The following is a 72,089-nucleotide window of genomic DNA, read 5'->3' on the forward strand; positions in this document are numbered from 1 at the left end:
GTACTACTTCCTAAAAGACTTCGTGTGATATTTGATAGCCTAAAAAACAATGTGCCGATACAGAGTTTCGATTTATTTACGAAAATAATCTGACCAGTTGATGCATTCTTTGACACCAATTTTCAAGAAAATAAAACTTCTGTATTTCAATTAATTTGAGAGACACGCAGCTGAATATTAACATACGTTCATTATTTAATTACTCGCAATAACGTGTAAGTAAATTCATAGGCAGTAAAACTATTCATACTCCCATATAAATTATAAATATGTAAATGTTAATAAAAGCGGACTTTAAACCGAAGCATCGGATATTTTCGCGAGAGACTAACTTCAAATTTTCGACTGCTGCAGAGTTCCATACGGAGAGTGGGGATTTTAAACACACAAAATGTATTATACAATTTAAAAGGATATACATAGGTATCGTAGACAAATTATGACACGAGTTTAAGGAAATTTTAATAATGAAGCTAATGGTTGTGAACTCAATTTATTTCTATAGTTATAAGAATGAATGTAAGGTAAAACTTTCATAAAAAACTGTTCAATCTTGAAAGAACGTAAAATAATGCAAGACTAAACGTAAGATTGAAAATCTTTGTAAATTGTAAGAATACTGGATACTGTATATTATAAAAAAGTGATAGAAATTCGACATATATTGGACTACTTTAATAAATTCATGCCCTTCCTTTATATCCTACGATTAAAATAAAGATATCCAAAACTCAAGACTTTATTTCCTTCCCCTCCTTAGATGTTAACATCAAAATATTGACATTGAATTTCAAGGAATATTAACATTAAATAGAACTTATAAGATTTCAACAAGCTGACAAACTGGATGGAATTTGAAAATTTTTCCGAGTTATATATTTTATTTCAGCAGCTTATTGACATATTACAAGTGAAGTCAGATCAGTGGTACATACGGGAGGTAAAAAAAGGCAAAAGAAAACATTCTCATCTCCATCCACAAAGACCACTAGCTGAAACACTAAGGTCCTTCCAAGGATCGGGTTTAAACAACTTAGAAATCACTGAAAATTTATTGACATCAACACAGAACCTTTCTTGAGAAAGGTTATATACGCGATTAGGTGCCGTTTACATAATACAAAGAATATCCACGGAATTTCCTTATTAAGATTTATTTCTAAGAGAAATACGTCGTTGCGATAATATATATTATATATATATTCAGAAGCCAAAAAATAGTCCCCAAAAAACACGAAAGTCTGATCGATTCCATTCGTGTCTCCGATTCTAACGTCGCCAATTAATAGAATGGCAGAGAGCGCCCACTGAACAGAGCCGATCGTTGTCTCGAATATAGTTTTTTTTATTATACATACATTAATGAAAATATATACATGGTAGACTGCAGCTTTTCGAAGCAGCGAAAATGTCAAATGTGTAATCAGCTACGATATTCGTACACGACCAATGTGTGCGATATATAATAACAATCTTTTTGTTTTTGTTGTTTCATCACGCGGCGATGATCTCTCGCGAGTATCGCGAGGGATCGTCGTGTTAATACAGGAGGCACGTGTAGGCCGACACGTGTAGACCATTGCAGTGTGTTGCACACTTTTATGTAATATCCCAGAGTGGTTCTGATTCTGGATCAGACGGATATCCGAATCCTGTGGGAATCGTCGAATTCAATTTTGCACCCTCTATTTCATCTGTTTTCCAGAAACGAAAAAAAAAAGGATGATGAATCCAGATATGTTTTTGAAACGAGAACAAAGATGTGTATGTGTCGCGATTAGTGAATCTACGCAGCGAAACCCATATGACTGGATATAAATCATATATATATATGATTTATGTGTGTGTGTATGTGTGTGTATACTTGTGTATCTATGTACTTTCGCTGACTTCGATAAACATCTGAATCTTCTGTCTCTCTTTCTGTCATTCTCTCGCACTCTCAATCTCACGTTCTCTCTACCGTTCTTTTTCTCTCTCTCTCTCTCTCTCTCTCTCTCTCTCTCTCTCGTTCCTATTCTACTGCACAGCCAAACACTTGCTCGATCACTCGGCTTCAAAGCATCGTTTTTATCCCCCTTCGATCACGTCTCGTTTCCCCCTTTTTGTTTTCGTTTGCCTGTGACACTATTGCGATTCTTAACCACTGACATGCCACGCTACGACATGATCTTACATGCTTTATGACACAAACGGACAGCAATGCCTCCAAAATCGCTTGTTTTTGGGCTTCGATCACATATCTTTCGAAGTATATACCTCTTTCCTTTCGCTGATAAGAGAGACTCGTCGAATAAATACACTTCGAAGGGATCCTTAACGGTTCGATCGGAAGACGCTCGTCAGTGATCCTCGAATGTACGAACGATTTCTGAGGCTTCACCGTCGTCCTCTGTTCACCACACACACGTTCCATCGTTATTGTTTGATACATCGATCACGATTTCTCTACCAAGCCCGATCAACGGGACACCCGACAGGCTCTCGCGTCTTATAGATTTTCGACGTAACGGGACCGAACGGCATTTTTTGTCACACTCTAGTAACGATTACGCCGATTCACTGACCTTGTTGATCGTTGATAATCGTTCATCAAACACTCGACGACAAGGGAATCTTTGATAATCAATTATTGGTGGATCGATTGAATTGAGTTAGATGGTGCATACGAAACGTTGCTCTATTTTCATGTCAATACGTTGTTTAATAGACACATAGATAAAAAAGGAAACGAAGCGCCGTATGCATTAGTCTAATCATATTCTCACGTTTACAAACAAAAATCGAACAGATTTTAGCCAGAGCGAATACATTGGTAATCGTATCATAGCGATGGTCTTTCTTCGAATTATCGAACGAAAGCCAAGGAAATCTTAAAACTTTGGTGCTAGTAAACGAATAATCTAAAAATTTTTATGTTACCGATGTCTTAAGACATTTTCTGCGTGCGCTGTCTTTTTTTTAAATCTTCGTAAAGTCCAATCGAAACTTCGTTCAAGGAACGCGATACGCACAAATAAAATCGAATATCGTAAATTCTCTTAGACAGCAGAATCGTCTTGGAAGCCAGAAACGGCAACAAATCTAAAACTCACGCGCAAAGCACAGTCGATGTTAATCGCTGTGACATCGAACAACGACCATCGCTAAACGATTACCAAATCACAAATATAGACGCACGGCGATCCGTTGGTTCTACAGGGCTGGCTGTTAATTCGGACGAAGACACTCGAGATATCCCTAAATTGGCTGGCGTATTGAGAGTCCGTGGTCTCTCTGTAACTTGTACATTTTTCTGCTTTGTAGAATTTTTCGACTACGTAGTAATATATATACAACATTTTGTTTTTTTTTTTACGGTGATATTAGGCACAACGATTGACTTCATATGTCCAGGCCAGGCCCCGTACGAACACGATACACACGACAGCCATATGTCAACGCTCTCCCCCGTGTCATATCGAATCCACGAGATTTTCCAAAAAGGAAACAGGGTTCCGGCGAAACTATAGAAAAAAAGAAACTGTTCTCTCTTTCTTTTGAGTGAAAGAAAGAGAAAAAGAGAGAAAGATGTCAAAAAAATCGCGAGCAACAGGACTGGGCGTGTTCGCCTAGCATGTATATTCGATCACGCGTCCGGAATTGCCCCTTTTCTCAACCCTCTTGATCACATCTCGCGTCGTCGATATAATTATTTTACAATCGTGCATTGCAAACGAGCATCGCTTAATCGCTAGAACAAAACTCGACTTCGAACGGTTACGTTCTCACAATGATCACGTTATTCCTCTAGGGATGACATGCAGCGTATAAAACATATTTATTCGGTATTCTGTTTACACGCTATATGTATTAAATATACGCGGTGTACGTTCTTACACGCTAGCAAGGATTAACAATCGATACTTATGTTTTTTCTTGTGGTTTTTTTCCCTCAATTCAACGGGACGACACGTCGTTGTCGTCGTCGTCGTGCCCATGGCTGGCTCTCGAATCGTCGAAACAACGGGGAAAGATTGAAACGGAGTGCATTTTTACGGGCGACGATAGTGTCCCGCGTGTTATTGCACATTTTGGGGAGGTGGGTGGAGGGGGATGGACCGTTTTAAAAAACTGTTCGAGTCTGGTCTCCATCAGCCGTTCGTCGCTCGGAAATTTCGACCTTTTCCCCTGCACGTATAGAAGGGCCCCTTTCATCGTCGAGTATCCCGGGGCTACGACAAGAAATATATATGTATATATAACCGACATGATTCGCATTAGCGAAAATAAATCACGCATCGATCAAGAATCCGACCGAACACGGTTCCCTAACGAGAATCTTCTCTCACAATTAAAGATTCTTCTACCTGTTGAACGCCGCGAACACGACTAAAATGGTGTCACGTGTCTCACTGCGTTTACACACACGTTTGTCATGATGAACGCCGCGACATTCGAACGTACTGCATCGAAATTCGATATTTATTATGTACCCCGTGCGCGGTTCACCGATCTGTAATTCGAAGTGATACGTGTTCGCCGTTCAAGGTTGCGTTCTTCGGTTAAATCGCTCGAATCTTCGTCTGAAAGGGGTTCTTCGCATTCCTAAGTATTGTACAGTAATTCATCGATGAGTGTTCGAACCACTAGGGAGTCCCCCGTAGAACCAATCAATCGTCCAATGATGAGAATGACGTCTGAACACTTAGTGCCGAGGAGCCTTCGAACACTCATTGATGATTTACCGTAAACACCAAAATCCACGAGGATCGATTGAGCACGCAACGCTGATGATGAAACATCGGGACAAAATGGTCAACCGTGAGATCTACAAATGGAGAAAGCAACCATGAACGGTCAACACTGCTCCACTTCTATGTCTAGTCTCGTTTCAAGTCAAGTTTCACCCTTTACGTCTTTCCGGACAAACTTCGGGTCCAGATTATCGCGACTGTCCCCCAGGGTAACGGACGCCACGTGTACGAACCGTCGTTTTTTTTTTCTCGATACATTTGTGCATCGCGTGCATCCAACACGAAGGGGGCCGTTGAACGAACGAGTCAGCTCTCGTCCTTCCTTCTCGTCGCCACCTAATCGCGAAGTTACCGAACACTCGATGCTCGTGGAACAGACCCTGCACGAGAAATGAATCAAAGTCAACGATACTGACAATTATTTTCGTGATCTTGTTGTTATCATTTCTCTTAAGATCGAGTTCCATCACCACCGTTCGACAATACTGATATACACCAATCCATCGTTATAACACGATCCGTATTTACAGTAGACTGACGTTAAGGTGGTATTATTACGCACTTCACTATCTCCTTCTGTAGCCAATAATTGATCCATCGATCGAGGAATGTACTATTTCCTAGAGAAAGCCGTCTGCAGGGCCCCAAAAGCAGTACTTTAACATGAGTTTACTGTAATGACCATTGGCCAGTATCGTTAGATCGTGCACGGTCCGTCTCAACGAGCAATCCGAAGATCACCGATGCGATCAGCGTTTTCCGGACGCGTTCCAACGGCTCTCGTACCGCCACCAATTCGTAACCTAGGCTTAAAAAGTAAAAGAGAGGCCAGCGAGTCGGTCACTGGGCCGAAGTGAATCGGTTCAACGTATTTAAACGCTTTGATTCATTTTGTCAGTCTGTGCTCTCCTAGTCCATGACAAGTTACAAAAGGAAAAAAACAGAATCGAAGAGGAAACGGAAAAAAAGAACAGAACGGGAAGGGTAAAGAAGGCAGGTGGAAAGTATACGGGCCGAGTCGAGAAGAAATACCGTTTCGGGTCTCGATAAGAGCGATTCACGGGTATAACTGGGTCGGTCGTTTGTCCGCGAATCGCCGTGAAAATGCATCATCTTGTTTGAACGTGCCGCCTCCGCAATTGTCTAACAACTAGGCGGCAATTAAACGCGAATCACGAAGATGACTCTGACTCTGTCTCCCTCGAGAAGTCAACAACCCCGCTGAATTGATCAGCCTCCGTCCGCTTTTAAGTATGTCGGTAACGGGGTAACGTGTGCCTCGCGAGAAGGAAAGAAATTCCGAGGGTTTATCGTTGGCGTCGGCCGCGGCGGTGCAATCGTGCGTCCCGTTTCTGTACGGATGTGTAAAAAGGAAACACGTCTTGGCGCTCTGTCCTCGTTCACCGAAGACGCACACACACACACACACACGCACACACGCACGCACGCACACACAGCAGACACACACGGTGTACAAATGGTACTCTAGCGAACGAGACAGTATCTACGGTATCACGACGAGATTCAAAAAAACCTACGACACTCGTGTTCTTCGTTATTTCTTTTTTTTTTTGTCATCGGCATTTTCCGTTTATTTTTATCGATAACGTTATTTAATAGGCAGTGTTCGTTGAGAAACTGCTGTACACAGGAACACACATACACGCGCAGGCGCGAACGCGAGAGCGGATATTCGATAGAGATCGAGTTTTCTACGATTTAATCGAGGTGCGTTCGAACGCGATCTATCATCCCTCGGGGATGGCTGAAATCATCATTGTGGACGCGTCCGTCGGAAGGGTTACGTACGCGCGGTTCCTCTTCGATAGTTTATAGCGTCTATAGCACAAGAGAGATTAAGAGAGAGAGAGTGGATGCGTCGTACTAAAAAAAAATATATATATATATATGTATATATATGTACATACATACGCTTATATCGTTTTGTTTCCTTGGTTTCGTCGCGTGGAACATCGAAGAGCGAGAAGTTCTGAAGAAACAACGAGAGGTGCCTGCACACCGAACACGCGCGGTGCAGAACCGTTTTGACAATTAACGCGAGATCGACACGGAGTGATTTTCGAGAGAAAGTAAGCGGAACGCGGGCAACAAGAACAACCTGTGGAATTTCTTTCCTTTGGATTTTCGATTCACCGCGTATGATGAGGAACGCGGTTGCTGATAGTGGCGTTACTATCGGTGGGGGGGGGGGCGGAACGAAAAAAAAAAGAAACAAAAACAACAACGGGAAGTCTCCGAGTAGAAACCGATAAACGGACCCCTGCGCAAATTAGTTATCGAACAGCGGCGAGTATAGTAGTGGATAGTAGCGTTGATAACGGTAAGTTAATTGCAGCAACGGCCTGGTGGTTGTGTCCCCGGTGTGTAATCCGTGGTTGGTGTTCTGTAGGTGACGGTGACGATTACTGTAACTCGTTGCGTATGTAGCGGGCTCGAACGATGGATTTCGAAGGATTCGCGATTCTCACGATGAGGCTCCCGTTTCTCATCACTCTGTCGACGTGGCAAACGGCCAGCCAGAGCGCCGTGCCGTCTGGCCGACCGGCCGGCCGTAGTGAAGAGGGTTCCCACGATCGCCGCAACCAACGATCACCGAAACAATTTGTCCACCGGTAGTGTGGCACGTCGGACGATTTACATCAGAATCACTTGGATGCGGAATCACAGAATGACGCAGCACCGGCAGTATCGTTGCCGGGACGCGCCCGCGCTCGGCGGTGGTGTAACCGGCGCGAAATACGCATGGACTTTGATATTGGGTAAATGCGCCTGGAACAAACGGACGGAAAATTTAATCGTTATCGAAACAGATTTGACGCGAAACGTGTCGTAGAGGATGTACACCTGGAGGTAACGATATTATGATACAGTAAATCCTCGATAGGTATTCGAATGTTTGAACATTAAATAATTCATAAACTAATAGCCATATGCGATTGAAACAAATATCATTGGCTTCAAAATTCCACACTCTATCTCTGTGCTAAACCTCATTAAAAAGTCAGCGTTACATCCAGGGACCTCTCTTTGTCAGTGCTGTGGAGAGTCTTCGAACATCGATCGAGAATTTATTGTAGTTAGGTAGCTGATAATTTGGTCTGTATTGAATTTCTGGAAATGAAGATGACCTGGTTGGTACTCTCTAGCTTCTATTGCCCCACTGGGTTGGGAATTATACCCGTTACCTCCAATTGGATTGTTTTAATTTTTTGCCAAAGTGCACGTCAAGAGACGTGGAGATCGGCGAAATTAAAAGACGTACTCTGAGTCTACGTATGCCAGCTCTGGTGATCAGTTGACAGTCGTAAAGCTCGATGCGCTCGAGATTGTGGCAGGCCTGTAGAAGATGATCGAGGCTGGCGTCTGTGATCAGGGGGCAGTTGTCCAGTTCCAGCACCGCCAGATGTTCCGCCGCACACGGCGAGAGAGCCAACTGCCGGATGCCTTCGTCGGTGATTAGCTCACAGTGCGATAGACTCTGTTTTCGTAAACCGTTCGACGGAAACAACGTTAATTGTAATCGGTATCGAATAAACGCTATAGAAGACAATTTGCCTCTTACAAACACGACGGAGAAGCAAGGATTCTAAGAAACATGTTTTTCTATAAAATCGTGGTCTCGAAACATCTGACTCGTAGATTCGACAATAGGATATCGCTTTGATTAGTTACGATAGTAACTTTGATTAGTTTACGGTAGCAATCGTCGAAATATCAGCTCACCAGCTTTTCCAATCTGGGACAGCCCATGGCCAGGTGAATGAGGGTGGCGTCTGTAATTAAAAGGCACTCTTCCAGGTCCATCTTCTCGAGTAGTCGGCAATTCTGAAATGAGAAACCAAAGCCGATGTACGATAATCAGGCCGCGAGCGAACACGCACGACGTCTGTGTGCGGTTTTAGATCGTGTATCGATCCCCGTCGGTGATCTCCACCACTCACTTACTTTTGCAAGAGCTTGAAAGCCCGCGTCTGTGAAATGGGTACAGGCGACGCACTCGAGGACGCTGAGGAGTGGACAATTTTGCGCCAACGTGACCAGGGACGCATCGGTCAGATTCGGGCAATTCGACAGGCAAACGTAATGCAATCGTGGACACCGTTCGCTCAGCTCTTTTACCGCGTCGTCCGTGACATTCTGAAACAGAGCTGGTATTCACGAGGCTGCGACAGATTCAGCGCCTAGTGTATAGTATTACAATCAGCGAGCAACACACAATTTGTATCGTCGTGTCTCATTGGTAACCGTAAATGCGAGTAATCGGATTCATCGAACATAGACCAGGCGATACCGAGTAGATCAAGAGCTTTAGGAATCACGTTGATATTAACCGGAACACCGTCGACTACGATGTCGAAAGGCAAACATCGTATGTAGCCACAAGTACACGATGCAGAAAGCAAATATCATACACCGGTGTTCATCACGGCGCTGAACCTGTTAACTCTTTGCACTCGCGTGTTTGCTCTCAGTCACCAAGACGTCTATACATATATCGTCCGTACTAAATGCGTATTGTACCAATTTACGTTCACGGCTCGGAGCGAGGATTTGAAAGCGCAAACGGCCCACCAATATGAGTCCCGTGGTGACGGAGCATGTTAAAAGTAGCAGACAATATACATTTTCGTTGAGTGAATTTCTTCCTATGGAAGTTTAATGTCATTAAACGGCTCATCGTCGATACGCGTTTATCAATAGAATCAACTGGACAGAATAACGAAAGCATATTTTACGACCTATTGCACGAGACGTTCCAACGACACGTTCGTGGAACGTATCCACGCATTCTTAGCAATGAACCCGTAAATTTTCTATAAAGTATGATGCACAGTTTAAATTCAGACGTATCTCCCTGAATTCTCCCGTTTTCCAATCGCTCGCGCCGATACCCCCGATAAATTAACGTGCAAAACGATAGCAGAACTGCGTGAACTACGTTCCCGAGAATGGCTTGTACCAGATAACGGTTTCTTAATGTTGCATCGATAAGTACCCGGCATTCGTGTAGACTTATCGCCTCCAAATTATGGCAATAAGACGACAGAAACTTGACGGCCTTGTCGGTCAGCTGACGGCAGCCTCTGCAAAGAAAGCTCCGGAGCTCCTGGCAACCCTTCGCCAGCGCCTCGACACCCTTGTCGGTAAGTAAGTTGCACCAGGACAGATTGATGTGCGTGAGAAACCGACATCCGTTCGAGAGATCCTTCAGGGCTTTGTCTGTAATCTCAGGGCACGAGTCCAGGTTCAGTCGTTGCAGTTTCGGGCAGTATTTGCTGAGGGCCTCGCAGGTGACGTCCGAGATCTTCTTGCACTGGCTCAGATTCAGCTCCTCGATGTTCGGGCACAATTGGGCGAGGGTGCGCATCGAAATGTCCCCTATGCTCTGGCAGCCCCTGAGGGACAGCTGTCTCAAGAAGCCACCGCATCGCCTCGATATATTCTCTATGACCCGTGCCTGCGTTTGGGCGGCTCGGTTAAACACTGCGTTTTTGGGACGAGAATTGTCCCATCGTCGGCTGACGCGTCGCTTACCACGCGGTTCTTGGGGACTCGGAGCGAAACTTTTAGGTACGAATATACAGTAAATGTTCGATGACTGTTCGAAGGTTACTCGGCATTGAAGGAGGGAGATCTCCTGGTGTCACGTTGACCTTTTTAATGAGGTTTAGCAAAGTGATAGTGCTTGGAATTTTGAAGCTAGTGATAGTTATTTCAGTCGCATATGGACGTCAGTTTATGAAATATTTAATATTCAGTGGTGAGAATCCTTTGAATACTCATCGAGAATTTACTGTATAGGAGTGGCAAGAAATGAAGAAAATGGTTTACAAGTCGAGAATGGGAATAATGTATAGCGTGGTCGTAAAAATATTTCAATTAACACCTCGAGACGTTCGAGTTTCCTTCAATAGCTCGTTGAAATTTGACTCGAAACGTGTGAAAATATTACACCGAAGTGATATTTCGATGGTTCGTATGATCCCGAAGGAGAATAGCTCAGGGAACCTTGATTTGTCCTAAAAAGTCCAGGTAGTACTTTTAGCTCACGTTCGATTTCACGACGACGTTATACAGCGTGGTAAGCGACGCGTTAATCGTTCGATTTACCTCCACGTCCCGTTGGAAATCGAAGAGATCGATTCTCTGCCAATTGGACCCGTCGAGCGCCAACACGTTCCATGCTTTGCTCACTTGTGCGCACCGGCACAGCGACACCACGTCCAGATACGAGAAAATTCTATCAATCGTACGGCAATCGTGTTACTCGAGAGGGGATCCAGTCTTAATTTAACAATCTATTCCCGTTAGATAAGACCGTATATAAAAAAAAAAAATTAAAAAAAAAAAAAGTGTGTGTATGTATGCAAGAAAGAGAAAAAGGGAAGATGGTGTGCTGCGCGCGAAAGGCAGTCGAGTGCAAACGGAATTTAAAAAGAGATTGTGTACGTTTACGGTACCTAAGCAGCAATTCTTTTGGCAGTTTCTTATTAATCTGCGCCTCGTCGTCATGAAACACCCATGTTAGCTGCAACCAAAAAGAGAAACAGTCTACGGTGAATGTCGCGTCGATCCAGGACACGGTCGGTAATCGGATACGTTCGATATACGGTTTTTGTTTTCGTCGCCGAAAATGTGTCTGGACTGGCACACGAGAATGGGTAAAAAACGACAAAGCGTAGCGAGGAGAGCAGCGGGACAGGGGGCATGAGCGACGGTACACATGTTGGACCAACCTGCATGTAAGACTGCTTCATGGTAGTGACAGGATTGTTGTGATTGTGCGATTGCGACGTGTAATAACCGGCCTGATGATGGTAATGGTGATGGTGTTGGTGATGGTGATGGTGATGATGATACGATGGATTCTGTTGCCTCCACCATTGTCCGCTCGCGGCACCGGACTCCTCGACAGGTTGCACCCCTTGACCGAGCTGGCCCCCTCCTCCCACGCCCACGCGACTTACTTTTTTCTAAAACAACGTATCATCGTCCATCACCGGGGATCGATTCCGTTTGCTAGTGGATCAGTGGTTCTCCCAGGAGAACCATGACTTTACGAAAAAAATAATCGTACTACTGGGGATGAAACGTGACGTCACGAACAGTCGGCTGATTTTATTAATCGAGAGAATTCGTAAACAGGAGAATTACACTTTGTAACTTAACATGTATGTAATGATTCGTCTTGTTCGTAATGGCATTAGCATACTCGAGACGTTCCAGAAGATTCTTGGGCAAGCGTTAGCGTACTCGGTTAGTGTCACGGTTAGTGGTCACTTGTACAGAATGTTTCCGAAATGGTGGTACAACATCGACAGGATATGATTCTATCATGGAAAATTAAGTCGAAAATGTAGAGTAGCATTTTTATCGTACGATGCTTCGTTTCCGAGATAAGCAATTTTCAAGGTTCACCTAACGCGTATGTAGGTATTCATAGTGGCGATAAGTAGAAACAGAGTGCAATGAACAGACGCGTTAGCCAAGGCTTATTCAATTGCACGCGTATCCAGCGGATTCGCGAATTCGATTTTCTCGAAAACGAAGCATCGTACGAGGAAATGTTATTCTATATTCTCGACTTACTTCTTCATGTAGAATCACATCCTCTCCGAGTTGTACCACCATTTCGGAAACACTCTGCGTATGAAATTTGATGATTTCGAACGAGTACAAATAACGCGTTAAGCTGTACCATCTAGCGTGCAATACTTTACAGGCTTGAATCGGTGTAGACACCTCGGATAAAAGGATCGACGAAGCGTTCTGAATTTTTTTAACAGCGAACCAGGGTTTTAGATTAGCGGGGAGATGTGGGGGAAGGATTCTACGTCGAAGACGAGCTTTTTGCGGCGTTGTATCGCGGTTTTTGTTCGGGGAAAAATTGTAAACGTTTTCGATGGGAAAAACACGCGATGCTCGAGTCGAGTTAACAGCCGCATGGCAACAAGCGGCGAGAGGAGCGTAAAGCCGTAGAAAGTGTTTCAGGTGACGCACTCGAATCATTTTTGCAGCCGTGCGAAGAGTTTTCAGGACGAATTTTCCAACGCGTGGGAACGATCGTCGATGGAGACAACGTAGGAGATCGTCGTTGCATGGTAACGGTGTCCAGCCGTCGAAGCTCCGACGAAACAACGATCGCATGTTTAATTAAACGGTAATTGCTGTTGCGAAACGAGGTTCGGAATAATATGTTTCTATATCGCAGCGTCCGAAATCATACGTAGAACGAAAAAGAGAGAGAAAAAAAATTGGAACGGCCGACGCGCGGTCGGAGCATTTAAAAAGTAATCGTAACACACGAAGTTCTCGTATCGATCTGCTCTATAAATACCCTTTTCGCAGCTTCAGGATTGATGCAACTTCGCAATTGGTCGCGTTGACTTTTCGACAAGGGCAGGCAACGAAGAAGGGTTCTACAGACGGTCCAACGGTTCTCGTTAACGAGTTCGATCTAAATATAGGGCCTGCGACGCCCGTAGAGGTGGATTTCGCGCGTAATTCCGCGTCGTCGTGATTATGGTGAATGTAAACCACCGTTTTCTGCATCTTGTAAGCTCAAACACGACTTCGAATCTCGATGATCGAGTCGAGAAAGTTCGAAGGTTTAATAAGTTAGGAAGGTTAGTGCGTAAACGGCCTCCGCCGTGGGAGACCTAAGGAAGATCGAGGCATCAACGAACATGCAAAGTGTTTGCGCATCGTACAGGGTTTGATATCCGAACAACATGACTGGAGTTGTTATTCATCGAAAAAATTTATTTTCAGAATCATTTAATTACCCCGCTTGAACGATCCTCGTATCAGAGATCCATTCATCTCGTTGCAAGATTTCTTCGACGAGAAATGTTCAAGATCGAATCTGTATAATTTTCATCATAATCGGAGGCTTCGATTATTTCCATAGTTTTTGACCATGCGATCTACGATTTTTCGCGACGTCGAATGCGTGGCGGGAAATAAAACGGAACTCGGCGAAAGTCTTTTCTTTTATGCGTAGAATCGCGAACGGTGATGCGTTAATTAACTGAATGCGAAACTGTTCGGTCTTCGTCACCTTTTTTTTTTCTTGAACCGTGACGAAGGTAGGCCCGTACTCGAGATCGCAAGGACATTTTGCGTAAACGAGGGAGCAAAACGTTGTCGCGAAATCGGATTACCGTCGCGGTGAGGAATCGACGCAATATCGGACGTCGTTTGCGTTTCGTTTCGAGTTAAACCCGAGATACGGCTATGCGCGCGCGATGTCGCGTGCGAGAACGCGGGAATGCGGCTACCATTCGCGCTCCGGGAAATGATCCGGGTCGAAAATAGAATTCCGAAATATTTTTCGCGTCGCTTTTTCTTCTTCCCGTTCCTTACGTAACCCCTTTCGTCGAGCGCTCGAGAATTTTCGGATTTACTCGATACTCATTATCTCTGTCTGATATTCTATACTCGAATCATTGTTTTTTACTGATTCGTTCTACACACACGATGGTCGAAAATTCAGTATATCAATCCACGAAATTTTAAGCTTGCATAAATGTACACGACAGTCTACTAATTGATTACCTTCTACTGCTACCGACAAGCGATCCTGAACGGAAAACAATACTGGATTGGAAAGGTGTAGTCAACGACGCGGAGAGGTGAGTTTAACGCGTATACACAGCCGTGAATTTGCTAATTGATCCATCGTACAGTTCCTCGATCATCCGAGCGTGTACAAGGAAATTCACAGAGGCTACAGTAAGGTGTTACGGGATGATCTGATTGGTCCTTACGGAATCATCGAATTTGTAGGATACTGTAGACAGAGATAGGCAAATTCATGATCTAGATTATGTGTCTCGAATTTACGAGTAACGATAAAAAAAAGTATTTCGTCATTTTTAATTGATCAAATGGGGAAATTACAATTTTTTTTATCTCATTGACAGTTTAGGGAGCAGAATAATAGATGGTCATCGATGCTACTGATATTCAGTATGTATTATTCTGATAAAATTGTGCCTAACACTGGCAAGGACCACGCAGTTTCACATTCTTTCAAACTTAGTTCCGAAGATCAATATTTACCAACAAAGAGATTATTTTTACCTAACTCCCTGGGACGATTTGTACCCCGAAGTGTGTAATGTAAACGGTGGATCTTCGTATTCGATGATCCAGTGATACGGGAGGAAACGGCGTGGATCCACGACAGTATAAGTAAACGTGCAACCACTCGATTCGGTGTCAAGGTGTTAACAGAAGGGTTTCCACACTTTAGGAGTGTTCTGAGCGATGGTCCCGCGTTCTCAGCGTGTTCAAACATTTACGAAGGAGTGTTGGCCTGCCTCGTCGAGCGACAGGAGCGGTTTGGACGAGAGGAAACGCGGGTTGGTGGTTCATAATGCACGCGGCGCGCGCCGTTTCTGTTTACATGGTCCCGCGACGCCAGCCCAGGCTCATCCGTTTTCCCTCCAAATCGGTGCCTGGCGTTTCGTATTCGTATCTGCGACAGAATGTCCCGGGACAAAGGAACCGATTCGCATTCCAGGGCCATCTAACCGTCCCGTGGAACCACTCAGGACGACTTCACAGAAATGAGCCGCGTGGCCGCGATCGCATCCAGCCTGAACGGTTCGACAGGGTGGGAAGACGAAGAAGAAATGATTTCGATGAAGGAAGGAGTCGATTTCCCGAGTGACGTTCGAATGTCACAACCGGCGAGAAGGACAACGCTCATTGACATTCTAATAGCGCGTAACGATCGGCGAAGGAGGAACGGAGACAGGCAGGCAGAGAAACAAAGGATAGAGCGAACGAGAACGCGAGAGACAGAGATAGGTATGGACAGATAAATCAAGACGGACGGAGAAAGTGTAAGAGAGAGTCAGATAGAGAGGGAAGTAGATAGGTAGATAGATAGATAGATAAAGAGAGATAGGGAGAGAGAGAGAGACATGGACCCATCAAAGACGGTAATTACGATCAGTTTGTATATGACATCTCTTGTTAAAGACAGATCGAAGTGGATTGGTTTGACGATTCAAGTCGATACGTAAACGCGGGCTAATCAGCCAGGTGGAATTGGACAAAGAAAAGGACATCGCACGGCAACGGGATGCGAGGACGATGATCGTCGACAATGTGCGTACCGTCGCGACGACACAACGTGACGTCGTCCGTTGTCCGTCGTCGACGGGGGACAGACGATACAACACGGTCGGAGGACAGAGAGACAACGATATCGACATAACGCCGTAGAGACGAGAGAACGAAGAACGATGGAAGACGGAAAGAAAGAACGTGAAGAACAAAGGATGGAGTAGTCGGTTGGTCGATCAGAGAAACAGAGAACAAAGTACGTAGAACGAGCGTGGGAGCGAGCGAGACAGGTGGAGCAGCACCGATAGAGCGACAGAGGGGAGAGAGATATATGTGCGGAATGGTAACGATGAAAATGTTAAAGAAGGCCTTTAGGAACGTTTGTCCATCGGAGTATGTGTATGTGTAGAAAAACACCGTCGTCTCGGACCGATTGTTTATCGATGCCCACGGATGGTTCGTCGTCGCGACGTGAGAGCGAGATACGAGCGAGAAATCGTTGCCAGGCACCACGGAGGCCAGGGGAGCGGATCAGCTGTTCGCCTCGGCAATGACAACATTGGATACACGCACGACCCCCCCGTGTGGTGACTTTGACGCGCGTTTCCACAAGAGCCAGAGAGCGAGGCCCTGTCGTCCCACTGTCAAGACAGAGGTTTTCGTTGACTTACCTCGAGCCTGGTCCGCCCGGAGTGTATCATCCTTTTGCGTCGCGTTATTTTGCAAACCTTCCGGGAATACCCGCACTGTCGTCAGGGGGGAAAAAAATAAGGTGTCGCGGCCGCGAACGAGTTGCTACGCTTCGCAAGAGAAATGGCCGAGTCTACTGAACATGAGCCGTGCCGCCGTCACCGTTGTGTTGGTTGCTGGTGGGGCGGGGGTAAGGACGACCGATGCACATTCCCCTGTACCCGAAATCCCCGGTCGACGATTCGTCGTACTCGGCCGACTTGGCGACAGCGCCGCCAATCGTTTCCCTTCCAGCTATTGTTTACACGTTTCCCATTGGATCGTTATTTTTGAGGGAGCGCGGCGACATCGACACCGTAGACCACCGCCGTGCACCGTCGGTGCATGCGACATCAGAGGCACCGGTGGTGCATACGGGAGACAACACGATGCAACTGCACGTTCGACGGTCGTTCACTGTCATGTGTGTCTCGTAGGTCGCGTTCTTATCGACTAATGATAACAGGTAACTCGATTGTCACACGTTACCCGGTCGGTTGTTAATGATCCTGTTGACGGTTTCTTGTCACAGGGGATTTGACCAGCCGCGGTCAGACCCGGCTTTTTGACGGACTCTCTTATCGCAAGATCAGATAGCGTGTATGCATCGAGAATTGCCTTGGCGATAGTACGTGGAAGGGCAACAGAATTTAATCTGAGGTCACGAAGCGTTCTTTATGGTATAATCTTAAATGAAGTACATTTTATTACGGTACACGTTACGTGTTTTGAGTACACCCCAAGGCGGATGGCCTGGCGCTTATTAATTCTTTGAGAATATATGATAGGGTTCTTGGAGGGCGTAGTTCTTAATAAAAATCAAAGGCTTTGGACTACTGTCTTAAACATAATGAGGCTTACAAAAGTTCGGAAAATCAGGGCTGACAAAATGAAAAAAAAGAAAAAATGAAATCAAAATTTCTTGATTCGTACACGGTTCTGGTTCTATTAAGAAAGGGATTCTACTCGGAGAATCGACGGCGGTATGACTGAATAAAAATTCGGATTAGGATTAATCCTTTCGCCCTCGACTGCGTGTATACAGAATGAAGGTAGATACGTAACTCGAGTGTCAAAGAATATAATTCTCTCAAGACTCAAAAAAATTTTTTAATTTACTGGGCCATACACCAACTGCCGAATAGGAGCCTCTTGACGTGTCTGCTTATTACATACTGTTTCTACTTTGCCAGCACGACTGCACAGGCCTGGTCGATTATTTTCCAAACGCGGTTTTGTTGCCCCGATACTGTAGAACAATGCAATATCGAAACACAAAAAATCTCTGTACATGTTACTGGTAAGTATTCGATGCAAGACGTTCGTGTAATTTATTTCGAAAGGGTTAATAACAATGATTTTTATTGTTTTTATTTCATTGTCGATAAGCGAACAATGTAGCGCAACATATTATTACTTGTTCTTTACTATTGTAACCGTAAAGGCCGAAAATTATCTTGATTAGTGAAAAGTATTACTCGGCCCAATCGCATCACGTTTTAATTCTAGTATCTATCGATCAGGCGGACCACCAACTCCATTATCAAAAGTCACAGTTTAATACAGGAAACAATTAATCATGAACATGTCAGGCTTTCTGTAAGTATGTATTTTATCTGAAACGTTGAATGTAGTCTAGTTATTAGAATATCATAAAAGTACTCTACAAACGGAGCGCAGATATTGTTGTTGATCGGTATCCTGCATGAAAACCGTACGAATCGCAATAATTTCTCAAAAACATTTAGTCAGGTAAGAAGATACCAGAAGAAATACTGAACTGTACGGAGGTATTTTGTATCGCGATTGTGTACCAACAGTACAACAAATGCAAGAGGTGTAAGAGGGCGTGGTGTCAAAGTACAAAAAACAAAAAAAAACGAATGGGGGTAACATGAAAGTGACCGTCATGTGAAGAGAATGTCAGATATGATAACCGAATTTGTCATTGTGCGATAAGTCTCGCTTATAAAAGTCTGTGTATGGGCTTTAATATTTCATTTTACCTTTGCAATAACTGACGTTTGGCCGCTTCGTGGGACAGAGATACATTCCATTTCGACATGAGAGGTAAGGTATTTTCAACTTTCAAGCGTTACAATACAACATTTGCGTGAAAGTCCGATAGAAAATGTAACGTAAAAGTTCAAAATGTTCATCAATTCCACAAATGCTTATCAGACTAAAACAATCGAATCCGGACCCTGTACTTGCTTTCAGGTTCATAGTCCCCTGGTTATCGTTACACGATAAGTACAATTGTTCTTTCTCGGCCTCGGTTGAGATCGAATTCACAATACCGAGTCATAAGTCCGCTTTGTTTAATTTCAGAATTACTTTTGACGGCCGTCGCTGCGATGGCAACGATGGCGAGCATCATTTCCGCCGAAACGGCTACAAAATGCCCAACGATAGATCCTGCGAATAAAATCGTTCGTGTCGCCCACGAGTCCGACTGCACAAAGTTCTACAAATGCTCCATGGGACAGAAGTACATACAGGACTGCCAGTCCGACGAACAGGGTCGAAAACTCCACTTCGATCCAGTGACGGAAGTTTGCGTCACGCCCCGTCAATCCCAGTGCGCGATGAATCTAGAATGTTCCACGTTTACCGACGGACACCGTTGGCCTCATCCGATCCACTGTCAGAATTACCACACGTGCGAGAACGGGCGAAAACTTACGCAACAATGCGACGACGGAATGTTGTTCGATCGCGAGAAGCTTCGCTGCGATCTGGCGGTGAATGTGAAGTGCAAGAAAACGAAGTTCGAGTGCCCAGCGGCAGGATCGGGGTCCATCGTACGCTACCCGCACGAGTGTAGCTGCGCGAAATATTACGACTGCTCGGAGGGGAATTTGGTGGTGAAACTATGTCCCTCTAACATGTTATTCGATCGTACGCTATTGAATTGTGTGCAAAAGCAGTCAGCCGATTGTGTCGGAAAATTGTTACCGAACGGATGCCCATCTATGGGCACTATAGAATTGCCACACGAGTATAACTGCCATCAGTATTACATGTGCGTGGACGGTGTACAATCCGTTCAGAATTGCAAGAATGGATTGAATTTCGATAAAGTAAAGGGCATGTGCACGTGGTGGAACGAAGTGAATTGCGGTGAAAGAAGAGGCACCACACCGAGGCCGGATAGTTGTTCGAATTGGAGAAAACGGAAAATTCCTGACAAAGAAGACTGCAATCGGTATTACGAATGCGTAAACGGCATAGTGGAACACAACAAGTGTCTGGAGGGGCATTGTTTCAACGAGATTGTAGAGAGCTGTGACTTACCGAAAAACACTAACTGTTGCGGAGGAGGGAATCATCCAGAATGCCCCACTACAGACTCTTCCTGTAAAATACGTTACCCTCATTCAGATTGTACTATGTACTACGAGTGTCGGAATGGCAGAAAAGTACCCCTCAAATGTCCACATGGTCTTAGATATAACGAGGTGAAGCAGATGTGCGACTTGCCGCAAAATGTGAATTGCAAGGAACGTAAATGTACAGAGGGTCAAAAGACTTCGCACGAGTGCCAATGCGAATTGTACTATATCTGCCAAAATGGAGAGTTGGTAAAAATGTACTGCCCGGGCGGTCGGTGGTTCGACCGCGAGAGACGAGTATGCGACAAACCCGAAAACGTCAAGTGCTAGAAGAAAGGGCACAAGCATTAGGCAGACTATTGTATACACATCTGCTTAACAAAGACTATAATATGAAATTCTGTACATGCAGAAAGGCGAAACGACATACATTTTGCGATGTAATTTATTTTTTTTAGTACGAACCTGTGTTCGCGAATTCGTTTACGGAGCTATTTAGTGTAGCCCGATTTTTCTTTTCCTTTTATTTTATCTATTTTTCGTACGATCGTGGGTTCTTAGTACTTGTATTGTAGATTTAAGTATATTGTACAATAAAATACTTTAAACTTTAAACGATGTTCTCATAAAGGCATCTTTTACATCCTGCATTCTAACCCCTCCATTGAAAGAAACGAATAAAGAATCTATACACATGATTACGCGATAGATGTTTCGTCACGATTACGAAGCTAGTCCATCGGAAAGATTAAATTGCGTAAACGACACGGACAATTTGGCGATAACTGCGATATTAACTAATAACGTTGGCATAGCGTGAACTGGAATGATTCCTGTTCATTCAAGGCCACGACGTTATCGATAACACCATTGGGTTGAGGGAAAAGATTTGTCATACTTTTAAATACAAACAGCAATGAATGCGTGCAATTTCAAAGCAATTTTGATTAATCCAGGTATTTATCGGGTGATGTTGTGAACATATTTTTCGGGTGTTTCGACATTAAATATAGTAAATACAAGGTATTTTTAAGGAAGCTATATAAAATACTTACGAATTGTTCTTCCTTAAGTCCATATTTACGACCAGAGCGTATTTCATATTCCCATTTTTACGAAAGCTACTAAAACGACAATTTTCACATTGAATTTGAGTTATTTGCACTAATATGAATCAAATCTATCCTTGCTGAAATATGAATTTCATCTCTGAATTCAGTTAAACGGAAGAAGAATTTTTCTTGAATAAATCCTTCATGAATTAATAAAACACGATCGTTAACGTTAAATTTGCAATATTCAAATTTTGCAGGAAGCATATGATCATTCGGAATCCATAGGTAAAGAAATACAGTCGTACAGAAAATCTGGCATGCTTTGTTTAGTAATCTGTGTGTGAAGTTTAATGAAAACGTTGAATTCGAGTGAACGGGATTGGAAAATCAAAAACACTATTTACTAATACTACATAGCGTGATCACGACAATAACGTTACTACTACAGTCGCTGTTGCATTATCCTTGGTTTTCATCGAATTCCTTGTTCTATCGGTGTATAGCGATCTGCAGATGTAAAGGGTACCCGTCGTTAATTGAAAACTATTGTGAAAGATTCTCCTTATGAAAAAATGAATTTAGAGACAGCACAGTAATTCAACACATTTTTCGAGAGGGTGTTCACGCTCAATTTTGATAGACCAGGTTATTATCGGGAGGCACTTTCCATTTGATAAAAGAAGTTTCATAAGCTACAACGGTAAGTAGTCGAAGATAATATCGACCGATCGTGATGTCAATTTGAAATCATGTTTCATAAGAAAATTATAACGTTTATCGATGAAGAAACTTTTACCGTTTAGCCCAGTAACTTGAAGCTCATTTAAATAATTTGTAAATTCTTCTATTTTCTATTTCTCACTATCCATAGCAAAATGTTCCGCAAAGACGTAATGTCACTGAAAATATTGTAAAATACTATAAAATCATGTTTCTGCTGAGCGTAGATGTACCAACACATACACTATTGCTCGTAAATAATTGTCCTTTTGCATCGAAGAAAAGTTTACCCCTTTTCGTTTCACGTACCAACTACTTTTGAAATTTTGCTTGCTTTACTGCTTTTATTGTGAAAGGAACTAGTTCTTTCGAAAACTTTGGTATATTTTTTTAGTAAAGCGAATGGAGTTTCATTATAGACAGATACACCTGAGCGTTAGTGCACATATATTATACGTACGTGTATTACTATGCTGTCATTTATCTGTACTAGACACTATTCGAAAATATTAGACATCTATGCAGATAATCGCAACTTAACCAGAAGTTGATGAGTGATAAGATGGTTGGATCCTTATAAAAGTAGTATCTGGTAGAAAAACTTTATAGTAGTTGGTAATATTAGTTACAATAACGTGTACGAAAGTTTTGTGAGTGACTCGAACGATATGAGACGTAAGTATTTATAAATTCCGTGGATACGACCCCAAACAGTAACAATAGACAATACCTTTATAGAAAATACTACCCTCTAACATAAATACAATCCAAAACAAAGCAGAAAACACATGGCAGTTAAATTGATTGTTTCTCGACTATTGCCAAACATATAAACAGAGTTCGAATGAACTGCCAATTCCCAAAAAGACTATCAATTGTTTCTGATTCCTAAAAATCAATTTACAGCACTGACAAATAGAAAATATGTATGTATAAAGGAGCAATGGAAAGTTATTACTATAACTGATTGTGAATCTTGTGTTCCCTATTTTTCAGAATTTTACTTATTTGCACTTATTGCCATAGTGACATTTTTGTCGGATGGAAGAACCATCCCCACAGTATGTCCAATACAAAATGGAGAATATCAGACGTATATTGCTCACGAGTCTGATTGCCATAAGTTTTACGAGTGTTACAAGGGAGTGAAGGAAGAAAGGAGTTGTCCAACGCAAGAATTAGAAATGTGTTTCAACCCGATGTCACAAAATTGTGAGATACCAGTGAATGTACCGTGCTGTCATGTGCAAGAATCCCAACTTGGAAAAACTAGTGGAACCCCTGAAATTTTCCCAACAACCGCGTCCCTGAATACAGCTGAACCATCCTTAGTGCCACAAACAACTGCTTTCCCAACAACAGCCCTTTCATCTACAGAACAATCGACAACTGAGCACTCAACAACAGGTAAGCCGTCCATCATCTACTGTCTTCCCAACAATAGCTCAGCCATCCTCAAAACCATTAACTATTGTTTCTCCAACAACGGCTGTGCCGTCCACAGAACCACCAACTACCATTTCCCCAACAACTGCAGAACCATCTTCAGAATCACCGACAACTGAATCCTCGACTACAGGTGAACCGTCCACAGAAACATCTTCTACTGTTGCCCCAACAACAGCTGAACCATCTTCAGAAGGACCAACTACTGTTTCTTCAACAACGGTTGAGCCATCTTCAGAACCACCGGAAACTGAGTTCTCGACTACAGGTGAGCCGTCGACAGAACCATCTTCTACTGCCTCCCCAACAACAGTTGAGCCATCTTCAGAACCACCAACTACTGTTTTCCCAACAACTGCAGAACCATCTTCAGAATCACCGACAACTGAATCCTCGACTACAGGTGAACCGTCCACAGAACCATCTTCTACTGTTGCCCCAACAACAGCTGAACCATCTTCAGAAGGACCAACTACTGTTTCCTCAACAACAGCTGAGCCGTCTGCAGAACCACCGACAACTGAATCCTCGACTACAGGTGAACCGTCCACAGAAACATCTTCTACTGTTGCCCCAACAACAGCTGAACCATCTTCAGAAGGACCAACTACTGTTTCTTCAACAACGGTTGAGCCATCTTCAGAACCACCGGAAACTGAGTCCTCGACTACAGGTGAGCCGTCGACAGAACCATCTTCTACTGCCTCCCCAACAACAGTTGAGCCATCTTTAGAACTATGAACTACTGTTTCCTCAACAACAGCTGAGCCGTCTGCAGAACCACCGACAACTGAATCCTCGACTACAGGTGAACCGTCCACAGAAACATCTTCTACTGTTGCCCCAACAACAGCTGAACCATCTTCAGAAGGACCAACTACTGTTTCTTCAACAACGGTTGAGCCATCTTCAGAACCACCGGAAACTGAGTCCTCGACTACAGGTGAGCCGTCGACAGAACCATCTTCTACTGCCTCCCCAACAACAGTTGAGCCATCTTTAGAACCACCAACTACTGTTTTCCCAACAACTGCAGAACCATCTTCAGAATCACCGACAACTGAATCCTCGACTACAGGTGAACCGTCCACAGAACCATCTTCTACTGTTGCCCCAACAACAGCTGAACCATCTTCAGAAGGACCAACTACTGTTTCTTCAACAACAGTTGAGCCATCTTCAGAACCACCGGAAACTGAGTCCTCGACTACAGGTGAGCCGTCGACAGAACCATCTTCTACTGCCTCCCCAACAACAGTTGAGCCATCTTTAGAATTATGAACTACTGTTTCCTCAACAACAGCTGAGCCGTCTGCAGAACCACCGACAACTGAGTCCTCGACTACATGTGAGTCGTCCACAGAACCATCTTCTACTGTCTCCTTAACAACGGCTGAGCCATCTTCAGAACCACCAACTACTGTTTTCCCAACAACAGCTAAGCCATCTTCAGAATCACCGACTACTATCTCGCCAATGACAATTGAGCCATCCCCAGTACCGCCAACTACTGTGCCTCCAATAATATCCACGTCTCCCAGGGAGAAAGTTGTATGTCCGCAATTTGGTAAAATCAAACTGCCTCATGACACGAACTGTGTGTTGTATTATGCATGTGATAATGGATTCCAAGAAGTTTGTTCTTGTTCGGTGGGCCATGTCTTTAATCCAATAATAGCAGTATGTGACCTTCGTAAGAATGTAGCAGATTGTACAAGGAAATTCAAGCATTGACACAAACACAGAATTTAGATTTTCCGTTTCATGGAATAAATTGTATTCTACTAGCTAGTCGATACAGACTAGTTGTCGAATTGACATCATGTACCTAATAAATTTACTGTTATATTCTATATATATATTATACATATACGAAATCTTTATCGTGGTTACATCTGCAATAATTTGGCGAAATTAATTGAACACCTATACTTCATGGAAAGAAATTATCAGATACGATAAACCACTTTGCTATTTTATGATAAGGGTTTCGTATATAAAACTCAGCATACGAGCATCAAGATTCACAGTGTATATCAAATACTCTATAATCGTGTGTTACTTCCTAAATTTGCAGAATATTTTTCTCAACATGAAAGGTAAGAATTTCAAGTAGTTATATTTATTCTGTCTCAGTTGAAGATGAAGAAATCAAATGAAGTGTCATTCAAGAACAAATCTTGTGGTCGTTACGTTCTCAATATTCGAAGTAATTAATCGGTGTGTTGGTTTAGCTTTGTTTCCGCAAAGTATCGATGAAATTTTTCAATTATAGTCGACGTACGTATCGGCTAAATAAATGTTCAAAATCGAAAGTCTAATTACGATCTACCACTTCCTCGGTCATTCCCGTGCATGCACATAATCATCCGAATATCGGTACTCGGTAAATAGTTCGCTTAATTGAACTTTGACAAACTAATTCGAAAGCAATGTATAACGTAGGTACGGTACGACGATCCACGATGTTAATCTAATGTGTTTAATTTCAGTGTTATTTTTTGTGGCTATTGTCGGAGCGACACTAGCAACCGGCTTAAGTGCCGATAGAATTGACCCGCGATGCGCGGAGGCAGGATCCAACAAGGTTGTACGTCTTCCTCACGAGTGTGACTGCAGAATGTATTACGAATGCGTAAACGGAACGCTAATACGCAAGTCCTGTATCAATGGAACGATGTACAATAATAACACCATGGAATGTGTTTCGGCTGACGAAACTTGTTTAAGAAACAGAATTTCATTGTATGACGTATATGATAATTCTATTCATGAATGTCCAACAGAGGGCGTTAACATTCGTAGACCTCACGAATGCCAATGTGGAATCTATTATGTTTGTATCGATGGGGTAGCAAAACGTGAATATTGTCCAGACGGTGAATACTTTGATTACGAACAAGGTGTTTGCGACGAGGATGCAAAAGTTGTAGGAAAGGGCCTCTGCAAGAGGCCTATTCCTATTATTACAACGCCAACTCCTACAACGCCAACTCCTACAACGCCAACTCCTACAACGCCAACTCCTACAACGTCAACTATTCCTAGCCCTCAATGTTATCCAGGCTGGAGCGCGCCTCATGAATCCGACTGTTCAATGTACTATTTTTGCAAAAATGGTGAAAAGGTAGTTACGCTGTGTCCCAGTGGCACTTATTGGGACGAAATAAGGAACGAGTGCGATTTACCTGAGAATACTACCTGTGGACAGCGGGAATGCCCCAATGACAACTGTCTCGGAAAAATACGTTATCCTGATCCCTCGAATTGTGGTCAGTACTACGAGTGTAAAAACGGCAGAAAAACATTGGAGAGATGCTCCGAAGGACTTCATTTCAATAGAGTCACCCAAATGTGTGACTGGCCAGAGAACGCAGGTTGTACTCCAGATCATCGATGTAATGAAGGGGAGAAAAGTCCTCACGACTGTCAATGTGACCTGTACTATATCTGCAAGAATGGAGAACAGGTACGACAATCGTGTCCTGTGGGACAATGGTTTGATCGCGTCAGAAAGACCTGCGATTGGAAGGACAGAGTGGTGTGCCCTTCAGACTCTTTGATCAATTCCTATGCTCGTCTAACGGAAGTGCTAACGAGACTGTAAACGCGGCGATTAGATTTCGGACATGGCCCGAATGTGTATGAATGGGCTATAAAGTACTAGCAGAATTACAGTGAATGTCCTCTTACATCCTCACCATTTATAACTTCACTAATTGTATATTTTCACCTAAATAAATTGTTAATAAAATATTTCACACGACCTTTACCTTATTATTACAATTGTGTAGTATTAAAACTCGAACAAGCTACGCATGATTTCAGGATCAGGGGGATACAGCAATACGATAAACTGTGCTTGTCGTACAAACCACTCGTCTCGAGGGAGTATTTCGACTTCTGTCGTTAATTTACTTAATAAGATCCACATAATTCCGATCGAATGTGATGCACAGGTGAAACTCGTGGGTAACGCGATTCAATAGGGCCAATGTCTGCAGGAACTGAAACGTACGTTCAGTAATGCGCGCTGCAAACTTCGCCGATAATAAGAGTTTTCCGCAGGGGACACGAGCGATGTCTCGTAATTGAATATCGAAATTCAGTCGCAGGATGAATCGTAGCGATGCCCGAACGAGAATATTTAGTACGCGTCCTGTGTAGTTTTCCCGGAATACAAACTAGACACACATTTTGGCTCTCGTCCGTACCCCTTTCTTCAAGATAATATCTCTTTGATAATTTTTAAATGACCAAAAACCAAGAATAGTTATCAAAAAATAATAATGCCGTGGACTTGTGAGATCAGATAACGTGATCGATAAATTTTCATTACACGATCTATACGCACGGAATAAAGTTCAATAATACGATAGATTCAAATCGGATAGCGCTTCCCTTACCAGTATCGCGAAAGAAAGTTCATTTTCTAAATTATCATACGTTCGATACAACGAATCATTTCCATGTATGTAAGTGTTGGTCACCGAGTCACAAAACAGGAGAATATGAAAACGGGCATCGTTCCACGATTTTATTGTTACAGCATTTGCATGCAAAATTAATCACGTCCTGATAAAATGTTACTCGATCATGAACAGAGATTTGGAGTTCTATCGTGATTCCTAGTGATCCGATAAAAGACACGATATCTGTACAGACAGTCACCAGGTGATTCGGGCGAGTCGCTTCTAATAGATTAGTCGATCAAAGTCCTCGCTCGCGGTTCGAACCATCCGGCCCACGTTATTACATATCTTTCAAAGAAGAAGGTCTCGCGATCGAATTCCCTTGTCACGTGAAATGATTCATTTCTCGCTTAAAATATCATCTATTGAAATATACCTAAATAAAATCGAAAGTCATAGAAACGAGGTTATAATAAGGCTGCCCGATATCAGTAATAATTTAAGCAAGCTTACAAAATAAATGCTCGCATATAAAATACAGGAAACAGTAGAATATTTGATTCATTATGTAATTCAGTATGTAATAGTTACGAAACGGAACAGCTATGGGTTAATCTGCTCAGAGACTCGTCTTTCCTCGAGCTGCTGTACGAACGAACCCAGCGAATTAATAAATAACTCTGTCGAACATTACGATGCAACGGTCCTATCACTGACGTCGGTTTTCATGGAACCCAATCGTCCGTCCTGTCGTTTTATGACGGACCTACAACAAAAAGGGCGCGCGTCGTTAAACAAAAACTACGTCGTGAAATCGCCACTCTCTAACTCAATAATGCAACGATGGAGTAGCTCGACGACGAGGACGAATATTCCCGCGGACTTGACGCCCGTTGCTGCCGCGTCTTTTAAACAATTTATCGATTCTCTTCACGCATTCGCCCGCGAATGATCTGCTATCTTGCGAAACGAATCATCTCTCGCTGCAATGTATGGACAAAAGTTTCTTGGACATACTGCCCTTATCCCCTTTTAAGATATATCCAATCGAACGTGCAGATCGTTCGCAGCATTTCCAAAACGAACATTTTTTGGAATCATATCAAAATCATTGATTATTATCTCGCGATACATATAAATGTACTTTCGTGCTTGGTAATTGATTGTATCGCGACTATTCAGAACTACGTTTCGAATCGGGAATAAAGGAAATCTTTTTCATCACGGTCTGCGTTGCTTCCGCGACTCGAATTCCGTTGGTGATAAGCTGGAACCAGTGTAAGTATGTTCGATATATTCGATTTTAGAAGTGTTATCAAGTATCGTTTCCAAAAGTTATTCCCAGCTGTGTGTCGATGAACGCCCGTAGGTTATTTCTTGAGAGCGAAGAACCGTACAAAAAAACAACTCGGACCGAAATTTCGACATTGGACTCCCCTTGCTCGATGGTGTTCTCTATTAGGAGGATTTAGTAAAGAAGCTAGATCGATAGAGTTTTATGAATCATACGAAGGCAAAAGGGAATGATCGAGTATGATACTCCCCACCGATAGCATGCGATAAGCTTCTGTATCCAATATAAAAGTAGTTATGAATACCGATGGCTGGCAGTTATTCATCAAATTAGTAACTTGACACCCGTCGTTCCCTGGATTCATTGATTATCGGCTGTTCGATATGAAACGTGAGTACTCGAACGGTCAACACTATTACTCGCGAACACAACGATAAACGGAATATTAAAGAATAGTTTATTCACTTTAAATAGTTATTTCACAAGTGACTCGATCGCCGAGAAGCACCAGTGCGTTTCTGTATTGTTCAATCGATTCACTTTTCACGTTTGGCGACCTTGCGAAGTATCTAAACAGAATTTTACTTAATAACCGGGAAACAGTGATGTTTGCGATTGTCATGATTAGATCGCGTTCTATAGAAAGTTCAGATGCCACGGTACAGTTTCCACACTACATTACAATTAGACATATCGAAATCATTCAAAAGATCGATTTCATTTCAAGCGATAAATAGTAATCGTGTGTTTTATTAATTTTAGGATTATATTTATTGGTCGTGGCTGCTGCGGTGATGGCTGTTTCCGTTGGAGCGGCCATTGTGACAGAATGCCCACGCTTCGACGGGGAAAATGCGACACATATTCCCCACGAGTCAGATTGTCATAAATTTTACAAGTGTCTTAGCGGGGAAAAATACGAGATTCCCTGTCCATCGTACAATGGTGGAACACTAAAATTGTGTTACAACCCGGAGTTGCAAGTCTGCGATTGGCCGCAAAACGTTACCTGCTGCAACCCAGATCTTACATCACCCATAACGCCGACATCCTCAACGACATCCCCATCGACATCCACCACGACATCCACCACGACATCCACCACGACATCCCCACCGACATCCACCACGACATCCACCACGACATCCACCACGACATCCACCACGACATCTCCACCGACATCTCCAGGATCATACGACTGTCCATCAACTGGTAGGACGAACATACCCCATGAAAACCTATGCAGGCTGTATTACGAGTGTGATAATGGGGTGCAGCAATTACATTGCTGTAAAGTGAATTTAGTTTTCAATCGCATAATCAGAGCATGCGACTATAAGGAAAATGTAAAGGATTGTACGCCTGTCGGCATTGAGGAATGTCCATTTACGACCGAATAAGTACAGTTTGCGCTATCACATCTCTCCTTAATTTATGTAGCTATTGTTACGTTACCGTCTCCCTTCTCACGTGCGTATAGTTGCAAGAGTCATTATGCGGCGATAATAATTCCATTTAAATGTAGAACATGACAAAGATAATACTGTAAGACGACAATAAAGTACTTAAAACGCAATCTGCCGGACATATTATTTATTTCGAATTTGTAACATCACTCACAGGTTAAGTCACGTCGATCTCTAACGGGGCTACGAAGAGTCGATTGATCGTTCTGGTTCGCGTATGTACCCTCCGGTTCGATTACCTGATTATCCGTATCGTTTTCATTTGTCAGCTGGACAGCGAGAGGGATCGATTGGATTTGCAAAGGAGTCTGTTCCGTGGGAAGGAAAAAGGGATTATCATCGTTCATTGTAATAAACAATTTCCATGGAATAGTGTGGTTCGCGTTTTCGGTGTGACCGGAATACGTGCATGCACCTGCGAGCGGAGGAGAACGCGCGATACCGTTTTTCTTTATTGCACACCGTCGTAATATTTTTCAACAATGTCCAGCATGTGACACGGCCGAGCGTTGATCCTTGACTTGCTGCCACCGGAGCTCTCGAGCTCCCGAGCATACCCATTTTTTCCTAGCTTCCGTTTCTCGGACCTCGGTTGTTGCGATTCATCGGAACCATCCAGAATCGTTTTCACCGTGTCCCAGACACGACTGGAGGCCGGCATCGTGGATGGAAGATCACCCCTTTTCCCGTACCTGGTCATTATTTCATCGTACACACGTTATACACAAGTCACATAAGGGAGAATGGGGTAATGACAGTCACCGTGCAATCCCAATCGGTATTATTATTGCAAAACGAAACGCGCAAGGCGTGCAATCATTGTTGCTTACGTACCACAACAATCTCCTCGTTGCGCATCTAAATAACCTGGCTAAGTCGTTGCTATACATTCGAGAATAACCAGCGTTCTCTGTTTTGATGTGTCATCGATGTTAAATTTAACATAATGAATGAATTGACTAATTACATGTGGTCTATAGGCTCATTCAGGGTGCACTGGATAGGACTTACAATTACCCAAGGGCTATATATGTGATAGATGTTTGAGGCTCTAGAATCCGATTGTCCGCAACGTGATCACTGTTACCCATAAGTGTAATTTTTATTTAATTGCTAGTTTAGCCCAAAAAATTTAATCCCAAAGTAATTATTTTCTTGTTCGGTTGATAGGTTAATGGTTGCAGTTTGTAAACAGTAACATGCAATAAATACTTGATCTCATATTTAGACTTTATTACAATTGTCATTTAAGTGACCGTCATTACCCCCTTTCACCTTACGATCCTGTAATAGTTACATGGACAACTCCAACACATTTCCATCGATCTAACCGCGAAACATTCATCTCTTCTCATCGAACCGAATATCAGGCGCAAACGTTACCTGGCTTTCCCGCTGTGCGAATTGTAATGCGAATCGAGGTATCTTCGAAGCTCTTCCGGGATCGAGAACATCTCTAGCCGGGTTGGTCTTGCCATTGGTTCCGGGTCACCGTGAACGATCACAGTTCCAAGGATGACGAGGATGACGACCACGTAGATGAAATTTGGATACGATTGCATTCTCGGCATCGAAATATACAGTCTCTTTGCTGTAAAAGAAACACGTATGTATGTTCGTACGCCCCCTCCCCCCTATTTTACCACGCTGGTTCATCTATAGGTATATTCATTTGCCATCGTTCAGAATAAAGGTTCATTCGCATTCAGAAGTAACTAAGAAAAAAAATTGTCTTCTAGTTAGGCACGAGACTTTAACACTAGAACCACCAAACCCATCAAAATGATTGATTACAAATTTACTATTTTACCAGTACTGAAATTATAATGATGCTTTGGACGGAATTTATGTTGGTCTTTAATTTGCTGCAGATTTTATTTCATGGTATAGTGTGCTAGATTGTCTTAAATATTCTGTATATTATTGTATTATACAATTTAATTTAGTATAAATTCAATGCTGGTAGTTCTAGTCTTAGTATTCTTAGTTCAATGTCATACAGAATACAGATTATCTCGGCACGAGGCGTGATTATGAAACGTCGAGAACAATGAAACCAATTCGGCCGATTAGGGTAAATGTAGAACACCAGTGTGTATTATCACATTTATAAATTCGTTCGTCATTGATATTGTAACGTCCACACGATCGGCACGGGCCACGTCGAGACGCGTTGTAGGTACCTATATCTTTTCACGTGGATCGAGAATAGCCCGGCGATAAGGAGTTTCAACGAGTCTGAATCGGACCAGGGAACCGAACTGTAAGTTGAGTTACCTGTTGCATCGTGCCCGTTCGCCACAACTTTCCCGATAATAAAAGTTCCCCACAGGGGAATACTGGATGGCTCGAAATGGAATATCGGGAACGGTGTCGATCGACGAAACTGTGATGCTTTACCATTTAACGTCCACCCCTCCCCCTTGGAATTTTAATAAAGAGAGATACGAAACGACCCCCGAGAAATTAGTTTCACAGTTCTCGAAACCGTAATCGCAACCGATCAGCCGAGATGGCACATGTTTGACACGCAGGCGACCGAATTTCATAAAGGCACGTTTCAATTCAGCAGTTTTTATGAGTTCGTTTGATAGGTGGATATCACTCTGGCTCGTAGAGACGGCTTACGCGCCTCGTTCCACGGCCGGTGTTCATGAAGCCGAGAAATATAACGAATCGACCGTGTCTCCTGCCCGTTTTATAGCGGTTCGTGGACTAAAAGAATATGTACATCGTTAGGTGAAAACTGCAGCATAAAAGAGTACGCTCCCGCGAGCTCGATAATCCGGGAACGAAGCTGCTTGAATAAGAGAACAAATATTCCCGCAGGACACCACGCGCGTTGCATGGACTCGAGTCCAGTTCTCCCTGGAGAGGCATTGCTCTTTTCGTATAAATGCTAGCGTTATGCAACTATTTTCGCGTTGTGATGTTCATAAAGATAAGCATTGGACGTTTTCGAAGCTGGACCACGATAGATCCCTGTCATTCGATTCAATGGGACGAATTAACGAGTTCATCGTTATAGACTGTGAACCGTGAGATTCTGTTTGTCAATGTACGGCAATTGTGTAAGAAAACAAATGTCTACAATGAGTTAACAGGAATACAAGTACGATATAGGTCGTATTCTCTTTTTTGATCGGACAAAAAATAATGAATTACGTTAAGATTCCAATGAATGTTCAGATTATTGTGTCGCGTAATCTGCTTGTCGATAGTAAGATACAACGATTTCACTTCATTCTATATCTTCGAAATGTGTGTAGCTTGATAAAGGAGCCTTTCATTGGGGCGAGGACAATGGACTGTCTAGCTAGTAGATGAAAAACCATTTGCATCGTATAGATTAAAAAATGTCCGAGTACCGACCAGACGATTCTCGCTGAATATGTAAAAGTTTTGGCGACAGGTTCAAGAGTGGATGCCTGCCTTGACGTACACGTTAACCGATCAGAAAAATAGGGAGCTATCGAACCGATCACAGAACACAGTCTTTGATTTTATTTTGTGTAGAATGTTGAGTGTCACTTTTAACGCGTGGACGGATACATCAACGCCTCACAATTGATACAACTTTTAACATCGATTAGACTGCCATCTCAGAAATTAATCTTTAAGGTCGGATATCGAAAACAGAATAAATTTCTCTATCAGTTATATCAATTTATGAAATATGTCGTGTTGAAATTAATACGACGCGATTAATGAAGAAACGTATAAAATAAGGAACAACAGAATTCTCTCATTTCCCTTTCAGATTTAGAGATAACAGCGTCTCCAATTGACAGATTTGCTTTGCACGCTACAGATATTGGATTGACAGTGAACGTATTGAAGATCGTAAGTGAAGGAAAACACCGTCAGAATTAACCGGATCAGTGTGTCAAAAGAAAGACCGAAGAACTTCGATTTCATCGTATTCCAAAAGCTTCTCGAAGGATACATATGTATACACACACACAAACACAGTTCCCTGAAGAGCGTACAAAGAAGACAATCTCGCAACGAATGTACATTTATGATACATCGTAACTCTGATTAATCACAGAATCAATGAAACTACAATTCGACGACACTCGCGCTGATCTAAAGCCGATCCAGCTTATAATAGTTACACAAATCACACTAAAGATTCACAAACGTTGCACAATTTTCTGTTCAAGATTGTCGCCGACACGCATACAACACGGTCTTAACAGAAGAAAGATTGGAATTCGGAAACACCTACTCACCGGTCGATCGGGCTGTCGATTTGGGACTACTCGCTCGTGATGGAAAAAGGATCGGTCCGTGTCGATGGGGAAAATAGCTTTCTCTATCCTCACGAATGGTTCGGTAGTTCGGATCGGCCGCTCGTGCCACTGGCGGAAGTATATATACCTGAGAACGCACCCTCCGACGCATCCCCTCGGCTGCAGCCATCTATCTCGCGCAGCCAATCCACGAGGTTCTACCCCACCAGCCACCTTTATTTCTGTCCTTCCGTGGATCCTTCTTCTTCAATCTTTCGCCGCGTTCGTCACGATTTTCCGTACCATTTTACGACACGCGTTGATCTGTTCGATAACAATCATTACCAACAATTCGTTCATTTTTCCTGACAATCGATCTATGATCATTTATCAAAGCAATGCGCAAGAATGAATCGGCACCAGTACTAAAGAAAGTTCGTAACGTTTTTAAAAGGGTAGAATTGCAATCTATATTTTTCAATCCATAAAGTATCCTGCTTTACTGTTTTATTTTTTACAATTTCTTTTCATCTTTCAATTAGCTTCATCTACAACATTGATTCTTTTGGCTAAAAGAAACTTTTCCACTGGCTTGTAGATGGATTTTTCAAAATTTTTTCTAAAACTCTAAATGCTATAAAATTTTTCAGTAGAAGTAGTGTAAGTTTTCTTGCAACTTGTACAAAACAGCGTGTAAATGGTACAAGTATATTCAATTCACACTTGAAATTTAGTACCTGTTCACCCGATCGAACGATTCTTCCGTTGCCCAGTAAAAAGGCAACGAAGACACTATGCTCGAAACGCTACCAATCTTTTCGATGCGATCCAATGTAACAGGTTTCGCGAACATTTCAACAGAGATGTTGAGTATCGGCGACGTTTAAAAATATTCCGCTGTCAGAGCCTCTCTTCTCCGAGTGGTTCTTCCACGGGAACAATAAACCTCGGCGAAGCTGTAATCAAATTGGTTCGAAACGCAGCCTCGCCGCGGGATCTAATGAAACGTTCCTACAAGACGTTCCAGTAAGATGAAAAAAAAACGGTTATTTCCGTCGCAAAGGATCGTGTGTTCTTCAGCTCGCTTACGAATCAATCCTTTTAACTACAAAGCAACAAATACGTACAAAAAGCTTTGCATCAACCGCTCTCAATTTTCCTCAAAATCCTGCCTCATTGCCGGCGGACACGAGGTTTAACGATTATTTCCTGCGAAACACCAAGCTTCGTGAAAAATGTGATCTGACACGTGGTCGAGGATCGGGATATGAATCTCGAAAAACTTAAATTTCTTAATATCATGTCTGGTTCACGGGGATATGAAAGAAAAAATCGAACACCCCTCTGTGTATCGGTCCAACCCCTAAAAAAATTGGATATCAAACGAAAAGTAAAGCGGTAGCGAAATCCAACGGCTCGGCGATCGATTTACTATTTATCCCCGAATGTTCCTCCGCGGTACCTGAATATACGGTCCCCCGTAAATTTCCTGGACGATCAGTCTCGTTTCTTCCACGATCTACTTTATATTTAAAATAAAACTTCCCTTCTTAAATAAAGCTTCCCTCTTTTTCCCGCTGCATCAGCGCATGTAGGTCGAACCGATATCCACGGACGGGAACTTTAAAACGCGAGTTACCTCTCGTGATACACGTCCGGCAATCTTAAGATCGTTAAATCTGACAAGAAGGGGATGCGATTCGTGAAACTTAGGAATGCCCCGATAACGACTCGACGCTGCCGCACGCGTCGAAGCCAGGATCGATCGGGCCGTAATCTTTCGGCGTACGTGGGTCCTTCCGCACAGGAATCGTGCCCTGGCGTAACGATGAGATCGTGAAACCGGACGCCCGGATGAACAATATTAATAAAAAGATACCCTGCCGGCCGTCGTTGATTTCGAGCATTATGAGCTGATCGGGTAATTCTCGTTAATCCGTCGACCTTTGATCTACCCTCGAACCTCGCCTCGAAAACGTACAACTAAATTCGGTTACAGTCGAACGTCTTGGAATTTATATTATGTAAACGTGATACGACGCTAATCTGTTTTTATCGGGATTCTTTTGTCGTAAATGATAAAAAGTGTATCCACAACAGTATAATATATTTTATACCGTTGTAGGAATAACAGAATAAAGGATAAGAAGAAAGTTTCAATTACTGATCGTGATAGTTTCTATGTTTTTTCTGTTCGAGTACTCGGTTATTCTGCAGTCTCGTTTCTTTTCACTATTTTTCTTTATCGCGCGAATAGGATTTTTCGATAAAGGGATGACGCGTAGTCGCGATTCGACATCGATGGTAAACCTTCGACAAACAATTCCGACGGAAGATATTCTGCTGTAACCAAAAATTAAATGTCAGCCAGATAACCGTCCCCCTTGTCCACTGGGAACATATGTTCGTGGTTTATTGGTCTTAACTAGTTTCCGTGTATTCGAACGGTTACAGAGCTAACGAGCGTTTTCATTTTAATGTTAAAAGAGAAATTCTTCCGTCGAATTTCGTCGCGATATTTTTAATATCGTTCACCATTTATCGCGAAATTTATTGATCAAGTGGCACCGCGATAACAAAACTATTTCTACGTGAAATTTCATACCCTGCTCTTATCATTTCGATAATACTTTTTCATTTCGCATTTGTCATCGAGTATTGTTTGTCTAATTTACGACATCCAACTCTTTGCGAGCTCGTCGATTGATCCCCTGGATTACTTTTTTGTGAATCACGATCTAGATCTCTCGCCGTATGGTTGCAATTATAATTGGGATCCGTTTTGCGGTTAAATAAATTATACCTATCCACGGGTCTTGGATGTCGAGAGAGAGCACGATTCGAAAAATCAGAATGCAGCTTCAGTTCGATTTCGAAAACATCCAGAAGTTCCATGAATGTCATTTTTGACACAGCTGTCGGTCCGTTAGGTGAAAGACTTACCTTCAAAAGGTAAGTCGCTAGCAAAGCTAACAACCCACTATAGGATATATACTCCAAAATACATATACAGAATATTCTTTGCATTTCTGACTTTGCACCACGTTAAATATTACTTTCGTTTGTTTTTCCTATTTATTACTATTCTAGTTCTTATTTAAGAGAAGATGCACTACTATGTCAATCGTCCTCAGTTTTTGTTTTTGAAAGGATGTACTACGGTAAATCCTCGACAAGAAGAGGTCTCCAGGTGTATCGCAGGCTTCTTACTGAAGCTTAGAATTTTGAATCAAATACTATATGTTTCACACGCATGTGGTCATTAATTTATTAAATATTTCACATTCAATGCCGAGGAGCATTCGAACCCTAATCGAGAATTTACTGTACTACGTCCTCCGACATCAAAGTGTTACCATTAACACGGGCATCTGGATACACCAAACACTACGATTCGACTCCATTCCCGATACGAAACAGCAATCGTTCATTCGGATCGCGTCCTTCATTCGTATCAAAGGGTTGGATCGCTGTCCTTAAACCCGGACCAGAACTAGAGGGGTTCGGTCGTCGGGTCTGAGGATCGGTCCTTGTAGGAAGGAAGGGAAAAAAAAAGGGTAAGGATAATAATATCGGCGTGGAGAGGCCTACGTGTTTCCTTCGGGCGTCCGGCGACCTGCGACGACAACCGGGTCGGAGGTGGGGACGTTCGAAAGGCCAGAAGAGCTGCGACGAACGAACAGGCCCCTCGCGAAGATGACGAGGAAGGGATGGAGGAAGAGGCAGAAAACGTGGCCGCGTGTGGAGGGACAAGGAGCAGAATACGTTTAGAAGGAGAGGAGCAGCGGAGGAGAACGGTCATTGCCACCACCTCACCTCGAGCCGGTGCTAAAGTCCCTGTCACGAGGTGTATCCTCGACCCTGGCACGGTCTACCGTGCGGAATTGTCCTGTAGTTTAGCTTGGGCTCCGTTCTACCGCCGTGTGGTAGGGGCCCTCACGAACGTAGATCCGACGCTGCAGGATTCGTGCACGCGGAGCGCACCCGGGAGCACCTGGATCGGTGATCCAGAAGTCGTGAACCGCGCGCGCTAGGATCACGACGGAAAACCAGTTCGATCGGTGCGAGCCGTGGCGAGCGAATCGAGATTCGGTAACAACGATACATCGTGTTTTTTCGGCCTTCTTACCGTCGTCAAAGAAAGGACGTGTTTTTCGTGGATTGTTTCACGGTTATAATAAACAAAAAAAAAACCCCCCTGAATCTAGATTTCGGTCGCGAGGTGTACCCTGAAAGGTTTTTTACGCGCGATCCAGTGACACACCCCAATTACGCGATACGGAATACAGGGACGGCACAGGAGAGAATTTCAGCTAATTCAGAGGTTGGAGAAGGAGCGTGGGGATTCGTTTGGTGGACTGGTTTCCAGGTGAATTACCTGGTGAGGACTGTGCTCTCGCTGTGGAAGGGTGTATTTCACGATAAAAAATACTGGGCTCGCTCGGGGGGATGACGCCTCTTGGAGTCTGACCGAGGACAAGTCTCTTCATCGTTTCAGTCGCTCTCGCCGGTATCAGTCAAGGTAAGGTTACGACTCCGTCTACAAGGTTCTTGGATGAAGATCGAGAGCGCGCGCGCGCGCGCCGTGGATCTGTCCGAGTGTCCTTCGATTTGGTTGGAACAAGCTATTAGCGGTGGCGTAATTCTTAATTATCGCGACTGTCCTCCTTGGTCCAACTGTTAACTGGACATCGGTGCATTAATTGTCATATTGATATATCTTGCGTTGTATCTGATCTAACGATTGGTCATTCGGCTGAAAATAAAGCAGGATCGCGAACGAACCCTATTGCAACCCAATGATATGAAACCAATCAAGACTGGCGATTCACGTTGGATGACGATGGAAATTAATGCGGCACGGAACACGACCTTTGTTCAGATTATTTGTTTCTTAATTAATTCGACAAGTTGTCGGGCTGAGGATCGTCCCTGTTGTTTCTATGTTGGCGATAGAAATTTCCGTGGCTCGTTGGCAACGATCTACCAAACCGAAACCGTATGTCGTTCACGAATAGCGGTACAACGCTCGTTTCTTTAAGCGGAATTCAAACTTTCACGAGCGTCCCGGTACTTTGGTATGAGCGTCATTCGACCGATGACATCGTGTTCGTTTCGTATGTGATCCACGGACTGACGGCGGCGAGGAAAGAAAAAAAAAACACTGCGAAACCAGTGCCAAGCGGACACCTTTCCCGTTCGACGTTAAATAACGCTTCAACGGTATAACGATCGATCGAGGGACAGTATTTAACATCGGTGAACCTGGCCACGCGTGTCCAATGACTGACAATAAAAAAAAAAAAGAATGATTCAACAGTGACGACGATCAGTTTTATGCCCGATCAACGCTTCGGAGTATTTCGTGTTCGGAACACGAAAGTATTAACCTCGACGATTAAACCTCGTCTTATGTACACTGACGTGCAAACTCGGCTTCCGTTAGGGAAAACAGTGGCGTAGGGGAACGGCGTTTTACCATTTGGTATCAGGAATTACCGAAATTTACAACAAATTAACATTCGCTTTAACATTTATTTCAGTACTTGAAATAAATTTTGTCAAGTGGTAGAAAGCCCTTTTCTAACGCCACGTTTTCCCTTAGCGGAAGCCGAGTTTGCTCGTGAGGGTACATTATACTTTACGGTACGTGTTATTATTTGTAGCACGAGTTCCGCTCGCCTCGTGTGCCCGAAGCAAAGCGTTTCATTTGTTTCTCAACTGTACACCGTGGTTCGGCGCCAACCCACATGCGCACGCTTTGCATTAGATACGCGCGGACAAATGAAAGTGGCTGGTACCGTTACGACTTACGCGCCAGCTTGTTACAAACAAAAGCTTTTCGCGCTGGGACACGCGTGTACGTACATGCGCCACTTACACGCCTCTTGTCTTCAAGCCACCTTAATTGGAAAATTCTATGGCTACAGATAGAACACGACGATCCCATCCACTCGCGGACACAAAGAATACCGAGCGGACATTCGAAGCGAGACACCGTCAGGTTACTCGGATTACTTACAGAAAACACGACGGAATTGGCATTTCCAGTTTGTAGATCGAGAAATTCCGACAATTCTTGTCGATCACCTTTTCCGGTATACGCAGAAACGAACGATGCTATTGTGTAAAAAGAAACGATAAAATTTCTGATTCGCAGTCGGGAGAAAAGGAACATCGAACGATAAATGTATAGCAATCGAGGATAATTATCCCCCTTGGCGGTTCGCGATATATGCGAAGGGGAAAGAATTTTTTGAAGAAAGACGCGAACGATCTTACTGCTTCCTGAATGTGTCGAGAACAGACGGACGGTTAAGTCGAGTTCCTTCGAAAAATCGTGGCCCCGTTCGAAATCGAGGCGGAGAAGCTAACTGTCGCGCCTAACTAATCAGAAGCAGGAAACCAGTAACCTGACCATCGACAAGCCAGCGCACACCGGCTCACGTCGGCATTCGTTGCTTCATCCACCCGAATTCCTGCCTCTGGGTAACTGTAACGGTTTTTATCACTTCCTCAAAGAGGAGGAGCGCGCGAGTGCACACTGGATGAGATCATTGCATTTCTTCGGACAGGCTGAAACGAGACTGGAATTACGCAGGCTGAATTTCAACGTCGAAACGCTCGAACCATCGGCGAAAGACGTGTGTAATTTCCCCCTTCCTCCACTTTCAATCCTGCGATTCAACTCATAATGAATGTAGTAATATTGAATTGAATCCTGAAGGAAATATATATAATCGTCGGTCTATAGCTGCTCGATTACTGGAGTTTCAAGATTTGTTTTAATTTTCGCAAGTTCGGTTCATGTTTACGTGTACAATCACGTGAATATATGTGAACGAAGAAGTAAAATGGATTACGTTCGAATCGTAGGATGAAAGGCAGAAAGGGTTTGCGCAAGAATCGAAAAGGAGGACAACTCTTTCGAATCGAAACGATGATCCATAACCAGTCGAGGTGCCACGGATTCGACCGGACAGTTCTGTGTAACGTTACACCCGAATTCGTGGTTCTGAATAACTGTAACTCGGCACTCCGCACGACGAATATCGTGTAACGATGGCCGCGGAGCTCGCGCGAGTTCGAGAAAGCCCGTGTAGGAAACGATCACAAGGAAAGTGGTCGGGGTTCCTCGAAAGAAAAATGGGGAAGACACGGATTGTCGAGGCGAACAATCGCCTAGCCGCGAATCCGTTTCTCCATCTTGTTCTTCCTCCTTCGCTCTAACACTCGTGCTCGACATTAGTCGACATCATCTTGTTGAAAACGAACGTACCGTTCTCATACGGGTCGTTCACACGAACCTTTCTACTCTCGCGAGACTGTTTTAATTCTCTTTCCGCTCGTCCTCGCCCATTGTCTCCGGCGATCCGTGATCGTTGCCCCCGCCCGCTAATCCCCCGTTAATTCGCACGACGATTACGTACCGTGTCTCATTGTCCGAAATGGAATTCACCGAACACTGGAATAATCGTCGGTCGAAAATTACTCGAGCACCGAATTGCTAATCTCGATAAGCCGATTTATTCGTCTGACCGTATCAAACACGATTACAGAAGATGCAATACCAGCGAACATGGAAGTAGCCTTTAGTCCTAAATTGTTCGTAATGAATTTTGCGGATCCAAACGAATGATATCTGGATTCGTGTACAATCTTATAAGGTGATTGATCGATGAATGATTCAATGCAACGGAAACTCTTATCCGTTATTGTATCGCGCTCGCGACAACAACGTATCTATCACTGTTCGCGACACACACCGAAATTGTCGATGACACAGTTTAAAGAAGCGAAATTTCCACGGAGAGAATGCCAGTTTAATTCCGGGAGTATTTCACCGGATACCAAAAGTAACACCAACAAGCGACTCCCACGCCAAGTGATCCTTTACTTTCACGTTGAATGACAAGTGATTTCAATCGTACGGATCAACGGTCCTATCAATGTCGTATTAATTGCGCTTTGTCATTGAGTATTGTTTATGACGGTTTAATGATTAATTTGTAATAATTTATATTTAGACATGGATCTTGTTCGCAATATCGCGAAAGTAACGTGGGTACTAAAACTGGTCCCGTTTTCTGCTTTCAGATGTGGGATCGACAGAAACAAGCCTGGGCGGTTGTTCTTCTAAGCAACGTGCTGATGAACACCGTGATCGCCACCCCGATCTATATTCCCCAATTTGTCCCAGCAAGTAAGTTTCTCGACATTGTTTTCACCCGGTATGGAACTCACACGACGATGAGGTCATTTTAATTAAATTACTGTAATCGTTAAACTAATTAGATCAAATATGATTTTATCGCAAATTCGTGTAGGATTCTACGGAAACCTTAGAACTATAAAAACCCATAAGACTACAGATACTAGTACGTAGAAATTCGTTTCCCACAAAAACTAAGATCGCGTGATAGCCCATGAATCAAATGTTCCCATGAAGGTTCTGAGATCATTCAATTTCCTAGACTCTCGACAGATCCCAGACACAAGATACGATCGTTACAGAACCACCAACGAGTATCGATTTCACCCGTAAAACCCGTGAAAGGTGCGGAGGATCCTATCGAGTCCACTGAAAATCATTAATCTTCCGGCTGTCCGTCTCTCGCCTTCCCCACGATCTATAATCCGTCATCGAAACTGTGCCCGTACGATCGAGGCCTGACCTCGAATCTCGTTCGTCCAATTTCCTTTCGATCGCGTCTCCAAGATTCTTTTTCGCGATTCTTGGATTTCCCCAGAGTGTCAGCTGGATAACGGATCGGTACGCAAATACTCGGGATGGGCAGGGCAAAACCTGTATGTGTATCCTCGGCCTGGGCGCATATGCATACACCGACCACCTATGTACACCTATACGAGCCGTTTACCTGTATGCGACGCAGGACGACATTGAACCTACCTTGGATTCGTGTTCGAACGGAACGTGGGCGGACTGGTCAGTTTTCTAGAAGTACAAGTGGGTCAGTCCCGGTCATCGCCGCGTATATACCACGGACTTACACTAATTTTTCCAGCCGTCATCGTCATCTTTCTAATCGGTATTCATGTCGACTCGTTCGGACATTCGTCGAGCCCGTCACAGGTGAAATCAACGATCGTTCGGTTAGCTAAACTAGATCTATCGACTCGAAAGAGGACAGCCTGATTTTTTTGGAAGCTTTACTATGTCGTGTTTTCTATGTCTACGTCGAATGGTTACGTTATCTTGATGGTAATGGGGCACAGAGTACTTACAGTGACTCACAAATTTGTTCATGGATGGCTATAGCATATATTTGATCAAATTACCTACCAAAATGTGAATTTTACTTCGAAATTAAGGAAATTTTATCGGGAACAGATGACGGGAGTAAAGCTAACGAAGATGTACGAATAGCAAATGCATACAAATCTTTACATTTAGTTGTGTGGTTCCGAAAGTATGCGAACGAATGTTTGAGTCACTGTATACTTACGGTGAAACAATCTCGTAAAATGATCTTGTGTCAGCTTGCCATTAACTTGCAATAACCGACGCGTAGAATCCATGGTTGACCAATGACGCAAGGAATTTGTTCTTTCGTAATTTTGCACAAATAAACGAAATTCATTCTCGATGTTTCGTTCAGTGGTACACTTTCCTGTTGTCAGTGAAATCCACTCGTCCAACGATATGGTTTCGCATGGGCGTGCGACTACGGTGTCACGCCTGATACGGCAACCGTTGAAATTCCGACAAGTGCGTAATGGAATCGACAACTTTCTTTCACGGGGATGACGCATACGACACTTCCGTTAGCACACATTCGACTACGCGGAAGAATCGACACTGGGCCACGCGTAGATCGTTTCGGGACGAGGGGGCTGTGACCGACTGACCCGAAAGAAAGGGCGTTCTTCTCCCTCCCGTTTCTCTGTCATGGTTTGTCTATAATTTCACGGTCGATTTTCACTCGCGGCGGCCATCAACCTCGTCTGCCAGGAGGAAAGTAAATATTCCGGGTGGAGGGAGCGTTACGGTGGCTGACGGCGGAGTCAACGTACACGTCTAGAATCCCGTGGAACTTCGTTTCATTACATTGATACAGCAACGTAACTCGATTCGCATTCCCAGCTCCAGAATCTTCGAAGACAAGCAGAATGAGGGGGGGGGGGGGTTGTTTAAGGAAATTCGATCGATCTATTCTATTAAGGTGAACGAGATGGAAACCCATTGTTTTGTATTTTGTGTCAGAATTTTTGCTAGTACGTACAGTAAATCCTGGATGAGTGTTCGAAGGTTCCTGGGCATTGACAAGGAGAAGTGCCCAGATGTAACTTTTTAATGAGGTTTAGCACAGTGACAGAGTTTGGAATTTTGAAGCAAATGATATTTGTTTCAGCTGCATATGGCAATTAGTTTAGGAAATATTTAATGTTCACTGCCGAGGAGTTTTTGAACAGTCATCGAGGATTTACTGAAATCTGAAATTTGTTTTCGAACTTAAATGACGACGAAGGATGTCAGAGCTATGAGCATATTATGGGAATTCACAGAGGACAGAAATAACAGACACGAAATTTTTTAGCGAAGCAGCGTATCGTTAGCCTGCGATCGCAGGGGAACGTAATTAACGCGTTCGCCGAAGTTGAGCAGCGGACACACACAGGTGTGCTTGATCCAGCGTGGTAGAGCTCGGGTCAGGTATGTCGATTTAATCACGCTGAGCCAAAGAACCTTGGAATGCGCACGAGGGTTTCGTTGGGTAGCCGAGAGGGAGAGAAGTCGAGAAAGAGAGAGAGAGAGAGAGAGAACGAAGAAGGGGAAGAAGAAGCGGAGATCGTGAGGTGTCTTAGAGGGAAACGGGCTGTTACATTAGGCTATGACTGTGACCCACTTTTGGCTCGGGCAACTAGCTCACACATCGAAACTTAACGGTACCGAGATGCTTCGGCTCGGCTGACATCAATTCGTTCCTCGATAACGCCCCGCTGTACATTATGCATTATCTGCGCCGGCTAATCGAGGGGAAATTAAACAATCGTTATCGTGGATCTCGGATAACGATCACCGAATTACGAACGGAATGATATTATAATAATCTCTGGTCACCTGGCAATCGTCTGTCTCGATAACGGGCGAAATCGTTAAACCGTTAGTAATCGTTATCGTGGAAAACCGACGAAATCGAATAATCGTCGAATTGAATATCCACACAAAACTCCTGGGCAAAACTCAACAAATTCCCCGACTTCTGTTCACGGCTCGTTTCTCGTTTCGTTATTCACCATAGAAACACATAACTGTACCGGAGGGGCATATGAATCATTGCCGAAGCAGCCTCTCGCCATTCCGTTATCCGTCTTTGATATTCCCGCGTTTTTGTCCCCGTTGTGCGCGCGTTCTCCTTTCGTGGACATCCGACGTATCCTAGACACGCCACGCGCTGCCTATTCGTCCCTTCGATTCACGCGTAATGAATAATTAGAGACCGGTAGCGCGTGTTTCGCGTAGAGAAGATATACAAGGTTCTTTCCATAGGGGTGATTATTAATCCGTTGTAGCCCGTCTTCCATTATGATCGCGACCGCAAACAGTAGGACGATTAAGAGGCATTACGGACCATCGATCGCAACTGTCTCGAGGTGAATGTAGAACGCGTGCGAACATGTAGACAGTTTACAGGCTTCGAGTTATCACCAACCTGAGAGAAGAACACGGACACTGATCCCTTCGATCGTCAATCAGGGAAAGACACCGTTTCAATGACAATTAACGCGATCGTTATCCACCTGGCCCCTCACATTCCAATTCTCAGATGCGTGTAACAGTCCCGATTTTCATCAAAGTGCGTCCAACTCTGTCGATTAATAAGGCAACCCCTGATGCAATGTTCAGATTCTGTAAGACCGGTTTTTACTGCGTTGGCTGCCGTATTAATATTCATCGAGCTTTTCAAAGAATCGAATGCTGTATCGATAGGAATAGAAATTATTCAACACGTTTGGAAACAATTGCTCTATTTTTCCACAGGTACTGGAAGGAACATCAGGAACCTGCCGTGCGTGTCACGACGAACCGGCGAGACCGGCGTTTGCATGTTCGCGTTCACATGCGCGAAGGCGAACGGCACGCATCTCGGGACCTGCATCGATCGCTTCTACTTCGGTAGCTGTTGCAAGATCGACGAGGAGCCGGACATTTTTCCGCAGGATAACAGCATCGACGACGGCACGCCGGCGAGGCCGTTCGTCACGACCAACGGGCCGATCGAGAGCAACGACATACCCGAGTACTTCTCAAGGCCGAGGCCGATCGACGAGAGGAAACCACCTGGAACGCAGCCCGTCGAGGTAAATCGATCACGATTCCGTAGTCATCGAAGATCCAGTTCTAGACTCGAAATTCGTATTTAAAAATGTGAGAGTTAATTTTCCGCGGATAAACGATAACCTGTACCTCTTCCCACGGATGTTTAGGTAACGACCAATACTTACACCACTGAAAGTACTCGCACGCATTCTACGACCACAGAGGAAACGACGAAACTCGCGACGAAAAAGCCGATACTGACCACCGTCGAAGCGACCACGCAACCGGTTCGGTTATCAACCTTTCAAACCGTGGAGAATTCCACGAAAGTGGATTCGACCACGGAAACCCCGCATAGAATCGTCGTCAGTACTGTTCAACAGCCGCAAAATACGTCCAGCACGATCGTGACCACAAGCAAACCTTCCACGCTGACCCCTTCGATCGTTTCGAGGCCAACGACGCCGGAAACATCAACGAAACTATCGTCCACCACGCAAACCTCCGTCCAAACGTCCAAGCCGATCACAAAGAAACCGATTCATTCATCTTCGTCTCACAAACCAACGCACCCAGCGACCCACAAACCGACCCACGCTACTGTCCATAAGCCCACGGAGACAACGACACCGAGACCTCTGAAAACGACCACCGAAAAAACAACGGAATCAACAACATCGAGAACAATCTCTACAACCACCGAGAAGATCGTCCCGGTGACGAGATTTCCGCCAAGGAACGCGACCACGAGCAAACCATCGACTCAATCCAGTACCAGAAGACCTATCAGCAGTACCAAAAGACCAACGACGATCGGTACCAGTACAAAGAGACCAACCAGTACCACGAAGAAGCCAACCTCGCCTGTTAAACGACCTGTTACCAAACCGACCAGTTCCAGTTTCGGGACCACGGTACCATTAACCACGACGTTAACTCCAACTACGGTCAAAGACCAGCCAACCATCGCGACCACCACCGAAAGTACTTCCTCGTCAGCGGGAACAAAACCTGCCAGCACGTTCGCCGCTGTGTCAAGTATAACCACCCCCGTCACGTCGAAGCCGATTCATAAAACAAAGCCGACGACGATCAGAACGACCACCTCGAGACCGTTCACAACGATCACGAAGCCGAAACCTACGAGGATCGGTACAACCACCACGAAAACGGTGCCTAAACCCGAATATACGAGTACCACCGAGAAAACGGTACCACTGTCGTCCATCGAACCCACCACCGTCCCTGTTACGAAACCTCGGCCAACGATTGAATCCACAAAACCACGACCAACGATTGAAACGACAAAACCACGACCAACGGTTGAAACGACGAAACCACGACCAACGGTTGAATCGACGAAACCACGACCAACGGTTGAATCGACGAAACCACGACCAACGGTGGAAACGACGAAACCTACAAAACCATCGAGCAAACCAACCATTAGACCCATCACTACTACTCAACCGACTGTGTTCGTCTCCACCGTGACGGACACGAGCCCTGTGACCACCTCGGAACCAATGACGACATATGCTTCGACAAAAGTGCCGGTTCAGACTGTCGGACAGACTTTAGAAGAAATTCCACAGACGACACAATCGCCTGGTCTCGTCACGTGGACCTCCACTTCGGATGATACCACTACAAAAACACCGGAGATATCTTCTACGACGACTGCACAGACCGGTGAGTTGCACAATATTATGTTAGGCTAATGTGCTAATTGTCCCTTTGTGTTTTATGTATATCTCTTAATGTTAACATTCGAACAGATTGATGATTTCGAATATTAGACGAAGGTTATTAAAAATAATTATTATTTAATTATTAGAATTAACTTGTTATACGGAGTTAGGAATTATTCCAATATTTTGTCCAATTACTGATCAATCGAAGGGCTTGTAAGTCGTAGTACAGTTTATCAGGAAAGATTGATCGGTAGGGGCTTCTCACGGCTAGGATCGATTACTTTTAATCGAGAAATTTGAATTTATATGACTCGATGTTAATTGCGCGCGTGCACAATTATTTTTGGATGGTTGGTTCGTTCATTTGCATTACCCATTCGCATGCTAAACGAAAACCGTTCGGCTCGGTGAAATCGAAGAAAACGGGTATCCATTGTGTAACGTGACGGTTTTGTCGTCAATAGGAAATCATCTCGGCGGCAATTCACGTCGGGGTAGCACACCGCTTGCATTAACTACTATCGTGGGAGAACCGCGAAAGCTGCCCGTTGAATTTGATTGATTACGAACGTAATCCACCTGAGCCCGCGCGCTTTTACTCGTTACTTCTCATAAATTCGCCGAAATTCCATCGGAAACAAATATAATATTTTGCGAATCTGAATCTTGAATTTCATGTTAAATCCAAGAACGTATTCTGATTAATTGTTCCAAGCTGATCACGTTTCGTCGTCCACTCTGTACATTGAGCTTAAGCATTCTACTTTCACGAAGTATTGTATGTTAAACGAACATAAATGAAACATTTTGTAAAATACTTCGTGAGAGGCATTGGCTTTTCATCGGCCATAGAATTACAGGCCATTTCAAATAATAAAGTCTAACGTAAGGTAAAGTTAGTTAATTTAGTTTAATTGGTTTCGAAGATATTTCATGTCAATAAGTGGACCATTTTAGCCAAGACGACGCGTTCACCATTATGAAACCACGCGGCACGTGTGCTTTGACTCGACTTGTAGTTCGTTCGACAGTTTCAAGACATCGAACACCGTAATTCCCGGGGACAGGTTTACCGACGTAAAGAGCATTTAATCTGAAAATAGATCGACCGCGGGGACGATAACAAAGAGAACAATCAAGTGCTCCCCGTTGTTTCCGCGTATGATACACGCGCGCCGTTCTCGCCGCGAGGACGTTGCATCGATTAATCCGGCTGGAATCGCGGCCGAACGTCACCGCGACTCGTATATCCTTAAGCGGAATAATTGCGTTTCACGATCCCACGTGCTGAGCCCGTAAGCGTGAAATAGAATTACTCCGTGGAGAGGGAGGACATTAAATCGAGTTCCGAAACGGTCGTCGGCTCGATTAAAGAAACAAAAAGGTTCACGGATCGGAGATGAAATTCCTGCCGCGTCGGTGAACGATTGTAACGGTTCAAACCGTCCACCGTAATCTTTCCTCTCGAATGCCCCACGAACACACACAACGTTCACTCTGCCCTCTTCTTCCTCTTCCTTCCCCTCACCGTTGGCTTGTAATTCGAACGACTCGAATTATTTTCCGATAACTGCACTTCGCTCCAGTTTTACGCAGGGGGGCGAGTCGACTTCCGAATTCCTTTATTTCTCGTACACGTGAATCGTGTACGTCGATCGACTTCTAACCGTTGAACATTTATCGACGATCTATGTAATGTTCGCCGTGTGTTTCAGATCAAACCGAAAGCGAATGGACGCCGATCACCACGCCGGACGGCTGGATCATGATCCAGTCGCCGAGCACGAAGAAACCGGAGATCTCGGAGGATACTACGATTAGACCGATCCTTGAATCTACTTTGCAACCCACCACTTCGGGTATATTAATTTTCTATGGGTTGGATGTTGATCGCCTTGTCGATTGTCGAGATATTCTTCAGTCGGCTGTCACTTTTATCATTATTTTTAATCTATTGATATGTTCTCGATGACGTTATAGGCAAACCAGCCCTCGATACTACTATGGAATCTGTAACGAAAAGGCCGACCATATTGACAACCCTTTCTACAATCGCGAGCGTGACGATAGCCACGGATTTGCCGGTACCTATGGAAACACTGAACATGTCAGATTACAAGCAAGGTGATTGTCCATTGTATATCTTGTTAATCTTGTTATAATGCTACGGTCATAGAATGCATCATTTAACAGCGACAAAATAGAGATATACTTCCGACTGAGCTTTTTACAACGACGAATTTATTGTTCGAATCTGTCTCGACTGCTGCGATAAAGCTAGAATCCGTGGTCGATAATACAGAAACCTGGATCTTGATCCAACACGCGTACACAGAAATCACGCCGCGTCACTCGATCGTGAAAGGAAGATAAATGAAAAATCCATAAGCCTGGTTACGTAAACGGACATATATCGTTTGTCGTCGAATTGATCATTGCGCTTCGATTCTTTCGAGCTAGATTATTACGTAACAATTCAATCGATGGAATCGTTTCATTAATTCGTTCGTAAAAGCAAACATAGTCGTGATAAGAGGAAGGAGGAAACTCGATTCATCTAATCGAGACGATACAAGGTGTACTTTCTACGATCGGACGGAGATTCGTTCTCCAATATGGCCGCCGCGCTGAGACACGAGAATCTGTTGATGAATTTAAACTCAACAATCCTTGTTCTTGCAGTGTGCGGAAGAAGACTGTTCCCGGAATCTCGTATCGTCGGTGGTAGTAGAAGTTCGTTCGCAAAATGGCCTTGGCAGGTGAGTAACCGAACGGATCACAGACACACAACCTGACAATATTTTCCTACGAGATCAAAGAATGACTCTCTCGACGTGATTGGCGCGACGCGCCGTATGACTGGTGCATCGTTTCCTTCGTTAACCGAGATGAATGTTTTCCTTTCAGATCTCGTTACGACAATGGCGAACCTCGACGTATCTGCACAAGTGCGGCGCAGCTTTGCTCAACGAGAATTGGGCCATAACCGCGGCGCACTGCGTGGAAAAGTGAGTATACATATATCACGCGTGTGTCATCGTGATGACTACCGATCGATACATCTTCCTGATACATAACAAACTCATTTATTAATAACCAGATCACGTAGCTCGCGGTGCTTGGAATCGAAGGAATGTTGATTTGTCATCTACTTAGAACGATAACGATAATAAAGCCGAAAATCTCATAAAGATCACATACTTTGGCGTCACGAATCGCTGTCTCACGCTATTAGCAACTTTAATCTAATCGAACCGTTTATATCTCGAACACACTATTCAACACTTTCAATAATTTGAACATTTCCGCGAGAATTTAGTTCCCGATAAAAGCGGAAAAATTACCGAATTCGTGGAATCAAAGTCTTAATTTTCTTCGTTTCTAATCGTTTCTACAGCGTACCACCGAGCGATCTGTTGCTACGAATCGGTGAACACGATCTCGCAAACGAGGACGAACCCTACGGCTACCAAGAAAGAAGGGTCCAAATTGTCGCCAGTCATCCTCAATTCGACCCTCGAACATTCGAGTACGATCTCGCCTTGTTGCGATTCTACGAGCCGTTGTTGCCCTTCCAACCGAACGTTCTGCCGATCTGTTTGCCGGACGACGACGAAAATTACGTCGGTCGGACCGCTTACGTCACCGGCTGGGGTCGACTCTACGACGGTACTTAATTACTTCTCCGTGCAATTTCACCGTAATTGGTGCAACGTACCGATTGGAATTGAATTTTCAGAGGGCCCGTTGCCGTCCACGCTCCAAGAAGTGGCTGTACCGGTCATCAACAACACGGTGTGCGAGACAAAGTTGAGTTTTTTTTTTTTTTAATATATCATGCAGTACCATCGCGAATCTAGAAAGTCGTGCGTGTACCCTCTTATCGTACATTTATACGATAGCTGGTTAGAAATGGTATTTATGTCAAGCGATACGATTGTGTTTCGGGCGATATGAATCCTTCTATTTGAGAAATAATGTCCCGAATATCGCTGTATAATTTTCCGATCGTCTATCTTTTAATTTCACGTTTTCCGGTTTGATCTGCATCTCTATTTTTTTCGGAAGTAACAAATGAATTTTATCTTTACCAATTTTCTTTTTTCGTTGTGAGAATTGTATTAAAAAAGGACCACAAACTTTCTCCGTAGGGTGACAGTGGAGGACCGATGGTGATCCAAAGGGCGCGCGACAAACGATGGATCCTCGCCGGAGTGATCAGCTGGGGGATCGGTTGCGCGGTACCGAACCAGCCTGGCGTGTACACGCGAATCTCCGAGTTCCGTGAATGGATCAACCAAATCCTCCAGTTTTAATCGGGGACACATAACCCTATTGGAACGACGACTCGATGAAGATGAACCATATGAAAGGGCTGCTACCCCCATGTACAGGCGAATCAAAGCCCCCGTTGGTGTACATAATATATTATATACAAACGATCGCAATTATCATTATCAAATCGTTATGGAACCAGTTAGAGATATTTCACGTGTGCAATACGTTCGTATAGTCGCTTAAGGACGTTCGATTCGATTAAGTCACGGTGTATCATGAATTACACGACACGCGATATATGTATATGATATATTAGACGACACCGTGAGTATGTGTGTGATCGATGGCTTTATTCTTCCGAGTGGAGACGCTTGTGCGCGAAGAAACTGCGTCCTGATCACAGACGCCACCTTCTGCTCGTGCTGCAACCTTGTCGAGAAGGTTGATACCGTTCTGTGTGTTCCACGGTACGAACAATCCTGTACCAACGAACGTTAAACAACAACGGTGTGCCGACAGTTGCATACCCGGATTACATCGTGTTATCGATGAGTCTCGGCTGGCTCGTTTCTCTAGTGAAAATGTATCATCCGAGTGAGAGTCGTTGGAACCGACGGACGATAACCCATCGTGGTTCCACTCTTCGATCGAAGACGGTACACCAGGGATTAACAGGCTGACCGCCATTCCGTAATGTCCCTGACACGGCAAACATTCGACTTTCAACGAAAATGGGAACAGTGTGCACCAAAATGTACCAAGGCACTTGTCATCCAGTGAAATTTATCGCGTTTAATATCTTACCACCGAAGGTTCAATGGCGGCGACTGTGTGGGGCTGCGGAGGGTTGACAGAGGGAGGATACTGAACGATTATTACATTATTTTCAAGCCTACTGTAGAACGTCCAACGTTTTACAGCTTTCAAAAGCTGATCTGGTGCAAGACGATCTTTTGTTTTGCATCCCGACGACCGTGTCCCCTGAGTAAATACGTGGATCAGCGTAGAACAAACAGCTCCGGGGGATTTTGTATGTTTTCTCCGTTATATGTGCGTTACCTTTGTGCTAAGGAAACTGTGTTAACAGCGTTTCCCAACAGCCAGGCGGTAATACATACACGGTATCGTAAAATCGATAAACTACGGTTTAAAGTCTGTTGAATTGCATAGAAAAACGAAGATAATACGTCGGACTTCAACGAAAATAAGAGGTTCCTTCCGTCCAGATGTACAAAAATGTTCGATACCGATCGTTTCTGTCGCGAAGCTATCGTGCGATCCCCGAACGTGCTCGATTATTATTGGATGCGTCTTATCGGTTACAAAGATATCGAACGAAATTATTATACATTCTTTCGCCCAAGGTCGCGTACCGTACTAAGATTCCTGCCCCTGTCTTTCTACGTCGTTGCAATTAGAAGTAAAGAAAGACTGTCTAGCGATAACGCGAAATTCGTTTCAGCACAACAAAAATACGATAAATCTATCTGAATCGTTAACGGAAACGGATGTTACGATGTGCTCGATTCCATCGGTCGATTAAGGAGTTATCGGATCGGAAAGATTGCTACACGATTCTCTTTCCGTGTTTTTTTGAAGGACTCTACTGTTTGTCGATCGTTCTTGTGAAGAGTTCACTTGTGAAATTTGCGGCTTCGCGGTCGCCACGATAAATTCGACACGAGATCCGACGAGCGAGAATGAACGACACGACAGGCGAAAGCGCTGCGACTCACCGTTGCACACGATCGAGCATTGTAATGACAGAGATCGCGAGTAAGAAAATTAATTCGTTGAGCCACATTCTGTTTCGTTGCTTTTTCACGGTGACTGTCGAGGCAGTCAGAGGTACATACATAACAGAAAAAGGTTTGAAGTATGTTCTAGTAAAAAGATGAACCGACAGTGTGTGGCTCAGTAGATTAATAGTAGAAGATAATGGTCACTCAACCTGCCAGCTACACGAGAAAATACTTGAATCTCTTATTTAACTTAATTTATAGAAATTCGACTAGCATATATACATACACATACGTATCTGCGTGTACACATAATTACGCAGAGACACGTACGGATAGATCGACCGTATATGTGAATTAAATAATTTATTATTGTACGCGTTGCAGTCGGGGCTGCAAAAAGGTACGAAACTCCCCGAGCTTGTAAATACTCGATCGATTGGTGGTGCGTGTTGTACTCTATTACACTTTGTTGTTTTTTTTTCTCTGTTTCGATCTATCCCCCTCCACGTTCTTTTCCCCTATCCACAGTCACAGTTCTGTTTTTGTATTCGTCGGTCAAGCCATTAAAAAAGAGAAAAAGAACGATGTCCTTACCGTCGGGAAAAAGCTCGCTGATTACCTACTTGCCTGACGCGAGTCCCTCGATTCAGATTGTTTGACCAGCCAACAAATAACCCGTGGGCGTCGTCGGTATTGGCGAATCGCTCCCAAGCGAGAACTCAAACGTCGCCCACTCGAGACGCCCACGTTATCACCTGTGATTAAACGGAGCATCCAGAAGAATTCAGGTGCTCTTCTTTAGTGTAATGATCGTCACGGTCTCAAAAGGATATAATTGTAAATCAAAGGCGAAAACAGTTTGTGACAGGACCTCTTTCGGATGATTTTTCAACCCCTATTGATGAATCAATCGACAATACAGAAAATGATAGTGAACGAAATTATTCTTAATTTATGGTAACTACAAAACACTCCGAGTAATCGAAGATCACGTATCCTCGGCTGATTTTCCGCCCCCTTTTCGACGACCATCACCGGAAATTAATGGCGATCCAGATCGTTAATCTTCCATAGAAATCACCAACGTTCTGAGCGATCAAGCTGTCAGTGTATACCTGCTCGATTTTTCTAAATCGACTCGTGGAAGCGGAACGATTTTCTAAAACTTTCTATCGGACACGCGTGTACATACACATGTCGAGTGTGAAAAAATTCTCATGAAATTCGCGAACTCTTTTCGATGGTATGTTATTATTGCCACGGGAGATGCATAAAATAACTTGTTAACATCTCGGCATCGACGACGCGAAACAGGAACATCGAGCTCGAGACCGTGATCCACTTCTAATTGGAATTCGAGTGGATGTCGGATCGTTCGTGATGTTCCTGCAACGCTCACAGAGGAATGCTGGACGTGACACTTCAATCTCTTCGAATTCAATCTTAACTTCGATTGCGTGTCCAGGAACTTTTCCTTTTCCTTCGACTACGATGGCGATTCTAAGAAGACTACAATTGCGAACAAAAGCCTCACGAGTATCAAATAATAATGATAATTCTGTAATTGGACCACGAAGAATATTATGGATCATCGAGTAACTAATAAAAATCCACACAAGCATTTTTAACGCTAGAATCACCAGCAGGAAGAACCTGTCCAGAGGATGCCAACAGGTTTCTCGCGTCGAATCCACCCAAAAAGCAATGCTCTCTTAATTAGTGGGACGTAAAGACATGCATTAGCGCGCTGTCTGGGGGCGTTTGTATAATCCTCCACTCCTCTTTCAGTCACTTGGTCGTGTATCAGCTGGCCGATGAAGCGGAACCACGAGGAACTGATCGTGGATCGACCACATCAGAACAGGTTGAATTCGCCGGTACATCGGGCGACACTTCCGCTCGATTTGTGTCGTCGAGCAGCGTTTCGCGAATAAATCATTCGCTCTCTCGTGTTGCTCCTCTATTGAACATAAAATTTCCATGGACTTAGAATCTGCGCTTCCTTTTCCCTTCCATCGGATCAGGAATAATAATTTCTAGAAATATTCCACGTTTAACAATTTAAAATCATCCCAGAATATCAATAGTGGACCTGGATCAATAAAGGTTGTAGGTGAATTCTTTCGTCCCTTTTATCCTCTGAAGAATGGCCAGAAATCACGGTTGCAATGCAAACACTGGTACAGCAGACGGCCCACTAGCTATCATTACCTGGTCAACAGTCCCCCGAATCCATGGAATTTCTCTGTTTATCAGGACACCGCGTGGAATTTCAATTGGGCGGAGAAAGATCGCCACGAGATAAAGAGGAACGCGACGAATCGCAATCTAGACAATTTCTCTGGGTGTTCTGCATCGAAATACCAGGCGAAACGACCTGACAGGAGTGAGAAAGAGAGAAGGAGTCAACATTCCCAGCGACATACAATTGGGCGCGTCGATTTGTTTGCTAAGTTCGACCGAGTCTAAAAGCCGCGGACACTTTCTAGGCCAGGGGACCTTATCTTTCGGTGAGAAAACGAGCGTTGATCGTCTTCGTTTTTTTTATTACACGCGGCAATTTCACTGGGGCGCATCGATAATCGGAAAAAAACCGGACGATGGACCTGATTACATTTCGTTATCATACGGTTCCTCGGCGATATTCCCTCGAGCATAGGACCAATGAAACGCACGATCAACTGTTGTTTCATTCCTCCATTATCCACAGTCGTGAAACAATTTACAATTATTCCATACTTGGTGGTGGCAGTTCGTTTTAATCTCGTGGAAAAGTGAGTAATTCGAGAGTGTCCCAGGCCTACGATGTGGTATCTCGTGCAAACCCCTAATTGGAACGGTAATAGAATGTAACTGTTATAAACCGCACGGAATACCGGTGGTCCAGGTGAGCAATTATTGTCGGCAATTCCGTTGGTCGTTTTATGTATCCCAGTAGTCGATCCTAAAACTATTTTCCTATAGAGGATTTCGTGTGTGAGTCGTGTCTAGGATGAATGGATTTTCCATTTAACGCCAGTTTCGGTGGATCCAGCCCAGGAATCGACATTTCTGTAAAGGTCACATGTTCCCGTCGATGTTTCACAATCCGTGCAAAGAGAAGAAGATGTTTGGAGGAACGTAATCGCGAGAAGATCACCGTGGGGGCTCCAAAGAGGTCCCACTCGACGGAGATGTCGAAAATGTCACAGGCGTGACGGCTCCGTGGATGGATGTTACTGGACCGGGTTAAGTGGCTTTGGAGAAAGCCAGCCATACCTCCGCCTTTTCCTTATGAAGTCACGAAACGACGCGGGCTGCAGGTAGCGAACCAACCACGGCCTTCACCCGCAGGTCTCTGTCATGAACGATGCAAATTTTCATGCCCGTCATGCCTGCCTCCAGTGACCTTAACGACGATGGAAATGTACTGTAACCTGACAGGAGTTCCTGCGGTTCTGGCAGAAAGAAAGTCCCGAATGGCTGTCCTCGTTCGACCGAGATTTCATAAGGACCGAGTTTCTTTTTGGGCAGTGGTTCCTGTCGAACTGGTCATTTAATAATTGGTTCACGCAGAACTCTTGGATCGTTTGTGTGAACACTTGAAGATTGTCAGTAGTAGAATTGGGCGAAATTTTATTAAGATCCTCATCTCGACCGAATAGTTAATGAGAATAAATATTTGCCAAGTGTCGATTCATTCAAGATATAATATTATTTTACTCTAAAAATTGGAATTTCCATGTTAAACAATTGGAAATGGCGAAATAGTTGTTTCATCTTTTATGCGAAATTCTTTATTTAGATAATGAATTTGCCCATCTCTATATTGTACGACGGTCATGATACTCGGTTGAATAGAGAAGAAGTAGGTTTAACGACCCACTTTCATTGTATCTTTTTTCATTTGTAATGGAATAAAGACGACATTGTTATTATTGAAGTTATGATTCCTTCAGCCATCTTATTAAGCCAAACAAGGCGACGGGAATATTTCGCTGTTCGTTTGTACAGTTACTTCGGTGCTGTTCAAATTAATCGTTCAAAAGAACCATTGGCGGATCTCTGTGCGCCGGGAAATCAATCTTCCCGCGCGATGGGAATAGGACGATGCTTTTCCTTTTCTCCCCGTTGTTGCTACGTTTCGTTCGGTACGTGACGCACCGCGATGGAACGCACGAATGTTGACCGTGATCGTGACTTTCGGTAAGTGGGTTAGGTGGCTCCGTCCGTCCGTACGTCTTTAAATGGATTTCACACCTCTGTGAATCCACGATGCACGCCGTCCCGGTATTACGAAGTCCTCGTAACATTTCCCGCGTTTCTCTTAATTAACGTTATTATGGCAATTAACTGTTCGCGGTGTAACGATCGCTTGGATAGAATGCATCTGTTACCTCATGAAATTGCAGACCGGAATGAAAGACGACAGTTACGTAAAAATAAACACCGAATAAACACCATTGTCAAATGGAACTCACTGAAGGGAAAGAAATTGAGGATCCTTTTTCACACGACGAATTAGAATTACATTCGAATGAGAATCGAGATTAGGATGGTCCTTGAAGGAATCGAAGAATTCCCACACAATTGGAATTTTTAGATTGTTAGAAGACGAGTAGGTCTTTAAAGAATCTGTACAAAATCACAGGGAACTGTGATAAATAGAAGGACTAATCGCGACGTGGAATAATCTATGATCTTGACCCAGCACATATGAATCTGGGCCGCAACCTACAGTCGTCGTTTTACGTCGTCCATTTTTCATAGTCCTCGCTTCCTATCCTCGTTTTCCTACCCCCGGGGATGCGATCTTCCGGGTTTCACTTTTCCTACGTCGAGAACACTGACGTCATTCTGGGGAGCAGCAAGGTCAGACCGTGACCCTGCCCAAGTCCAATGGCAAATCGAATAAAATCTGTTGATCGATCAGGGCGCAGCGCCGACGCAATTCGTCCTCGACACTGTGCAGCTCGCATTAACCGGGACCAGATACTCGCAAGCTTCGGCGTGTACCACTTTCCATGGTTCTGCTCCCATGCCAAATCGGGGATACGATATAGGTACAACCGAGCCTGCCGCTTTCATTCTGGCGAATGGGAGTTACCACGGAAATTGCCATAGAAATGCAAATAAAGATTTGAAATTTCAACGGTCGTTTTTTTTTCTATTCCGTCTAGTTTCTATCAGTTACTGAACGATGAAATATTGGTAGAAAAGTCGGTACCATTTTCTGAGACGATGTAGAACACGCTCTACAGCTAGATTCGAAAGGTATCGGTCGGCCAATTACACACTAGGGCTCTTCGAAATAAATGGGATGCCATCTAGGTTCGAAGACAACGTGCGTTCGAGCACCGCTGAAAGGTACAGGTCCCGACCTACTTGGGGACCAGTCACGTTCACGATCAAGGATTGAACTTTGTCTGGTACCTCTCGAAAGATATATCGCCGCGTACAGAGGCGGTAATGTCACCCGAACGCATAATTATTTCCTGTAAGATGTACTACCGTGCATCCACCTGCCTGTAACGCAAAGACAGAGAGGTGAGACGAGATCTTATCCGGAATTATTCGTCGACAGAGTCCACGAGTACCGTAAAAGATGGCGAAGTCTGACACACATAGCCGCCGTTCTGACCCTGCGTGGAGATTTCGAATATTCGACCTGCGCCGGTACGCTTTCCATGCAAATTTCGTTCCAGTGAAAGGAGTGAACACCACCGATACGGAGCCTTGGTCATCGAATGACCGATTTGTCGTCCCCTTTTGCCGACACGGTAGATCTATACTTTCTTTCGGTAATTATGACAAAACACCAACTGGATGCTATACAGGTGCTCTTCAACGAACACTCCCTGCCTCGATAAATCACAGAGAGATCTTAACGAGGTCGACGAGTTCTGAATAATTCAGACACACCAAAACTCACGGACATTTTCTGCGTAATTATACGACGGAGATTGCACATGTTCGATACGATCGGCTAATTATCGACGTTTCGACGACTTTGTAAATGCTAGGCGCGATAATTAATACCTCCCCGGAGACAGTATCTTCGAATCGAAACTGTTCCTTTTGTTCCTGACCGTTCGACATTACGCGAAGCCGACGGCGACGAAAAAACCGTTGGAAACTTTTCCATCTGTCTAGCAGTTTTTTTTTTCACGGACGGTAATTATGAACGAGGCATTGGATACCCGCGATACCATTCGTCCTAATAAGCGATTGACACAGATTGATGCTCTGACTCCGAAATGAAGTGAAATTCGATCGATTGAGATTCTTGGTCGTGTGTTCCTCCGCCATTTCTGACCTCTTGTCTCTCCCCTGTTCCAGTTACGCGAATAAAATTCGTCAACAGGACACGCGAAACACTAAGGGGACACGAATACACCTATTGTCTATCTATCGTCGCGATGCAATCAAGAATCGCAACGTAAGCTTCAGCTGACAGCGTTAGATAACGTCCAATGAAAACTGTTCGTCAGCTAATAAAGGACGTTTATTATTTTCCGCGGAGGTCGTTTCGTGCAATGGACAGGAACAACTTCGAGGCAGCGTCATTAGCGAAACTCATTACGCCCCCTCGATGAAAAGTTTACGCGCGACGACAACGGAAACCTTATACCCTGTCCTAATGGAATTGTCTTTAAAAAAAAAACACATTAATCGCAAACGAATACGAAACCAGGTACTTAATAGCTGAGTAACAGATAAAAATCTACTGTTTACCGTGAAAACCGAGGAAACCAAACTTTGGGGTTAGGTATATTTAGAATCTCTGTCCCGTGATTTCTGGGTTGACACTCGAAAGTTGTCAACGCCACTGCGCGCGACTTTTGCTCGATCGACCCCGTGATCGCGTCTCGCAAACCCCAATTCCACCTGCCTCAATGAACTTCTATTCTGATGCTTCGGACCCTCTACACTGGCGGTTAGAAATTAAATAAATAAACCTGCCAACGGAGATCAAAATAATCTAACAGAGGGGAAGCTTCTATTGTAATAGTGGTTAAAATAAATTCCTTCTTCCTATAAAAATATGTGCCATTTCTTCAGCATCGTTTCCTTTCTTTCTTTTTCTCAGTATTGGCTTCTGTGTGTTTCTTGTGTTATGCTCGTCGATAAATACAACCGAGTAGTTAGAAAAAATCCGATCTTCGACAAGATACCACAGCTAGCTCATCCAGTTTTCTCTCCGAAGCGTCACAGAGAATACCTCGAGGAATGAAAATAGACTACCAGAGCCTACATATCCTGAAATCCTCTTTGAAATGGTCGGCAGTGATATTGGGGCTCGTAATTCAATGTCTCTAAATCGCTCTTCGAGTAGTATGTACTATATAACCGGGCAGATAAAGTGAGTGGAGGCTGAACGCGTCGTGATACGTTTCCTGAATGGACAGATAGAAGCAGAAGCGGCGGCGACGATGCCGATGAGTAGGACAGTGTGTCGGTGTCGTGCGCGTTGGGCCTCGTTCTTCTCCACGTGACCTGGTCACTGGCCCACTTTGATTTCTCCTGGTTCAATCTCCCTCTCCTTCCCCCTCTCTCGATCTTTCTCTCAGTCTCTATGGTTCTCTCGCTCGTTCTGCCTTGCACACGGCCCGTTCCTACCCCGACGACGGTGGCTCATCGTTTCTGGCATTGACGACGGTCCCCACCTCTCTTCGATGGAAGATCGGTCGGTGCCTTCCTGGCCACGATGCTACCTCCACCATAAACGATCTCCACCACTGTTCCTTCGTCGACCACCACCATCACCACCACCACCACCACCATCACCACCATCCACTTCGAAGGCGCCGCTTATGACTTAGCCATGCGATTCCAGCACATGCTGCGGCACGAGGTACAACAGCCCAGACAGGTACCATCCAGTTGACCAACCGGATGGACGAACGGTGCTGCGCGGAAGAGAATCGGTATTAGGATCGCGTGAAACACGTTCCAATCGAGGCACCGTAACCACCTCAACGGTGTGTTTGTGTGTGTATGTGTGTCATTGAACGGCGAGACAATTCTTGCCAAGGGGGGCCCGGTTTCTTTCGTCTGAGTTCGTCAGGAACCCATTCCGTGCTGGAATATCCCGTAGATGCGTAACATAGTCCAGACTTTGGGATCGGTGTCGGGGACTTGAATGATCCTTCGATCGAAACGGTGCATTTTTCGGTCGGTCTCCCTAGTTACCAATCGCACGGAAAGTTCGGATTTCCCGTCGACGGTTGGACGGTACATGGTTCCGTGAGTCAACGTACCGACGGGCATACACGGAAGTGGAGGAAAAGTTCAGTGAGGAAGTGCTACGGGCCAGAGGAACTGAGGTGACGACGTGTGAACTTGAGGGAGAAAGAAGGACAGTGACGTGAGAACAGGTCGTGATTTCATACGGACGCCGACCCCCTGCGGTTCTTTCGAGGATTTAAGGCAACGTTATGAGACGGTTTTGAAGGATCGGTGGACGTGTCTGGGCTAACAAGTTGCATGGTAAGTGTCCGTAGAGAACCCCTTATTATTTCTATTTTATAACTCCAATTAAAACGTAAATCAAACCGATTTCTTTCGATTCGATAAGGTCTGACATCTTCCTTAGGAATTGAAACAGTTACTGAAGTATTGAATAATCTAATCTACAACTAGTCCAAGATTGTCCAAGTAGCCATTTATTTCCCCTATGTTAATAAATTAAAGACTGCTTGTTTCCCAGACACGAATAACGTCATTCACTCTGTAAACCTCATTAATTAACCCTCTCCCATTAAATGTAGCGACCAATAAGTCTCCTAATCGCGAAGGAGAGGCACGTTTCAGGTGCCTCGTACGATTCTCGCTAAAATTAACGTCCATTAGTATGCACGGGTGGTCGCAAAGGCCGTTTCCAGCTATGTCCCCCGGTTCTCGAACATACTGTTAACCCGTTCAAAAGTTGGAGAAAAAATTTCGCGAGGGGGCCATGTTTGTTGTTTCGAACAGATATATCCGCGGGCGATCTCGATAAATTATTAATGTAGAAAGTTGTGGACGTCGGCGGCGCGGGCGACAAAAAGAAAATCGGTCAGTTTGAGTCTCCAAGGATCGTTTATCGGAACCAGGACGTGATCAGGGAATCAGCGCGATCGTACGGAAGGTAATCTGACCGTGGAGGCAGGAGAAAGCTGGCTTTCCGACATTGGCCCGTAGCTTATAACCAGGCGATACACATAGAAGATCATTTGGCATGCTCCGTTGCCCGCGCGCCCGCATCCTTCTTCCCTTTTTCTTCTCCCCCATTCCTCGTTGATTTCGTCCACGAATCGTTACTTACACATCGCACCTCCTTAAAGACCCATTTATCGAAATCGTCGTAGAAACGCGCGCGTAATTGCTCGCCGTTAATTTTTGCCATTCTCGTCCATAATTGGGCCCCCTTTTAAACGGTTGTGTTCCACAGGTGTCGTTAATTAATCCGTACGACACTTGAACAAAATTTCTTCGTTACGGTTCGCTGTACACCCCAATTTTATCCGACTTGCCGTTAATGTTTTAACGCGGATCAATGACGCAAGCAACGACATTAGCCTCGATCCTATCGGTACACAAGCTTCGACGGATAAAGAGCGTACGGGGGATCCGTTATCCTAGAAAGTGTGATGGTTTAATGAACCTTGCCGGTGAATCGGCATCGCGAAATGAAATTCACTTCGTTTTGTTCGTTGGACTGTCCTCGACCTTGGCCATGATTAATTCAACCCGACGATCTGAAGGTTAATCCTCTTGGTAATTAATTCCAGGATTATTTAAGAATTCATATGTCAAAACGAAAAATTCTTAATCATTGTCAGACAGTATATACAATTCCCACCTGTTGTTCTACGGTCCAATTCAGTTCAGAGTATCGAGATGGTTAGCAAATTGAGCCCTCTGCACACATCGACGAGACGAGGACGCAGATTTCCCGTATTGACCCCAAGTAACGTCTAACACATAGGTACCAACGTGCGCGCGCGCACACACACACGTTCACCGCGTGTTAGGTATGCCACGGTACCTGGGTAGTGGTAACTTGGTAACGGTTGTCAGCGCAACGAAGCCTTCTCACGAGGTGAGACCAGAAAAAAAATCACACTACTGGTCGAACCACCTGCCCGATCGTCGAATAATAACCGTCCTCTGAGCGTTACACGCGCGGTACCATCGGAATAAAAATGCGAATGCAGGCCAGAAAATCGAGGTAAAAGCACGAATGAAGCATAATTCGTCGTTTTCCCCCACCCCTGGTGTAATTATCGTCGTGTGAATGGCACGATTTTCTAATGATCGACTTCTATGGTTGAATGTTCCGCACTGTTGTGCCCTTGTTGGCCCAAATTCGGGGGGACTACTTTCCGAGCCTCTTAAAATGCAGACGGCGCACTGTCCCTTTCGAATTGTTCCAAAGCGACTAACACCATTTTGGCACGTACCGAGGATAGAAAGTGGTCGTAACGAACTGTTCCCATTTCGTATGGTACCCTACACCTTCCCCTGGAACAGTTCGACTTTTGTACCGCTTCGATCGGCTCTCGCCACCGCGGAACTATCACTTTCTGCAATTCGTACGGCGCGAGATGATAGGCCCGAGTCATTCGAGTCGAACCGAGAGATGCCCCCCCGATTGGTTTTGCACGATTGCTCGCGTTCAAAGCCGTATCTTTGACGTCCAAGTGAAAGCGTCTGCATCGCGGTTCGTTTTGTATCACCTCGAGGGGGAAGAGGACGGGGAAGCTTCTGGTGTGGCTTACTTTCTATACCGTTTGGTTAACAGTATGACTCGACGTTGAAAATAATATCGGTCAGACCGCGATACCACGAGGAATTCGAAAGACGGACGTCACGATCCTCAGAGGACCTCTGAAAGAATGGCTTGTACTGGTCTCTGGTGGATGTTAGGTGAAGTCTGGTCGAACAATAATTTCTCTTCGACCACGAATCAGTTACAAAAAACCGTCGTTGGTCCCGTTCGTGGTCTGACTCCGTGATGAAGGATAAAATAGAAGAGAAATACAAACAGAACGAAGCCGATGACGACAACGATGTCGAAGCGTACACATCGGTTTGGTCGGCGAGGCCAAGCCAATCGGGTCACCCAGATCCAATAACGAAGAGGAGTCGAACACTGGAGCTTTCTCCGGAGAGTTCGCGTGTGCACACGCGCGCAGAATCCTATCGGAGACTAGTGTTCACACGCACCTGTGCACAAGGCCCTTCTCGTGCACTGACACAGCCGGCCAATGAACGCGGAAGAATTTTCGAGGCACTCGAGAGACTACTCTATTCCGTATGCATCGGGAGAATCGATTTATACACCCTCAAGATTCTTTTTTATAGTCTGGATCAATTTTCCTTTGTTTTGATTGAAAATGTGTAATCTACATATATACACTACCGGCCAAAAGTATGGGACAAAGTCTGACAATACAAAAAAGGGAAACATATTACAATAAATCCTCGATGAGTGTTCGAAGGCTCTCTGAGATTCTGAAGTCAATGATATTTGTTGCAGTTGTATGTGGACATTAGTTTATGAACTATTTAATGGTCAGTGCCACCCTTCCAACACTCATCGATGATTTATTGTATTCTACAATAATTTTATGAAAGTAATGTGCTATACATAACTTCAATTATATCGCAACAGAATAAGTTATTGTTCCATCAATCATGAACTCTGGTCCCATACTTTTGGTCCGTATGTCTCAATTTTCATAGCATTCGATTCGAGATCGCGCAGCGATTCTCAAATTTAACTGTAATGCACTTGCAACGCAGTTTTTGGAATCCCGTCTCGTAAATACTTGTCCCCGCTGCTTGAACCTCGGTTTACGAGCGTCCAGATATCCGTGGAATCTAACCACCGACATGTTTTCGCGAAAACAACGCGTAAAATTCGCTTGCAATAACGGAGAGCCGTGTCCGCCGCGTATGCAGCGTCACCCCCTTGTTGCATCGGAGCTTCAGTTTCAATTTATCGCTACAGTGTTTCGTTTTATCCACACACGCATACATACACGAAATCCGTTTCGTCGTTTGGATTTATCCGCGGAAGCGCATTCCCGTGCCTGTATCCTCGTAAAATCCGCGGAGCTATTGGAAGAAGATAAACAAACGAGACAGCTCTACGTTTCTGCGAAAGCAATCAACGGGAAGAAGGAAACCGACGAAAGACACGTAGGCTGAGAGAAACTCCATCCTTCTATCAGTTTCTCACAGAGAGACCAATCAAAAGTTCCAGATACCATCAGATTTGAATTCTCAAATTTTCGAACTGTAAATTAACATCGGTGATTCGATCGATATACACCTGGGCAAAGCGTATTCCGTGGGAATCCAGGTAGAATTTTCTACAGATCACCAAGATTCGTTTGAGAATATTTGGTTCATGATCAAACAGTAGCAAATAACCGTCCAATTAGAGCTATTACCAGACTTCCTCCGAAGAGTATAACTGCGAACTATTCCGTCAGAACGAGCTGGGGGATCGTTTCGCGATAATTACGCTCGTCTTCGACCGACTCGTCGCTTTTTTGTCGCAATCGAAACTGCTTGAAACCGAAGACTCCGAGGAAACAGAACGGTGTCCAATGGAAAGTGACTTCCGCGTGTATTCACGCGTGTGCGAGCGGGCCCAGGCTCGTACATATTCGCGCCGCGAATAAAAGACCAACGAAAGGGAACGATTGTCGCTGTATCAACGTGAAACACTCCCACGTTCCCCTGGGGGCAACCTATAATTTATTCGTTAAATGTAACAAGCCACTGTAATTAATTTCGTCGAGTCTGATCGCGAGACGGATTGTACTTTCTCGTGTTGTCGCGACTGAAGAACGTGAAACATCTATAAAATAATTCTTGACGAGTGCTTTTTCTACAAAGTATAATATCACGATTTTCATTCTTCGTGTGTATTGTTAACAACACGTCGTTATTCCTAGTGGAAAAGAATGGACTTTCCATGGTGTCTGCGTGACACGAACGACAGAGAGCTATTTTAAAACGAATTTTCGTTTTTACTGCTCCAATGAACTGTCGCGCAGCTACCGCCGCGTAACGTCTCTCCCTGTTGCGTGCGCGTAATAACTCCCAACGAAACGAAAAACGGCAATGAATAACACGAAGAATTGATAATTGATAGTAACGGTATCGGGGGCTTCGACACTCGGATGACGTCTGGAAAAAAATCGGTGTGTTCATTCCGAAGAAATGAAAAATTCGATGCTTCTATCGAGATCCTCTACAAACCTACAGAGTTAAAAGAAGAATCAATATTTTCGAGGTATCAAAGTTCCCTTGTTAGTGCCTACATATTTCTATATAATTAATTCTATTGACTCAATGCGTCGCCAGATTCTCTGCATCCAATTTCTAAGCCCAAGTAATTTCACAGCGTGTCGAGAACTTGGCAACTTGATACGAGTGTATTCAAATTATCCGAGACCCCAAAGGGCATTTAATCCCCTGCATAGAAGCTGTCGAGGGGTGGCGAATCCGATAAATAATTGATTCCCCAGTTACCAGAAGCAGTTTGGAGCCGGCTGATTCTTAAGAAGGTCAGAGGAACGACGAAGAATAGAAGCAGCGATGGGGGAATTGGTAACTGGGTTACCGGTGTCTTCGTGAAGCAACTCTGATCAGCCTCTCGCTCTCTTCGTCTTTCTCACGGCCCCCTTTCCTCCTCCCAACCCCTCCGCCATATCTTTTTCTGTGCCTCCACTTCGTTTCTGCTCATCATCGTTCTCGCTTCTCTGTTTAGCATCGCGGTGGCCCGCTGCGATACGTAGAACGCCTCTGGACTGACTCTGTAACGGGATTTCGGAGCACGTAGGGACGACACACCATCGCGTTGCGTGTGCTCACCTTTCGAGAAACGCACGTGCGCGACCGTGTAAATCTCGCCAGACAACGGTGAGATAATGATAAGCTAGAGCCATCGATGGCCGATGATACGCACAGGTGTGGAGGGTTGATCGACTCTATACGTTGCTTCCTAATTTGGCCCCTTAATTAATCTGTCACGAAAGATAATGATGTTGGGGCCCTGTTCTCGGAACAGAAACTGTTTCCACAAACTCGTCATTTTCCATTCTGAACGTATCGTCTACGCTGGGTTACGCGAAGATTTGAAAGCTTGGGATGGAGTTAAGATGGATATTTAAATCACCAGAAAAATTCTATTGATGCAGACCTGATGTGGTCTGGGTCTAGACAGATTCTTGTATTTATTATTGATTTCTACGGAAGTATTCGAACAAAATAATACCTACAGATATTCTGTGTATATTACGATATTTACCTAGTAGACAACGCGTTGATGGAGCTCATCGTTCTCCTTTTTTCGATAATTCTCTTGGTGGATCACCGTTCAGAGATACTAAGAGTTAAAACGTAATAGAATCTCCGTGGCGTGGAGCCGAGATATTCTTGTACCGTTACCGAAGACCGCGGATATAATACAAGCAGATTTGAAAGGACGATTAATGTACTGCCCATTCTCCACGGGAAGAGTACCATTCCCCGTTCAAAAGTGGCGGGCGAGGAGCGTTCAGCTTCTGTTTAATTCAAATCGCCTTCATCAATGTAGGCTAATTACCCCACGGGCTCTTTTCACGACAACCAGCAATTTCTACCGACGAACAATATAATGTTTTTTTTTTCTGTTGCAGATGGCTGTCAGGAAGAGTGTCCAATTACTCCTCGTCATCCTTTCTTCGACGTCCGTCATCTCGCGCTCGAATGTGGCCCAAGCCACAGGTAACGATTGGATTGCATAACAAACAATAAAACACGAAGATCACGAACCCACGTACCTTTAGTGAATCGAGTTGTTTCGCTAAACGATACCTCGCGGGTACAAAAATAAACTCGCGTAATAACGCAGACGGTAACCTTTGACTTTTACCTTACCATAGGAAAAAAAAAACACGTTTCGCTTCGATTCTCCGGGCGGGATTGGCACAGATGAACTTTTTCCGTTCTCGTTGAACCCCCTGGCTAAAATCGACCCGAGGCGATTCAACTTCCGCGGGCAATCATAAAAGTTCCCCATTTATACGAACAGAAACGTGATTTTACGAAAACCCATTTTCGTCGACCGAAACTGCCAACTTTTCTGTCTGGACGATTAATTCGTCTCAGACATATGTAGGTCGAAAACGTGAAAGTGGTAATACCTCCGATAAACCTCCGTACCCAGGCAATAAACGTCACCAGTGATCCCTGGAAAGTCTTTCAGGATCATTAAGGCTGCTCCCGTTTCATCGATTCACAATGGAAAATTCCTATTTTTTTTAAATCACCGTAGATTTGTAGGAGGCCTCGATAGATGCATTATTCGATATTTCGTTCATTAGGCTGAAAGCACCCTTTAAATTAGGGCTGTATGACTTCGCAACAGGCAAAATCAAAAGGCTATCATTGGTGGTGTGGTGGTACGGAGTATCCAAGTGGGAGACGGGAGTAGAAGTTATGCAGCTCTGCCATAAATGTTAATATATGTTCTCATATTTCCTTGTATATCCTCAACACTACAGTAAATATGAAAAAAATATTACAATGAAGATTTAATGACTTCCCATGCTCTATACAATTGTTAATAATAAACTATATTTTAAACAATTTTGTGGTACAGTTTCATAAAGCATAAAAAGCTATTAAATTTTCATTCTAAAATTTGTTTGATATCTACTATTGATTTCAAGATAAACAGGAAACTATGAACTAATTAAACTTTAAGGGATGATTTCACCTCGCAGAATCGAATACCAGTAAAAACGAAAAATTTTCAAATGTTTCTATTGAAATCCTCTACAAATCTGTGAAATTTAAAAAGAATTGGAATCTTCGAACTACCCTTTTCAGTACTTTTAACGTTGATAGGTCGACGGTCTCGCGAAAAATTTTAGCGACTGCCCTCGAATTCAGACCGCGGATCGGCGCGGAAATATGTGTGTCAGCCGCAGGGGAATATCTGAAATTTCTGTCGCGCATTGGGAACACGCGGGTTCAGGGACGAGAGATGCGACCGAGACGCGGCGCGGCGCGACTGGAATTCGCGACTTTCGAAAGGAAGTGAGATGTAAGTAGAATTCGGTGTCAGTGTTGGCTCGTCGGATTCTGAAAAGTGTGCGTAAGCACACGACGTCTGTACACGTCTCTGTGTGTGTTGGTTCACGGCTATTGAATCGTGAAACTCCAATGACCCCGCGGATAATTTGCAAAATGACTGGCATTCAAAAGAGACACCACTGGGAACCATCGGCACGTGGGAATGCGATGTTTCTTCGTCGTGTTGACACACACGATTACGGTGTATTGCAAACAATTCGCGCGAACGAGCGCGAGTGCACGTTCGATGGAAACCCCGGAAACCACGCGTGTCGTACGAACCGAGGAGGACGCGGGTTTACGGGACTTTTCATTGACCCCCGACATTTTCTTCGATTTCCAAGGAAGAGGCCCGGCAAGTTTTATTGCTCATTCGGTTGGTTGGTCGTGTTTGCAAAATGATAATGATACATCCTTGTTACGTGCACGTTACAATGTTACCACTGGACTGCGGACGTTTATGCTAATTCGCTCTTTTATAGACGGATCCGTGAAAAAATCGAGATAAGTGGAGAACAATTTCCTCGGTTAAGAGTCGTGTTAAGTACCGAGTAATATAAGGACTTTATTGCATATTATTATAGCTTTTACTTTGTCGTGTTGGACCGGTTCTCGCGCACCATAAATGCGTAAACCGCGGAGTTTCGTTACATTATGATGCAAAGCGTATTCAATGAGTAAGTTTCTACTTTGTCTTTGAGAAGCTTCGTGTTTCTAGAGTCTATAAATGTTGGAACTATGTTCAGAGTACATCTGTTGGAAGTGGATCAATGAAGTCCTCCAGAGGTCCATGAATTTACGTTGATTCGTAGACCCGAGAGACGGAGTCCATTCCGTTGGAAATATCAGAAAAATTTTCTTTATCGCTGGTCCAAGTTCGTGAGATATTAATTAGACGGGTAGATCATAAAATTCGCAGGGGAGAGTAACTAATAACGTCGCGCTCGTATTTCACGATAACGTGTAAATTTAACGAGGTTCTGGATACGCGGTACGAAACTTTTAATGAACTCCGCCGAGTTCTCGATTCAACCCGGTTCTACGTGCAACGTGTCACTGCAAAAAAAAAAAGAAAAGAAAGAAACGTGATCCAATTCAGCGAAATTCCGGGTCGTTAATCAAACAACACGCACTAGTCTTGTTATTATATACTATATATTGGTGATAGCTAGTCGACTTACTTAACACACCTGGGAATCGATACGGCAGCGTTTGCAGACCACTCGACGTGAGGACACTTTCTCGACTGATAATTGAAACTACCGAGTACATTTTTCCGTGCAGGTACCCGTCTACAAAAATACGAACATTCCCACCAAGCCCAATGTTTATCAAACATTGTGACCCTCACGAATCGGTCGTTTGTCGACATAGTTATTAGGGGCAACGAGTCATGTTACTAAAAAAAACAGATCATAAAATTTGCCCTAAAAATGACCTGAGTCGTATCATTCATTCGACGC

General features: G+C 44.1%; 5 protein-coding genes across 5 annotated transcripts in view; 3 read left to right on the forward strand and 2 right to left on the reverse strand.

Moving 5' to 3' along the window:
* Positions 1–6,930: 6,930 nt before the first annotated feature.
* On the reverse strand, positions 6,931–16,687 carry LOC107185406 (F-box/LRR-repeat protein 2). Its single transcript, XM_015573072.1, has 9 exons — positions 16,508–16,687; positions 11,495–11,731; positions 11,219–11,286; positions 10,869–10,998; positions 9,754–10,215; positions 8,703–8,894; positions 8,481–8,582; positions 8,020–8,235; positions 6,931–7,526 (listed from the first exon to the last, which is right to left on the reverse strand). The coding sequence occupies exons 1-9, from the start codon at positions 16,535–16,537 to the stop codon at positions 7,419–7,421; spliced, it is 1,545 nt and encodes a 514-aa protein (XP_015428558.1). The 5' UTR covers positions 16,538–16,687; the 3' UTR covers positions 6,931–7,418.
* A 12,934-nt stretch (positions 16,688–29,621) lies between these two features.
* On the forward strand, positions 29,622–30,227 carry LOC107185352 (integumentary mucin C.1-like). Its single transcript, XM_015573018.1, has one exon. The coding sequence runs from the start codon at positions 29,622–29,624 to the stop codon at positions 30,225–30,227; it is 606 nt and encodes a 201-aa protein (XP_015428504.1).
* A 446-nt stretch (positions 30,228–30,673) lies between these two features.
* On the reverse strand, positions 30,674–31,860 carry LOC107185385. The gene is made up of 2 exons (XM_015573050.1): positions 31,677–31,860; positions 30,674–30,985 (listed from the first exon to the last, which is right to left on the reverse strand). The coding sequence occupies exons 1-2, from the start codon at positions 31,853–31,855 to the stop codon at positions 30,745–30,747; spliced, it is 420 nt and encodes a 139-aa protein (XP_015428536.1). The 5' UTR covers positions 31,856–31,860; the 3' UTR covers positions 30,674–30,744.
* A 10,765-nt stretch (positions 31,861–42,625) lies between these two features.
* Positions 42,626–52,821, forward strand: LOC107185384 (serine proteinase stubble). The gene is given in 11 exon segments (XM_015573049.1): positions 42,626–42,731; positions 46,533–46,852; positions 46,979–48,084; positions 48,223–48,503; positions 50,221–50,364; positions 50,486–50,629; positions 51,188–51,264; positions 51,413–51,513; positions 51,903–52,174; positions 52,245–52,319; positions 52,574–52,821. Coding segments are annotated over 11 exon segments (2,874 nt in total).
* Positions 52,822–69,185: 16,364 nt separating this feature from the next.
* Positions 69,186–72,089, forward strand: part of LOC107185353 (mucin-17) — an 8,027-nt gene continuing 5,123 nt past the window's right edge. Inside the window, exon 1 of the mRNA XM_015573020.1 lies at positions 69,186–69,273. Coding sequence (XP_015428506.1) covers positions 69,186–69,273 — 88 coding nt within the window. The remainder of the gene's footprint in view (positions 69,274–72,089) is intronic.

Source organism: Dufourea novaeangliae, unplaced genomic scaffold (assembly GCF_001272555.1).
Source record: "Dufourea novaeangliae isolate 0120121106 unplaced genomic scaffold, ASM127255v1 scaffold57, whole genome shotgun sequence".
Taxonomy (NCBI): Eukaryota; Metazoa; Arthropoda; class Insecta; order Hymenoptera; family Halictidae; genus Dufourea; species Dufourea novaeangliae.

Excerpts from the sequence above, each read along its gene's own strand:
- LOC107185406 (XM_015573072.1), bottom strand. The coding sequence starts at position 16,537 with ATGATACACTCCGGGCGGACCAGGCTCGAG. Across the intron at positions 10,216-10,868 it reads ATTTCCAACGGGACGTGGAG|GCACGGGTCATAGAGAATAT; the intron begins GTAAATCGAACG and ends GCCCAAACGCAG. Across the intron at positions 7,527-8,019 it reads CTGGCATACGTAGACTCAGA|GCGCATTTACCCAATATCAA; the intron begins GTACGTCTTTTA and ends CGTTTGTTCCAG.
- LOC107185352 (XM_015573018.1), top strand. The coding sequence starts at position 29,622 with ATGGCTGTTTCCGTTGGAGCGGCCATTGTGACAGAATGCCCACGCTTC.
- LOC107185385 (XM_015573050.1), bottom strand. The coding sequence starts at position 31,855 with ATGCAATCGTATCCAAATTTCATCTACGTGGTCGTCATCCTCGTCATC. Across the intron at positions 30,986-31,676 it reads TCGCACAGCGGGAAAGCCAG|GTACGGGAAAAGGGGTGATC; the intron begins GTAACGTTTGCG and ends AATAATGACCAG.